The following is a 72,089-nucleotide window of genomic DNA, read 5'->3' on the forward strand; positions in this document are numbered from 1 at the left end:
GCACCCAAGCCCAGAGTTCAAGCCCCAAGACCGACCAAAAATAAAAGCCAGAAGTGGAGCTGTGGCTCAAGTGGTAGAGTATTAGCTTTGAACAAAAATATTCAGGGACATTGCCTTAAGTTTAGCTCCAGTACCAGCATCAAAATACTTATCAGGGTAGTTTTTTTGAATTAGCATACATTTTGTAGCATTAGATGGTTTTGTTGTGATAGTTTATACATGCATATAGTATACACTGAACAAATTCATCTTCTTCATCATATTACCATCCCTTCCTCTTCTATTTTTGGTACTGGTCCTGGGGCTTGAAGTGAGGGCCTGGGTACTGTCTCTGAGCTTTTTTGCTTAAGGCTGGGGCTCTAACTCTTGATCCACAGCTTCCCTTCTAGCTTTTTGATGGTTAATTGGAGATAAGAATCTTACAAACTTTTCTGCCTGGGCTTTTTTCGAACCACAATCCTCAGATATCAGCCTCCTGAATAGCTAGGAACCCAGGTATGAGCAACCAATGTATAGCTTCTTTTCTCTCTCTTTTTTAAACATTTAGTGGATTTTAAAAGACTGTCTTTATGTATATGTAGGTAATGTCCTTTGATTTTCCTTGCCCCTCAGCTTACCCTCTCTCCCACATCAATGGATCCCTTCCTAGATCATTCCCCTTTTACATCCATGTCCCAATACCATTACTATTGTCATCACCATTATCATTATCATTTTAGGTGTATATTACACAAATGAGCAAAAATATTTGATATTTACCTGAGTTCAACTTATCGGAGCCCCTGATTGTTTCTTTACTGACACCTTGTTACTGTCACCTGCTTTGGGGAACTATTTAACTTGTAGTATTTGTATAAATGGATGCCTTGCTCACACCACTTGTGATGATGAATTTTAAGTGAATTTGACTTCAAATGGTAAAATGAAACCATTCTGTTGTACCTAAAGAATGGAGGATATTTTCTAGATGGGTCAGGATAGCAGAATATTGATAAAGGTGACAGAATAAGTACAAAATAAATAAAAATATCACCCACAAAATAAAACATATGCATACCAACAGTTAAAATTACATAGAAATCCCAGCACTCGTGGCTCACACTGTAATCCTAGTTACTGAGGAGGCTAAGATCTGAGGATCATGGTTCAAAGTCATCCTATGTAGGAAAGTCTGTGAGATTCTTATCTCCAATTAACCACCAGCAAAAAAAAGCCAGAAATAAAATTGTGGCACAAGTGGTAGGGTACTAGCCTTGAGCATAAAAGCTCAGGAATAGCATCTAGATGCTGAGTTTAGGCCCCATGACCAACAAAAAGAAAAAAAAATACATCAGTAACAAGGGATGAATGTCTTAACATACCTACAAATTATAAAAAAATGAAAAGATAAAATATATTTCCAAATGGAACCTTGACCAAAATATAAGCACAAAAGAAAAACAAAATGGCTAGGTGCTGGTGGTTCACTGTAATCCTAGATACTCAGGAGGCTGAGATCTGAGGATCTCAGTTTAAAGGCAGCTGGGGCAGGAAAGTATGAAATATCCCATGTCTTAAAAATCTGGGCTCAAATAGTAAAGCAAGCTAGAGAAGATGCAAGGCATTTAGGTTTCCCTGGTATTGGAACAAAAAGGCTCTTGACTATATGTACAAGAATTGTAATCTGAAGCCAGGCACTGGTGGCTCACACCTGTAATCCTAGCTACTCAGGAGGCTGAGATCTGAGCATCATGGTTCAAAGCCATCCCAGGCAGGAAACTCCGTGAGACTCTCATCTCCAGTACAAAACCACTAGAATTCTGGAAGTGGTGCTGTGACTCAAGCGGTAGAGTGCTCACCTTGAGCTGAAGAACACAAGGACAGCGCCCAAGCCCAGAGTTCAAGCCCCACAACCGACAAAAAAAAAAAAAAAAAAAGAATTGTAACCTGGTTTAAACTAAGAGATATCCAGGTGTTAGTGGCTCACACCTTCAATCACAACTACTCAGAAGCCTGAGATCTGTGGATCACTGTTCAAAGCCAGTCCTGGCAGGAAAGTCCATAAGACCCTACTCTCCAACTACCAAAAAGCCAGAAGTGAAGCTGTGGCTCAAGTGGTAGAGAACTAGCCTTGAGCAATAAAAAACTCAGAGACAGTACCTAGTCCCCAAGTTCAAGCTCCAGGACTGATATATGCACACACACACACACACACACACACACACACACACACACACACACACACACACACACTTCACATGAGATACGCTGGTCACTGGTGGCTCACGTCTATAATCCTAGGTATTCAGGAGGATGAGATAGGAGCATTGCAGTTTGAAGGCAATGCAGGTAAGAAAGTCAGTGAGACTCTTATCTCCAATTAACCACCAAAAAGCAGGAGGTATAGCTCATTGTGGCTCAAGTGTTAGAGCACTAGCCTTGAGCAAAAAAGCTCAAGCACAGTGCCCAGGTCCAGATTTCAAGCCCCAGGATGAGCATTACACACACACACACACACACACACACACACACACACACACACACACACACACACACACACACACACACGCATACACAATCCAAGAGATATGCAAGTTAACATACACACTGATAGATCACTTGTTTTTCATCTATGAGATGGAATAATTGAAAAGTCTGGTGCTTCTATTTTTCTTCCTTGTTTTTTTTGGGGCAGTTGTGGGGCTTGAACTCAGGCCCTAGGCACTGTCCTTGAGCTCTTTTGCCCAAGGTCAGCACTCTATCACTTTGAACCACAGCTCCACTTCCATTGGTTAATTAGAGGTAAGAATCTAATGGGGACTTTTCTGCTCCAGCTGGCTTTGAACTGTGATCCTCAGATCTCAATCTCTTGAGGAGCTAGGATTACAGGCATGAGCCCCCAGCACCTGGCTGGTGCTTCTCTTTTTGTGAGGTACAGAAAATTTTTTTCTCTTACATAATTATGGGGAATACCATTTGTATCTTTCTTAAGGAAAATCTGACAGTAATAAGCAATATAAGTTTTCTTTTCACCAGTTAAGCAGCAATTGCCCATCCAGGAATAGATTCCAAACACAGAGTACTACAATATTCCTAAAGGTGATAAATGTTACAATTCCTTGTAGACATGGTTGTAATAGCAAGAATAGAGTCACCAAGAGCTAGAATGTAGCTCACTAATGCAAACCTAGCAAGTGCAACATCCTAGGTTTGATCCCCAGTACCAAAAAAGAAAAGACAAAAAAATACAGTTTAAAAAAACCCAAACAAGTATAGAGCCACCAAGTCTACAGAGCAAATAGCTATTCTCTCGCTGCTGCAAGGAATGAGGGATGTCTCTGCATAGCACTAGTAAGGGAACTCATGGACATTTGTTGTCCTATTAGTAATTATATATATATATATATATTTTTTTTTTTTTAAGCTCTTCACTCCATGCACACTTTTTGTATACTACATACACTTCCTAAAGTAATCATGTTTTCAACTTGGTGAGCAAGTAGTCCCAATGACTTATTTTAAAGTGAAAAGAAAAAATGGCAAAAGAAGCTAACATATATTAAGCAGCATTTGTCTGAGAGGAGTGACAGTAAGGAATTTTTGTCTATTGAGATAAATTGCTGCCATGGGCAGGTAACACTGTTTATTTGTGTTCCCTTAATCTGTAAGAAAATTTGTAAGTGTGCCCCCTGTATGAGCATGGCTACTTCTGGTGCCACTTCTACCTATCTTGGCCTCTTCCAGCAACGCATATTCCAACATAAACATTTTTGTGCTGGTATGGGACATGAACTCAGGGCTTGGGTGCTGTCCCTGAGTTTTTGTGCTCAAAGATAGTGCTATAGCACTTAAGCCACAGATCAACCTCTGGTTTTTAATGGTTAATTGGAGATAAAAGTCTCACAGACTTTTCTGTGAAGGCTGGCTTTGAACCATAATCCTCAGCTCTCAACATCCTGAGTAGCTAGGATTAAAACTGTGAGCCACTGGCACCTTGCTAATATTTTTAAATTACTCATTCTGTTCAGGATTTGTCCTAAATCACTCATTTTTTGTGAAAAGCAATTCTTTTGCCCATGCTTTAAGTTGTTGGTTAGAAACCAGTAGTCACTGTCCTTAATGGTCATGCAGTTAGTGACACATACTTCAGAAGAGTCATCTTTCTTGACAAATGGTGAAAGCAGTGATGAGCTACAGCTGTCTCTCCCTGGACCAAATGCATTGACAGATAAATATTCAGAGTTTTGTGAGCCATTATTAAAAGCTTTAGTTTATAATAAATTACATGCACTCTTTGAAATAGCATATTTTCAAAGTTAATCAAAACTTATTTTCTTACATATCATTATTTTAGTTTATATCATAATAATGATATTACATATCATTATTTAGTTTATGATCTTGAAGTTAATTATAACACTTGTGTTAGAATGATGGAAATCTATCTTTTCAGGTCAGCATTCATTGACCACACTTAGATTTTTAAACTCAGTAAATGATACAACATGGGGCTTTTCCTCTCATGCTCTCCTTCCTCCAAAGACCCTATTAACCCTCTACCTGCATATCACTGCATGAAATTGATCCACAACAAATGGTGGATATTCTCAGATCTAACCAGTGCTGTCACTCAACAAGCATCAATATTTAATTTACAGTGTTCATTTTTATGGCATTTTAACTTGTGAACTGGGATAATATGTAACAAAGAAACATACATCTAAAAGCTGATCCTGAACATATACCATGATGTCCTAAGATGTTTAAAATATGCTACATTGGGACTTTTATATAGCAGTGTCTTAGTCCTTTTTCCACTTACTTCCTTCCCAAAGGACAGGGGGTCGTTTTCATGTGTTGCTAGGGAAGGAGGGCTTTTGGGATCTTCTATCATTGTAGCAGGTCAGGCAAAGAGCAGGTGTGGAATGGAATTCACATCTGCTCCAAGTCCTGCATGATTTTGTATGTTTCTCTGCCATCAGGTAGAGAACATAAGAATCCTGATTTCTCAAGGTTTTGGGGTAGCAGGAAAAAGAGGGCTGTGACAGCATGGAAGAATCTGTCCAGGCATTTGGAGCTTTCTGTCTACTTGGTTGGGGATTTTGATTCTTCAATTATTGCAGTACCTGCAGAGGACTCAGAAACACAAATACACCTACAAGATTGGATGGCTTACCACCTATGATCACCTCAGGCAGGAAATCAAGGTTACATGCTTTTGTAACAGTCTTGTGATTTTGGCAGCCTAGAGTTTCAAAACTTTCCTTTGATAATTTATAAAATACAACTATTACTAGTAGTGGTAGTAGTGGTAGTAGTAGTAGTAGTAGTAGTAGTAGTAGTAGTAGTAGTAGTAGTAGTAGCAGCAGCAGCAACAGCAGCAGCAGCAACAGCGGCAGCAGCAGCAGCAGTAATGAATAGTTGACAAAGGGCCTGGCAAAGACAAGGCAATCTTACCTATGTGTTCCTAAAAATGTCCCTCAAAATTCTTCTGCAAATCTCTTTCCTTGAGATTGTTGTAATTCTGTGAGTGGTTAGCACATAACACTCACAAAATAAACAAATACAGTGAGTGTTCTTCATATTTCAGGGGTGTTTTATAGGTAGGACTTCCCACTCTTTGATTCTCCCTCTGATTAGCCTGGGCTTCACCCACTTTAATTCATGTTGAACTAGAAATTATTCTGGCTTTTCACTGAAGTTGTACTTCTCTTGTTTGTTTCATATACAGTACAGGGCTTAAAGAAATCTGTGCCGTTTGTTACAAATTGAGTAAGTTTACTTAGAAACCTAGGATTCCATAAATTCCTGAAAAAGCAGTCATCTTGACGATGATGGGCCCTGCTTCTTCCATGGTAGCAAATGGCTAGAGCCAAGCAACAGCTGAGTCCTTAGACTATGCATTGTCATGGGCTAGGGACCATCTGGCCTTCTTTGTTCACCTGATCATCTTGATCATGAGGCACTTCAAGGATAGACATGAAATTCCACATTGAATAAATATCCTATTTCCACCTCTACCATTTTCTTATTAGTCATATCAAATTCTAGATATGGAGTGAGGTGACTCAGTTTGGAATATGAATCAAAATAATCTGTTAAGAGGTCAGGATATTCAAGGTTTCAAGGAGGAAATAAACAACCAGTAATTCTCAGTGCCTTACAACAACAAGAGTTTATTATTTGTTCACATACACACACACACACACACACACACACACACACACACACACACACACAATGTAGACACAAAGTGAAAACATGCATGGATAAGTACAGAAGTGTACAGGTGCAATGAGAGGACAAATGAGCACACTGGCTTACAAACCCACTCAGAACCCCACTAAGACTGATCATATTAGATTGCACAGTGCTGTTTTTATAAGACACATAAAAAGGCCTCAGCTTCCAAAGAAACAAGGGATGGAGTTACAAGAATATCCAACTTCAGTGAAAGAATTGCCCTACAAAAGGGTCTGAAAGCTTATAAAACACCTGAAAGCTTAAAAAGCATGTTAAGCATTTTGAACACAAACTACTTCGCATATTCAGAAACAGGGTAGCAAATAGGCAGTGCTCTAGCGATGCCCCTTCCTCTGGGCTCTTAGTTTAACAGGGAGATGTAGCCCAGATGGCCAATAGGCACTGAAACAGAGTTGGGCGAATTGGATCTTGCACAAGGGCTGGAAGGCTCCAGTCCAATATCTCCAGCAGAACCTGCAGACAGAAAGGAAGAGGGAAACAGACAGTCATACCTACAGGTCAAACCCATCTCAGCTCTTCCTTCTTTTTTTATTCTGTCTCACATAATCAGATATTTTCCACTAAAACCACTACAATGATCTATTCTCATGTGATTTCTCCTCAGTCAGTCTTATGTCTTCCATCCCAGCCATTGAATGTTTTTTGGTCAAGCCCAGGGTCTCTTCATATGCTCCTCCTTATATCAGGAACATGCTTTGATCTGCACTACACACAGGGGGTAGCCTAGCCTCCTATACTCACCTTCTCAGACCACTGTGATCAGCAACTTCTCCAGCTTCAGCCACCTTTCTAGCAGTCACTTGGTGGGGCTTCTTTACTCTCTGGGTAGAGAGCACTTTTTCAGTGCCACAATGCCCAACCTCCTGCCCCAGATTCCCTAAGTGTTCACCTCTCCTTTCAATTCCTACAGCCCTTCCTCTCTCCACACGTTACATTTTTTGTGAAACACTGCTTGGGAAGACATCTAGGCCCCTCCTCAAGACAAAACTCTCCTAGGGAGCAGGAATCTGAACTCGTGCAAATGAAGCCCTCTGTAAGTTCCTCAGCTCACAGTATACAGAAGAGATCTGAGGAGAAGGTTGTGGCCTAGGGGTCCAAAGACATTGTTCTTTTATTTGATATGATGCATGCCTTGATAGCCTCAGGGGGCCTCAGTTCCATTATTCTTTGTCACCAGGAGACTGACCATTGAGTATTGGGCAGAAAACATAAGAAAATGAAGTCTCACTGAACAACTCTCAAGTTCCAGCTCATGAGTCAGATTCAGGAAATTAGTATCTGACTCCAAGGTACAACACAACAATCCCAGTTTTCAGCCAGAACCAGGTTACCACAACATTCCTCCTCCTATTTCCCAATTACCCAACGGACCTTGTATTAGTCCTACAAGGAGCAATGTACCTGGGGGGCTGGAGGGCTGATGACATGACTTGGAGTTGGCAGCAGCCCGAGAAGAGTTTTTCAGGGCCAGGAGAGCCTCGGCAGCCTCCATCATCTGCTGCCACTCTAAGGCAGCAGAAACAGAAGCTTGGTCCGAGGCATTAGGGACCTACAAAGGAAAGGATATGAGAGAATGGTGGCTGGGGAACTACACATTCTCCTGCGGAGACAAGGGCACCTCAGTCTCCATTACCTCAATCTGCCATTCACCCCCATATCCTTCTGTACCTCCCATCAACAAAGCTCTTCTCCAAGTTTTTGGTCCCCATTCCTTCCAGTACCTGTGGCTGCATCAGAAGAGAGTCAGAACTGCCATAAGATGGATAGATCAGACTTGAGCTTCTGGAAACAATGAAAGGAGAGGCCAGTGGATTAAACCCTCTGGTACATATGTACAATTAAGAGATCATGAAGGTCATCGATTCATAACATCAGGATGTAGTAATCTAAATGACTGCTGAGTCCTTAATTCTTGTTAGGGCAAGTACTTTCTCCTCCTTGATCTGTTTCCATTCTGTATCTTCCTTCTCTGCATTTTTCCCAAGACATCAATTCCTACCAGCTTTTCCTTACGAGAATATCACAACAATATCACAGAATCCTGGTTCTGATCAGCAATGTATCTGGAAAGATGTGATTACATTCCACTTTTGAGGATGAGACACTACCTCCTTGGCTCTTTCCCAAGGTCTCCATGGATGAGAATGGCTCATACTCAAGAAGCTTCCTCTAATAACTTATAGACTTTCCCCTGGGCTTCTATGTCCCTCACCATCATGATCCTACTTTTGAGCAGGACTTTCTTTTCCATGGTTATTAATGTGAAATAAAAATTCCCATAAGGTCTTGTGCCAGTAGTCTTTTCAGTGTTATAGGAGTAAAATATTTTTCCTGCATGCCCACGGAGAATCAGAGGATCAGAAGACATAAAGCTACAGGTCTAAAGTATTATCAATAGGAAATATCAGGGCAGAGACACCTATTTTTCTCCATTATTCTGAGATGCTGTCTTCTCCTCTTATCTCATTCTCCTCATCCTACCTCTCAAAGAAACAAGCTCAAGGTTAGATATACAATAATAGAAGACACAAGTGATTCTATGGTTTAGTTCTACTCACATGATGGGCAGAGTAGGAGGCCCATAGAGTTCCCCAGAATGAGAAACTGACATTTCCTTCTCCAAGGTCCCTGGAGTATATGGCAGAGATGAAGTTGCTGGAGGCAAGCTGAGCATCAGAGGCCTTTGGGAGCTCTCCTACAGGGGCAGGGATCACAGAGGAAAAACCTGTGGTACCAGGACAGCCAGGGAGAGAATCTGGATGGGCATGTTTGGAATATAATCAGGAGCCCAGCCTGTCAAAATTTGGAAGACTAGCCCAGGTCTTCTGACAGATACTGAGGTCCAATGGAGAAGTCATTTTCCAGAAAACCAGATTGCAAATACTATGTACAGTTGGAGATTGAACCTGTGTCATTGGGACACAGTGGGAGATCTCTAAGAGCCTGGGGAGAGGAACTTGTCCCATTGGCGACAGACATATTCCCCTTACCTCCTGGAGAGTTATGCAAGTGCTGGTCCCAGGCTGAGACATAGTGCTCTCCATCCCAGCTGTAAAAGACCAGGAACAACTTAGGTGATGGTTTTTCTTCCACCCCCTTATCATCCCAACATACTCCAACCCCTATCCTGAGGTCCATTGTGCTACCAAATTTGTCTATGACTCTCTGAATCTCTCCATCCTAATAACCCTTAGTAGCTAACATTAATATGATGTTTTTACACAGACATACTAAGATCACACATAGGTACTTGCCCCAGGAAACACTGGTAGGACTAATGATAGAATCACTCACACTTCCTCTGCCCAACCTCAGGCTTCCTCCCTATCCAGAGACACTCACTGAGGGCACTTGCTTCAATGGCAAGCCTCTTGACAGGCATATGAGATTGGGAAGCCATAATCTTTTTTGATCTTGATCCCTGCTTCCTCCTTCGCTCTTCACGATGCTCCCTTCTGGCAATACTTAGAGAAGATATTTTCTTGCGGTGTTCCCTAAAGGGGATAGAATGATACAGTTGTCATATGTAGAAAAGGCCTGGCTTCTCCTTTTACCAGACACTAAAGTCACAAGAACAATGGACAGTTCTGACACTAGCAGGCCCAGAAGAGGCAGATGTACTTTTCACCATGATTTGGGTATTGATACCATGCAGAACACTATACCTTTTGTGGGGTTAAGTTCAGTCCCCCATGGGGCCAGTACTACTCACTATGGTACATTTGAAGTTGCAGGGGCAGAGGACATAGCACATGTCTTTGAGTTTCATGGTTCAGGATCAAAAGTGGAGGTGAGAATTGGCATACAAACCACTACCCCCATTTTACTTGCTTTGTCCTTGAAAAGGACTATATGATATGGCTGGTAGCTTGTTCTGCATTCTGCTCACTCTTACAATTTTCCCTCCCTTCTTTCCCCATGGCTATCCCTGACTGTCATCTTGACCTTCTTCCTCAGGTAGCATCCTTCCAATGAAGCCTCACTCACATATTGCCTCTTCCATACAACCACTTGATAGGTTTCCCTACATTTTCAACCTATCATGAGCTCCTTGCTTACCTTCACTGCATGCATGGAATTTTCTACCAACTATTGTTTTTTTCCTTTGCTCCTTCATTCATTCCCACATTTCTCCATCAACAGAAACCTATGTCCTGATCTAGCCAATAGACTAGTGCACTAATTTTTCTCTTGGACCCACATATCCTCCCTGCACTCATACAAATGATATATTCCCTCTTCAGCCTCCCGCTCATCTCCCATACTCCTCTCCACACTTGAAGGATGGTGATGGTCAGACCTCTACTCTTATCACCACCACTTCCTGGGCTTAAGTGTCCAATCTGGCATCCACATACTGCACTGTGTCCTCAGGAAGCCCAATCATTCTATTCTCCACTTTAGTGTGAAAGGCATTGTCATGAAGCCTGACCCAGGGACAGCATTTAGGAATCTTTCCTAAAGGGGCTCAGGTAGCAGAAAGGGGGTGGGATCCTGCTGCAGTGGAGGCAATGGGATGGGGTTTGGAGGAGCAGGATGAAGGGAAACAGAAGTATGCAAAATGAGGCATATTCCCTCACCAGTCTGCAGTTACAGCAGCCATCAGCAAGGCACACTCAATCAGTGGATTTTAGATAAGCTCTAACTTCTTAGCCATGCACCAGTGGCTCATGCCTGTAATCCTAGATACTCAGAAGGCTGAGATCTGAAGACCGTGGTTTGAAGCCAGCTATGACAGGAAAATCTGTGAGACTCATCTCCAATTAACCACCACCACCAAAAAAAAAAAAAAAAAAAAAAGCCAGAAGTGGAGCTGTGGCTCAAGTGGTTGGGCTGAATTCAAGCCTCAGGATGGGCACACAAAAGAAAATCTAATTTCTTATCAGGCCAGCTCTTACTGTCCTTTCTGATTTCCTAGAAAAGCTAATGAGCTGCTTTTTCTCTCTTCTATCCCACCCCTCATGTTCAATGACCAATGAGCATGAGATCTCCTGTTGTTGGCAGTCTGCAGTTTTGCTCACTAGCCTTCTTGTGGCTTCTTGTGCACACTGCAAAGCTGTTGCCCTGAACTGAATTGGAGCTTTATGTTCCCTTAGGACTGACTCCCAGACCAGTTTCCTTTTGGAAGTGAAACATGTAGTATGCATTTAAAAATTATATCATTTAAATAAATTTTTATGATCTTCTGGAATCCCCATGTCGTTTCCTCAATTATGAGCCATCTTAAACTCCCAGGGATCATTTAAAAGCCACCTGGAGAAATTTTGGTTCATATGTGTGAATCTGTTTCTGAGCTTCCTATGCTCACAGTAAATTTGTTAAATTTGTCTATTCCTGGGCTGATGATACTTAATTTTTTAATGTTTCACAACATAACTTAATGTCTGCTAGAGTAAACTGGTAAATCTTATCCATCTCTTATAACATACCTTCATTGTCTCTTGTTCACCCTTGTAAGTATAAGAAACTGCATGGCAAGTTCCTTAGGAAACTGGTTGCAACATATCTGGATTGCATTTTCTCTGAATCTATGGCTCAATTATAAGAGAATTAACTGGGACATCTAGCCTTCCTATTCATTAACTTGAAATGTCTATTTAATGTTTTAACCTTTTAATTTTTCTCATTTTTTATCTTTGTACATTCACATCTTGTCCAACATTTATTATATTTATCCAAAGTTACCCTCAAACACTGCTGCTCTTGTGTTTGAAATATGCAGAAATGTTGCAAGTCAGTATGGTGCTTGCACTTAGGTCTAGGCACTGTACTTTAGCTTTTTTCACTCAGGCTAGTGCTATGCCACTTGAACCACAACCCTAACTCCCGCTTTTTGGTGGTTAATTGTAAATAAGATTCTCATAGATTTTTCTGCCTGGGCTGGCTTTGAACTGTGATCCTCAGAGCTCAGCCTCCTGAGTATTACAGGTGACAGCCACCTAGGCCTGGCAAATTTTTGCCAGTACTGGAGTTTGAACTTAGCACTTTGGGCTTGCTAATGAATTTTTAAATGAGAATTATCTTACATTTAACCATCATGCTGCATGTTTACATATGAAGGCTTGTTTAGTGGTGTTTTGATATTATCTGCAAATCTGTTGATAAGTAATCGTTAAATCTATGGACATTTTCTAGTGTTGGCATGAACACCCAATACAAAGTCTAGTAAAAATGGCAAATTGGACTTTGAGTTACTCCAATTTTACAAAGAATATTGCCAAAATTTCTCTATGAAAAAGTTTCCCAGTGTTTCCCTCATCGTTGTTTCTTCATGTCCTGTCTCTTCTTTTCCTCTATCCTTTCCACATTCTTCCCCCCCTCCTTCCATTATATTTCCTTCCCTCTTTTCTTTCTCTACTAGATTAAGTAATGTGCCTTACATTCCAAATATTCATCTTAAAATCACAAATATATTTGCCTGTAATGAAAATGCTCAGGGCTCTGGTTATTTAATTTGATAATTCAGTGACTGACATTCATAAATCTCAAAACTTTTAACTTTATCTTGTAATCAAAATGTAGAACAATCATAAGGGCTTATCATTGTAAGCTTCCAAAAATTACAAGTACAGCCAAGTGCCAGTGTCTCACACCTGTAATCCTAGATACTAAGGAGGCTGAAACCTATAGGGTAGACAAGCAGGAAAGTTGGTGAGATTCCATCCACTCAAATAGCAAAAAAAACCCACAACCTGTTGTAGGTATGGCTCAAGTGGTATAGCACCAGCCATAAACAAGCAAGGCAAGTAGGCAAGTGAGACTGGGAGACCTTGAGGTCAAGCCCTGGTACCAGCACACACATACACACACACCACACACACACATACACACACACTACACATACAATCCAATTAGCAAACAAAGTAAAGAACTGAATGTATTCTAGGGTTGAGAATACCTCTTTCATTTTACTTCCATCTCTAGATTTCTCATTTTAAGCCAGCTTTTCTCTCCTGGATAATGTGACAGTTACAAAAGAAAGATTAACTTTTGTGTATGCTTGGAGGTTCATTCTGCTAAGCTTTTGCTTAGGATATTTGTATGTTGTGTTCAGGATATGGACAAGTTGTTTCATTCCCACATGCTGCCTTTACCTAGTTACACAAACTTTAAGTCTGCTAGGTTGACTTGGAGAATAATCTCTCCTTCTAGCTGAAACTGTTCTGGTTTTGAAATTTTGCACCAATTTATCTTGAAACTTTACTACAAAATAGATCCTAAAATATCTGGGATGTGTTTTCCTTATTTAAAACCTGCCCTACATTTAACTCAAATATAAACAAAAAGAATTTAATTAGTATGCTAGCCCTATAAACAACCTGCAGGTTCATTCCACTAGAGAAGTAGCCCTGGAATATTAGCCGGTCTCAGAATTACCTACAGGACTTCTCAAAACACGTATTGCTTAACTCTATACTTGTTGCTTCAGTTTACACCATCTCTGGTGAGAATACAGAATTTCTCATTTTTGGTTGTATGTGTGTATGTGTGTAATTGGGTATATGTGTGTGTGCATGTGTATACTGGTAGGGCTAGTGCTCTGCCACTGAGCCACAGATCCACTTTTGGCTTTTTAATAGTCGATTGGAGATAAAAGTCTCACAGACTTTTCCACACTGCCTTGGCTTTGAACAATGATCCTCAGATCTCAGGCTCCTGAGTAGTTTGGATTTCAGGTGTGAACCACCAGTGAGAAGCTTCTCAAGAGTTGTTTTAAGCAATTACTGTTAAGTATGTCCACATGTAAAACTCTACAATGAAGAACTGATTCCTTTGAGTTTTCATTTTGGAAATACACAAGGTTGGGATAAAATGAGGACTCACCTAGATTCCCAAAAACATATTGTTTTATTTATTTCATTTTATTTTATTTTTTGTCAGTCATGGGGCTTGAACTCTGGGCCTGAGCGCTCTCCCTCAGCTCTTCAACTGAAGGCGAGCACTCTACCACTTGAGCTACAGTACCACTTCCGGTTTTCTGGTGGTTTATTGGAGAGAAGAGTTTCACGGACTTTCCTGCCCGGGCTGGCTTTGAACCGCCATCCTCAGATCTCAGCTTCCTGAATAGCTAGGATTACAGGCATGAGCCACCGGCGCCTGGCAAACATATTTTTTTATCTGTCAGCATTGTTTCTCTTTTGATTAACTACGGTATAGTTTTAAGAATTTCATCCAATTATAACAATATTATCTCCTAAGGATTAACATGTTCTCCCATATAACTACAAGAGCATTATTTCACCCAAGAAATTTAACAATCATATGAGAATTATAGCCTAAGTCTGTATGAAATCCATATCTCAGTTTCCCTGTCTCAATAATATTTCTGAGAGACTAATTTGGGTATCAATTTAATGAACAAACACATATCAAATTCACTTGCCAACTGACTTAAAAATGATGGTGGGATGTTTCAAGAGGTAGAGCACCAGCCTTGAGGAAAGAAGCCAAGAAAGAATATGAGACCCTTGGTCCAAGCCCCAGTGCCAGCATAAAAAAATGGATGGTGAAATAGTGGAATTTCCTTTCTTTTTTGTGAATTGGGACTTAAACACAGGTTTTGTTACTTGCTAATCACACAATCTACAGCTTAAGCCTGTTCCCAGCCCTAAAGGTATTTCTTGATAAAGAAAAGTTGAGAAAACTGGGTTCTGGTGTCTCACGCTACTCAGAAGACTGCAATAGTATGATCAAGGTTTGAAGTCAGCTGGGGCAGAAATATCCATGAACCTCTTATCTCTGATTAACCAGTAAAAATCCAGAAGTGGTGATGTAGCTGAAGTGGTAGAGTGGTAGCTTTAAGCAAAATATGGAAGCTCAGGGTTCTGACTTCAAGCCCTAGTACCAGAAAAAAAAAAGATCAAAAGAAAGAAAACTTCAGATCAAAGAAAATAATTTCAATAATTTATATGTTGGCATCTGGTATTAGGGACCCACACATGTAATCCTAGCTATTCAGGAAGCTGAGATATGAGGATAATGTTTCAAAGCCTGCCCAGTCAGTAAAGTCTATGAGACTCTTTGAGGGGAATCTGCTTTGTTTTCGTAGCTCCATGTTGATCCCATGGCCCACTGACCACACTCCAATTAATCATCAAAAAAGCTCAGAGACAGTGCTCAGGCCCCAGTTTGACTCCCAGGTCTGGCACTTAAAAGAAAAGAATATATATATATATATATATATATATATATATATATATATATATATATATATATATATGCATGGCATCTAGCTGTTGAATGAGCAGGGCCCAATTTCTGCTCATTTCATTTAGTGCAGAAGAAGGGAATGGGATTAGTTCACAAGGTTCTACATTTAAGCTGCCTTAGGGAAGGTTCTTTGACTTGTCCAACTCAGAGGTCAGAGAGGAAACAGGAGCCTTGGTTTAGATCTCACGCTGGAAACCATGGAAAGCAGTGGAGTGTGCCCAGGCATAAGAAAAGTGCCAGGGGAGTGAAACCTAGGGGCACATACAAACAAAAGACTAAGGGTAGAGAGTCATAAGAAAATGATGCTAGAAGACTCTGGTGAAAAGAAAGACTCACTTCTAATAACTACATATAATTAATTGAAGATAATTTCTAAAGAGCTTATCTAGATTGCTAGTCTAAAAATTGTTATTTAATTTTTTAAAATTGACTTTATGAAGCCAGGCACCTATGGGTCATGTCCGTAATCATAGCTACTAAGGAGGATAAAGATTCAAAGTCAGAATGGACACCAAAAAAAAAACACATGAAGAAAAAAATCTGGAAATCAAGATATGGCTCAAGTGATAAAGCCTTGAGCAAAAAAGCTAAGCAGGAACTCAAGCTCCTGAATTCAAACATTAGTATTGGCACTAAAAGAAAAATTGAGTTTGTAATTCCAAATATTCTCAAGTAAAAAAACCCTTAGATCTTTTCTCCAATTAACCAGGAAAAAAAAAGCCAGAGTCAGATGCCAGTGACTCACACCTGTAATCCTAGCTACACATGAGTATGAGATCTGAGGATCTCAGTTCAAAGCCAGTCAGCCTGGGCAGGAAAGTCTGTGAACTACTACCTCCAATAAACTATTCAGAAGAAGCAAGAAATGGTGCTGTGGATCAAATGGTAGAGTGTTAGCCTTGAACAGAGAGGATCAGGGACAGAGCTCAGGCCCTCAGTTCAAACTCTGGGACAGCAAAAAAAAAAAAAATCAGAAGTGGAGCCAGCCTTGAGCAAGAAAGCTGAGTGAGAAAGCCAAGGAGAATACAAGAGCTGAATTTAAATACTAGCGCGCGCGCACGCACACACACACACACACACACACACACACACACACACACACACACACACACACACACACACACACACACACACACACACACACACACACACACACACACACACACACACACACACACACACACACACACACCAGCCTTGAGCAAGAAAGCTGAGTGAAAAAGCCAAGGAGAATACAAGGGCTGAATTTAAATACTAGCACACACACACACACACACACACACACACACACACACACACACACACACACACACACACCTTAGTTTAATTAGTGGCCAGTAACAAATACTTTAAGAAAAGTAGCACTAGCTTAACAAGAAATTTTGCAAACAATGCAAGATGCAACAATTCCCAATTCACTTTATGAAATCAGCATTACCTTCTAACAAAAAGGTGACACAATTAGATAGTTGTATTACAATATTAAGGATAAATATTCCTAATGACCATAGATATAAACTTCTCTCATGAAATCCTAATAGCTTGAATCCCACAGTATATGAAAATCATAATCTATCTCCAGGTACAATTTAACCTAGGAAAGTAAAAAAATGCATCAAGCCAGGTGGTGGTAGCTCATGCCTGTAATCCTAGCTACTCAGGAGGCTGAGATCTGAAGATCATGGTTCAAAGCCAGCCTGGGCAGGAAAGTCCATGAGACTCTTTATGTCCAATAAACTACTTAGAAAAAGCCAGAAATGGCACTGTGGCTCAAGTGGTAGAATGCTAGCCTTGAGCACAAAGAACCTCAAGGACAGCACCCTGGCTCTGAGTTCAAGTCCCAGGAAAGAAAAGAAAAAAATGAATCAGTGAATTTTATAATAGTAATGGAATAAAAGAAAAGAATAATTGTCAAATGTATAATAGAAAATTCAATTAATAATGCCACCATTCAAGATCAAAAATTAAACAAAGAATAACACAGAAATGTAAAATCATAGCCTTGGGAGGTTAATTGAGATATATTGTATACACTGTAGAAACATTAGAAGGAAAACAAATGGCTTGCAGAAAGGCTCAGGTGCTAATGTATGCTAAAAACAAATGTAAAGATCTGATAACAGGATCTTCAGGAGTATCCTCAACTCATTAAAAGTCATCCTCAGTGAAAAAGTTGTCTTTAATGGAGGAAGACAGAATGCTTTTGTCATAAACTAAGGAATATGGCAGAATCTCTCCACAGACTGCTCATAGGCTCATACCGTAATTCTACAGGCCTTGCAAAGTGCAATTAGGCAGGAAAAAGAAACAAGAGGCAAACATATGGGAAAAGAGGATGCAAAGACTGTCTTCATTTACAAATACCATGAATATTTATACAAAAATACTAATTCAGGAAATATCTCATGGATATCATGGATGTCATTACAAAAAAAGAAAGAAGCTCTAAGACAAATTAACTAATGGCACTAGGAAAAGTAGAACTCCATAAGGACAGCAAACAAACCTCAATAGCTCACACTACTTGCATACATTAACTCAAAATGAATGATAGATCTAAGTGGAAAATACTAAATTTTAAAATGCATGGAAACCACAGGAGAAAGTTTGTGTCATGAGAATGAGCAATGATATCTTAGGTAGGAGATACAAAAAGCATGACCCACTAGAAATACAACAGGTGGACTTTGAAAGACAAAGGACTTTGCTTCTCAGTGCCAGGTTCAATATCTCAGATAAGCCCACATTTTCAGTCCTGGTTCAGAACCTCATCACTGAACTTCACTTGTACCAACTATGAGAACAGAAAACTGGGCCCACTATTGCCAGTTGCAAATGTTCACAGTATTATCTTAAGTTCAGTGAGCTGAATTCTCCCTTTCCTGTATTTCTTGGCCAACTTTTCCCTTCACTCACTGCAGGCATGTGTCCTTGAGAAAACCTCACTGAATCCATTTCAAGTTCTGGGGAGGAGGCTTGTCCCTTCAGTCCTCTTAGACCCCCATAAACTTCTTTCACTGTTCTCTCTAACTCATTATTTCTAAGGATGGTGGAGCAACAAGAGAATCTGGATCAGGGCATTGCCTGGGAGAGGCTCACAGCAAAGACTAGCTCTGTGTCCTCAAGGCTATATAAACAATGTATGACTAAATAGCTCTATTGAAAAAAGAAAAGACTGAGGTCACCTCCATCCTATTTCCCTACAAAGGGAGATCCCTCTAGCATGCAAGGAGTTCCCTTGAAGTCCACAGTGCAACCCCACAACTAGGCCCCAAGAAGTGTTCACCTCTGCAGCTGTGCCTAGACAAGTCCAGCCTTCCTCCCTCACACTTCCCAAACCCTTCAAGTTCCAAACCTCCTTAAACCTGCCACTAGACACCAGCTGACACAGTAGAGTCTCACCTATGCCTCCGAGTGTTAAACCAGTCAAACTGAGCACTTCTCACCTAGCTCCTGCTCCTACTTTGATTCCCACCCCAAACTTCCTTAGAACCTGACAGACTTCACTCTAAGAATCAAATTGGGACTCAGGGAAGAGTCAAATGATCTCTTCTATCTGCAGCACACTCACCAATTGTGAACTCACCTTTTACCTGAAAGTCTCGGCATTTTGTTGTCCAGCAAGCAGAAACCTGGCTTGTGCCTGCTGAGCTGGCCGAAGACTAGATGAAAAGTGAAGAAAGACTGGAGCAGTGGGAGTAAACGACTTGGGAACAAGGAAATACCTTGTACCAGAAATGTATCAATTGCTTGAGCACTGTGTACAGGGCTGTAGGAGGAGGGAGAGAAGGGAGGAGGGACGAATAGGCCGGGATAAGGGCCTGGAGGAGATGTAGGGGGCGGGTTTCTCTGTGCTTTTTGTACCAACTAGAGTTTAGAGTTTAGAGTTTAGAGAGCTTAGTGGATCTCATCAGGGAAACCCTATTGGTCACTCTAGGCACAGTCACAGGCACATTGCACTCGTTGGAAGCATGTTCTTTGGTCCATTCTTTCCATATGTGTACCTGGTGTGTCTCATTTCCTTCCCTTGTCTGGAACACCTTCAGAGGGGCTGGCAATTGGCCTGCCAAAATCAGGCTGTACCCCAGCACCTGCACCTGGGATGGGATGCACAACATTGTTGCTGAATGCAGCAGTGGGTGGTAGTCGGATAGTAGGGTAATTAAATCTCTTTTTTCCATTTTCTTCTTTTTTGTTGCTGGCCCTGGGGCTTGAATTCAGAGCCTGGGAACTGGCTTGTTCCTGGTTAGTTAGAAATAACAGTCTCACAGACATTCCTGCCTGGGCTAGCTTTGAACTGCAATCTCTGTTCTCAGCCTCCTGAGTAGCTAGGATTGTAAGTGTGACCCACCAGCACCCAGCTCTCTGATTCTTTTACAGAATGTAAATGCCTCTCACAGAGAGCACAAGGAACAAGTCAACATGGGTGACACTGTGGAGGTCCCATTTAATGGCCAAACCCAGCCTAGGGAGCCTCCTCATCTGAGAGTGCCTTGGAGGAGCCAATTCCAGACGCTGCTGCCATGTGTGACCAAGCTCTTCAGGTGAGCTCGGGGCAAACTGCCTCTCACACCACTCTCAGCTTAGTCCAGCACCCTCCCTTTCTTTCCTACCAAGAGAACTCCAGGGGAAGCCTGAATCCCCTAGGCTTTTCCACCAAGAGAACCCTAGGTAAAGCCTGAAACCCTCAGGCCTCCCCGGGGCCCACTTGTCACTCTGATTTTATTCCATACCAGAAATGCCATTACTAAGGAGTGATCTGTGACCAAGACCCTCTGCTGATCTAAATTCCTACTCTTCCTAATATCTCTGTGCCTGGTCCTAAATAAACAACACTATAATTCACTATTGTTGTGTCATGAAAATCAATGTCACCTTCTGTGCCGCAGCCAATTTTGAGTGCATTGGTGAGGGGCAGCTCTGGTGATGGGGCTGTGGGGGAAGGCAGCCATCTAAGGTTGTCTACCCTGTCCTTGAGACAAGCAAGACAGCTTGCTGAGGGCAAGGTCCTAGCAATGGTGAATTACCCAGGGCTGGCATCTCTGGCCCTCATGGGGCCCTGTGAAGATGAGTGGGAGGGAATAGCAGGTCTCCTGTAATGCATTTGGGCTTAATATGGGAAGAGGCCTGGGTGGTGTTTATAAAGGGTAGGAAGCAGGTGGAGGAAGGGTCTGCAGGTCCTATGAAGGCCTTAACTTGCTGACTACTCAAAAACAGCTCCCTAGCATTCCAATCCCCACCCCCCCCTGGGGTCAGGGAAATTCCCTGCAAAAGAAAACTTTGTCTCCAATTGCAGAGAAATTCTCCTCCTATGATAGGAAACTTGTTCCCTCTTTGGGTGACCTTGAAATGAACGGCAGCATAGTTTGCTCAGGATAAATCTCCAAGGGAAATTGGATCACTTTTAAATACTAATACTTTGGAGAAGGCCCTGTTGGAAATTTCAAAACTAAAAATTTCCAGAGCAGCTTGGTGTCAGTGGCCCACACCCGTAACACCTAGATACTCAGGTGGTTAAGATCTGAGGATAGAGGTTCAAAGGCAGCAGGAAAATCCATGAGACTCATCTCCAATTAACCATCAAAAAGTCAGAAGTAGGGCTTTGGCTCAGGTGGTAGGGCACTAGCCTTCAAAAAAAAGCTCAGGGACAGTGCCCAGACCCTGAGTTCAAGCCCCAGGACTGGCACCAAAGAAAAAGGAATTGCCAGGGCAATGTATCAACATGTGAGATGTGTTTTCAGTACGGAATAATCTAACTGGGACACAAGAACACCACACTGTGCTTTTCCTCAAAGACATCATGTTCTCTATGATACTAATGGCACAAAAAATGCTTGCATGTCCAACTGTGGGATGCATGCTGAGATACCAGTATCTGCAAGCAGGAATGATGTGGGGTTAGCCTGAGCAGCAGCATGTCAACTCCACGTACCTCTTCCTATATGCCTGCTGGATAGCCAGGGTGACATCCATAGGTACAAAGCAAGCAAACTGTTTATTCCAGTGTAGTCAGTTGCTTTCAACCTAGCATCTCTGTAGTTTTTTCATGGCCCAGGTCTCACCTGTGCTCCCATAAGACCTCTATTCTCCTGAGATGGGCCAAAACTCAGTGGGGAACTTGCTTATGTTGCTGTGTCTCCCAAAGTGGCTGGAGCCTCACCTCCTGAGGTTCAGTTCTGCCTAAATAGGACAGGCATTTCAGTCCCAGGGGGTTGGGGAATCAGTCTCAAGACTGTTTCTTTGTAGTTATTATTACACCTTCCCTCTCCTCCCCCCCACGGGCTCTGTGCCCTGGAGAATAAAGAGGGGGAGTTGAGTAGTTGAGTGATCCTTATGTGCCTGTGTATGTATACCTGTACTTGAGCAAATAGATGCATGTGGGGGTGAGTGTGTGTATATATTTGTGTTTAGTATATGAATAATTGTTGAATGAAGAAACAATGCGGTGAAATCTGGTGCATCAACTCAGGTCACACATAAAAGCCAGTGGCAAAGATGAGATTTTAGTGTAACTAGACTGAGCCCTTATAAGGAACCTTCACCTCTGTTCCCCACTCTTGGCACAGACCTATCCTATCCAGTTTTCTCCTATCTTACCCTAACGATTTTGAAATCTGAGCCATCTGTCCTACTGCCAACCACAAGCCAACTAGCACCATAGCCAGCCTCCTTTGAAAAGTATAGTTCTGCTGCCAGTCTGACCTCTTGCTATGGAATCCAACCTCAGACCTGCCAGGTTCGAACCGACAAGTAGAACTTCTGCCTCCCCCTGACACAGGCCTCCTAAAAGAAGATACTTTCCTCTGTAGCCACATCCACGGAAAAATCTCTAGGTGCTTGCAACCAGCATTAGCCCCTGAGCCCTGGGCCTGACCTAGTGCAAGGGTCACCTCCTCCTTGGCAGCAGTACACTTGCGGAACGTTTTGCCTGGGCTCTCCTTTTCCACTATGTAGTGTCCCATCCACAAGGCCTCGTGATGAATAACTGAAAAATCATAAGTATTCAAGGCATCGAGTATGCTGATTCTATTGATTATTCATTCTCAAAGGCTTGCCACAATAGAGCTGAATATCCTTTATCTCATAGAGACAATGATTTTCCTTTGTGGTGACAATACATAAGACTGAATTCCATGTAAATTTCATGTGTACAACACAGAATATACATATGTACATACTCATGTATATTTTATATATACTTAAATATGCAATGGATATCTTCACATCGGTTCCATATAATATTCAAAGAATATAATATTCATTTTAAAATGTTATCTGACCAGGCACCAGTGGTTCATGCTTATAATCCAAGCTACTCAGGAGGCGGCAGGATCACAGTTCAAAGAAAGCCTTGGCAAGAAAATCCATGAGATTCTTATCTTCAATTAACTACAAAAAATACAGAAGTGAATGTGTGGTTCAAGTGGGATAATGTCAGCCTTGGGCAGAAAATCTAAGGGAGAGTGCCTAGGCCCTAAGTTAAAGCTCTAGTACTGGCACAAAAATGTTTCATGCAACATTTTTACATGTATAATATGTAACTGGATTATATATAAAGCATAGTCATGATGGTATACATTAAATTGCCATGATGTGTTCATCTCACAAATACAAGTTTGTGCCCTTCCCCAGCATTTCCCCACTCACTCTCTCCTACCCCAGTCCCTGGAAACCACAATTGTATGCTTTCCTTCTTTGAGTGGGGCTGTTTTATGTTTTACAATCAATTCTGGTAATGCTTTGTCTCTCTGCTTCTTCATTGCATGATGTAATCTATGTCATCACAAATAAAACAAATATAACAGGACTCTCTTCTTCTTCATGACAGAGTTATGTTCCAGTGTGCAGGGGAGCAAGTATGCCTCTGTGTGTGTGGGGGGGGCGCATGCGTGCATAATGAGAGATACATGTTCTTTACCTATTCATCCATTAATAAGCACTTAAAGTATTTCCATATCTCAGCTCTAGTGAATAACCTTGAGAATGAACATAAGAATACAGATATTTTTTCAACTTACTCTCTCATTTTCTATGTGTACATATACAGAACAGGGGTTGCTATGTTCTGTAGTAGTTCCATTTGCAGTCTTGTGTCTTGTTTTCCTTAGTGGCTGTATATCTTTCCTCAATGGCTCTAGAAATTCTTTTTTTGTGAGTCATGGGTCTTGAACTGTGGACCTGGGTGCTGTCCCTCAACTCTTCAGCTCAAAGCTAGCACTCTACCATGTTAGCCACAGCGCCACTTCTGGTTTTCTGGTGGTTAATTGGGGATAAGAGTCTCACGGACTTTCTTGCCTGGGCTGGCTTTGAACTGCCATCCTCAGAGCCTCCTGAGTAGCTAGAATTACAGGCATGAACCACCAGCGCTTGGCTGTTCAGCTTTGCCAATTTTTATCCCTTATTTTTTGAAATACCCATTCCACCAGCTGTGAGACCATATCTTGAGTGATTTTGATTTCCATTATATTGGTGGTTAGTGCTATCTTCTTTTATTGTGCTGGTCCTAGTGCTTGAACTCAGGGCCTGGCTGCTGTCTCATAGATTGTTTACTCAAAGTTTACACTCTACTACTTGAACCATAGATTTACTTTTGGCTTTTTGGTGGTTAATTGCATATAAAATTCATACAGATTATCCTGCCCGGGCTTGCTTCAAACCATGATCCTCAGATCTCAAGCCTGAGTAGCCAGGATTACAGGCATGAGCCACCAGCACCTGGCTGTGTGTTTTCTCTTTTAAACAATGTCAGTTCATTTATGTGTCCATTAGGAAATTAGGTTAATTATATGCTACCTCTTTGTCCACTTGTGTGAACATCTTATATTTTGAATATTACTCCTTTATGAAATAACATGCATCAAATCATCATGACACTGGCAGTACTTTCTAGGGCTGAGAACCTGGAACAAGGAGGATTGTGGGCTCCAAAATGGTTGCTAAAGTTACAGCACACCCCCTTTCATTGAGTCTCAGGTGAAATCAAAGGCTTGCCCTCTTCCTCCACCCCCCCCCCCACTCCCACCAGCAGCTGAGACCTGAGCATTCAGGGAAGAGTCTGCTTCTCTGTCACAATCAGGGATAGTGGTGGGTCTGTCCCTGGCCCCCAGATCTTCTGACCCGCATTAGACTATTCTGTCCAGCCAGCCTAATGTCACCACCTTCCTTATATACTACTTAGCCTTATGTGGTTTCTCTGACGAGAGTTTAAGGGGGCCATTTTTGCTATATATTTCATTCCCCTCTGTGCCTGGAAGGAGACAGGTGTGAAGGGATCTTAATTCTGACCTGCAGGTGTAATTGAAAGAGGAGTAACTGCCATTTTTTATATCAGAGCCCTGGCTCCAGTGTGAGAATACTGAGCTCTGTTCACACACGTTGGGCAGCATCAGGGTCAGGACCTTGGAGAGTTCCCTAGTCTGCGTCCTTAACTTTCACTGAATAGCCTGATTCGAGAATTAAAATTAGAGACAAATGAAGATTGGAGGGGCAGGGGCAGAGAATGCAGTCAGGAATTTAATGTATATCCTACAAAATTAAGAAAACTGAGGGAAGAGGTGGGTTGGGAGTGATGGGTGAAAATGTTGAAAGAGAGAAATTGACCAAGATGCATTGTAATCATAAACTGCTTTGTTAAATGGAAACACCCTTGTACACTACTTAATGATAGTAATAAAAAAAGAAAGTTAAGTGAAGTAAGTCAGGCCTAGAGAGACAAGGTTGCCTGTTTTCTCTCATATGTAGAAGCTAGAATTAGTTTATAAACACATAATTAAACACAGTTGGTGGTATGCAAGCATATACAAATGTATTAACTAAAATACAGTATATTAAAGGAAGAATTCAGTATAATTCCTTAGAAAGGCAAATTCAAAGTTTAACAAAATAAATTCCAAGAAATGGGTACTTGAAAGGGTTGGGTGGGGCCACGGGAAGAGGGGTAGATGAATTAAGAGAAGAAGGAGGGAAGAATGCAATAAAGAATTCAATGTATATTCTACAAAATTAAGAAAAGTAATGGAAGTGGGTTCAGAAGGATGGGTGAGACTGTTGAAAGGGGTAACATTGATCAAGACCCATAGTATTCATAAAAACTGTTTTGTTGAATTATATACCCCTCATCACATGACTCTCCCCATTATCTTTCAAGAACCAGATTCCTGGTATTCATTTTGTTAGACTATGAGTTCATTTTTCTATGGAATTATACCATTTGAATTCTCTCCTGCAAATGTATTATTTTCATTAGTACAGTTGTATACACTTGCATACACCCCCATATGTGTTTGCTTGTACATTTACAAACTAGTTCTAGCTTCCACATATGAGATGAGTGAAGAAAGAAAGGTAGTGCAGTTATACTAGTCAATGCAAATCTTATGAAATTAAGAGATTTGAGAAGGGTTGGGTTGTCAGGGAAGGGACAGAGTGATTAAAAGAGTGACATCAATCAAGATGTATTATATTCATAAGCTGATCATTGAATGGTAACTCTTTGACAACTATTAAAGATAATAAAAATATAATTAAAAAAATAAAGCCAAAAGGCAGGCACTGGTGGCTCAAGGCTGTAATCCTAGCTAATAAGAAAGCTAACAGCTAGAGGATCTCAGTTTGAAGATAGCCCACACAGAAAAGTCTATAAGACTGTCTCTTAAAAACCTGGGCCGAATGTGTAGCTGAAGAGTTAGAGTTCCAGGCCTGATCAAGTAAGCTAACAGATCATGTGGCCCTAAGTTCAAGTACTAAAGTTGTAAAAAATATATATAGTGAAAAGTTTCAAGGCCCCTTAGGTGGTTTTCTATACATGTTTCCCTCTAGTATCCATGTGGACTTTCACTAATGTATGGGAGAGAAAACTGGACTTTGGTTACAGAACCCTTCAGAGCTGGGGCTCTGGTCATTGTGAGCTGAGGGACAGATTCAGGGAGCAGGCAGAGCTCCCTGTCTACTCACTGTATTTAGTGATATGAGGATGTAGCTGAAATATGGAAAGTTACAAGTAACAAGAACAAGAACTTCAAATTCTGTAAAGCTTAAAGTTATCAGTGCAAAAATTTGTCTTTGGCCTATAGAGTCAGCAAGAATAACATAAAAATCAGAACATCATTAGCCTTTCAGAGTCATTTAATCCTGTGATTAAATGTGATGGGGTAGGTTCAGAAGCCTGGTTAGAATGAACTCAAGGGACAGCACGATATTGTGGTACATTCCTGTAATCCCTGCTATGTAAGAGGTCACAGCTAGGATTATTAAGGGTTTTGTCAACTCTGGTAAAAATGAGACAACCTCATATCTGAAATAACAAAAAGAAAATAAGGCTGACATCATGGCTCTACCTGTATAGCACCTGCCTAGCAAGCATGAGGCCAAATGCAAACCCCATTAATGCCAAAATGAACGAATGAGTAAATAAGTGAGTATGATTCAGGAGAGAGTGGAATAGATTATGGAAAATAGTGATACAAGACAACAAGGCATGCCAGTGCTTGAAAAAGATGAAGAGAATTATCAACTGCTTGAACGGAGTGCACTTATATGCAGGTGAGTTGGGGGAAAATCTAGGCCAGGGACATGGAAATGAATCTTCATGGAGGAGGGAGGACAGTAGCCCCTTCACACCCTGTTGGAAGAACAACAGATAGATCTACTGGCCTCTGCAAAAGTCTGTGCACGTGACACTTCTGGGAGAATCTGAATGTCTTTGGTATTTTGCTGCTGCTCCTGCTGCTGAGGGCTGACTTTCCTGCAAGAAAGCTAAATCTCTTTGGAGGACCAGAGGGGAGTCCTAGCTTGGTGGGGTGGACAGATCAATATTTTATCTTTCCCAGGAGAAATGAAACTTGAGGAACCATTGAGTTGGATGCTCTCCAATGTAATGCACAACTGGCCCCACAGGGCTGGGAGTGAGGACTCCAGAAGTTGCTACTGTACCCAATGAATCTCTAGATATGTGCCCCTAATAGGCCCTCAAGAAGTATTTAGTAAATTTCAGAAACAATAACAGGACCACTTCCCATGAAGGTTTTCTCAATTTTCCCAAAGGAGGCTGGCTCGGGCCCTCACTAACTTTGGCTCTCACTCATTTTTCCCACACCACAGAGAACCCTGGCAATGGCCCAAGATAGTTCAGGGAGCTCTAAGTGTGCTGAGTCTTCATGGGAGAGCCAGCCTCCACCCCTCCCACTGCTCATAACCAAGCCGGACACCTCTGTGTCTGTCCCCAACTCCTAAGAAACCCAGCTCAGGGTACCTAGGAACGGGTGTCCCTTTGCTTTCCTTTTTAGGGGTTGATACTGGACACTTAAAAAATCAGAGTCCATGGGAGACATGGTTGCAGAGTCACAAATGGTGATCAAGTCCCTTCTGCTGTCCACACGTGATTACTTTTAAACTATCTTAGTTGTTAAGCATGAAATACATGCTAGCATGCTTCACTGGTCACTTTTCATAATATTTGTTGCCCCTATCTACAACAATATTCACCTCCTATCGCTTAGGGCTTATGTTTTGGGTAAAGGAGTCAGGACAAGCTCATGGGAAGCACAGCACCCCACAGTACTTAGTTATCTGGGTTACTACCCCTATTTTGCTTGTCACTATGTGGACAGTATTGTATTCACAGATGAAAACCTGGTGTCCCACATCTCATCCCATGGATGGGCAGTGAACTCGTGTGGGGTATATGGCTGGAAAGGAAGGTTAGAGGTTCACGGGCAGGAGGCAGGGTGAGAAGGAGCAAAGATTTCCCAGAAAACACAGGTAAGGACTTGAAAACATTAGGACATATTGACCCCAATAATCCTCACCCCACACTCAGGCAAAGTCCATGGCCTTGTTTTCCATTTCAGGTTGTTTATCTCATCTCACGACATGGTTACTTTGTGATCTGCAATTTTGGTATCTTGTAATAAAGTAGCAACAGAGGAAGGGGGAAGCTGTTTGCTGGCCCTGGGGTTCTCTGAGACTAGTCTGCTCCTGGCTAAGGATCCCTCCATCCCCCGCTTCCTCCATTGTGGCTCTCATGCCTGATAAACTCCTCAGACTCCTGGGAACCTGATAAATTCAGCCCCTCAACTTAATGTATGTGTCAGATGCAGGTTGCAGATGTGGGGTTCAGGAGCTATAAGAGCCCTCCTGTCCTTGTGGTTTCCATTTTTGATTGTTTTAACACTGTAATATTTCAAATCTACAGTGAAACAAACAGGTATGATATAGGCTGCCACTATTTGCTCAGTGCCACTCAATGATAAGTGCTTCAGAGTTCACAGGGATTTTTATTTAAATATTATGGAGACATGTAAAGTTTCTGCAAGTTATACTCACTCCAGTCCTCCCTGGCAAAGGTCTAACCTAACCCTAGGTTTTTTAATACTTACAAGGCTCCATGCAGGTTCAGAGCAGCCCCTGTCTGGTATGGGTCCTTCTACGTTGCCTCACAAATGTTCTCCCAAAGCTTCCCCATACCCATGTAGTGGTCCTTCTAGAATTCTAACCCAGAGGTCAAAAGCAGTGGCACCTCAGTAGCTTGAACAAACAACCTAGGACCCAGCTCTTCACACTTAATGGCCTATTTCTCTGAGGTGGGCCCTGCCTCAGCAGAGGTCTGCTCCTGTGTTTGACAGAATCAACATCTCAAGCCCAAAATGGTTCATGTAATGAGGCATTTCTGCTCACACGGGGGCTTTGTCCCAGACTGGATTCTGGGGAAAACCTTCAGCAACAGTCTTGCTGGCAGGAGGGATGAAGTGACAGAGCACACAGCTCATTGCCAGGTGGCCCACTAACCACTTGCTCCATTAAGGTGGCACATACCTGCAGAACTCACACTAAGTGGGTTCAGGAGCAAGTGGAGTGAGCAGCCTTCCATGATGGCTCCCCATGACCTTGACCTTCAGGCACTCCTGTCCCTGTGGAATGGGCTGGGCCTACTGATGGGCTTCTAACCAAGAGAATCTGGCAAAGATAATAGTATTCCAATTTTATTCAAGGTTAGGCTATTACAACACTGACTTCCACTTATATCTTATATATGTTCGTTCTCTGTCCATCTAACAATTGAATGTTGCCAGAAATACACTGACAAGTCCTCAGTGAACTTACAGTCAAGACCCTGGTCCTGTTAGCACCTTGATTGCAGCTTTGTATCTAGCAGTTTGAGAAGCATAGGCCACAGTTAAGCCTTGCTTACATTCCTAATCTACCAAACTCTGAGAGCAAAATTGTTTTTTTACAGTTATGTTTGAGGTTATTCTTTATGTCTCTATCATCAATAAGGCATTATCTGTAATGACATTGAAAGTGATGAAAGCATAATTCAGAATGGAAGGTGCTCTCAGGTATCATGAGAAGTAAGGCACTTCCTCCCTGTAATCTGAGTCAGGGACAAGTCATAGATTTGCTGCTAATAGTCTGTGTGGCTTTGAAGGACACACTAGAAACTTTTGACTTCAGTTATCAATTTTGTAAAACTGGACTGGTGAGAAATTTGGAGGATTATTGAAAAGTTGACACAAATTTATGTAACTTACAAGACAGTATCTGTGATATACTAGTCTGTTAGTAATTTGCTTGCAAGACTACTAATACTGTTAATCTGGGATCCTGCATCTTTCCCTAAGAAGCTCTGCTGGGCACAGAAGGATTTCCATGCTCAAAAAGGAACTACCATCTAAGTGCCTGTAGCTCATGCTTGGAATATTAACTAGTCAGGAGGATGACATCTCAGGATTGTGTTTAGAACCCAGCTCAGGCAGAGAAATCCAAGAGACTCTTATCTTCAATTAACCAGAAAAATGCTGGAAGTGGAAATGTGCAAGTGATAGAGCACCAACCAGTCAAGATAAAAGGCCAAAAAAGCCATCAACAACTGAATGCTGGTGGCTCATGCCTGGAATTCTAGCTACTCAGGAGGCTGAGATCTGAGGATCACAATTTGAAGCCAACCCCAGACAGGAGAGTCCATGAGAGTGTTATCTCCAATAAAACACTCAAAAAATCCAGAAGTAGAGCTGTGGCTAAAGTAGCAGAACAAAAAAGCTCAGAAACAGGGCTCAGGCCTTGAGTTCAAACTCCAGGGCTGGCATGCACACAGACACAGACACAGATACACACACACACACACACCCACACACACACACCACACCACATACATACACCCCCCCCACACACACACAAATCTGAGCAACAATATGAAGTCCTGAATTCATGGCAGGATGAAAGCATGCACATGTACATATATATATATATATATATATATATATATATATATATATATATGCATGCATACACACAAACAAAAACAAACAAACAAACAAAAACCCTAACTGCAAGCTAAGCATCTTTCCAGTTTGGATCACAAGCTGCTCTTCTAGAAAAAAAAAAGAGATTATAGTGGATACTTTTGTTAGGAATTCTGCTGTGAGAGAGGCATCCATATCAGGGATATAGGAGGAGGCCATATGGCTTACACAAATTGCAAATGATTTAATTCTCCCTCCCTTTTCCCTTTTACTCTCCAGTTTCCCTATCTCTTCCTTCTGCTCTCCAGCTTCCTTCCACCTTTCCATCTTGCTCCTTCCTTCCCTCCCTCCTTTCACATTCTGTCTTTCACTTCTCTATTAGGGGCCTGATTCCAAAATTGTGCTCTATAATTCTGCCTCCTGACACTTATTTCACCAGTGCTGAAAACCCAGTGCTTCCTTAGAGTGCTCTGCTTCTATTATAGATAAAGCCCTACTAATGCCCTGCCTATGTACTGATCTCCAACTCCCCCCCGCCCCCCGCAGCCCATTGGGCACAGGAACTAGGCATTACAATCCAGGGAGCATCTCGGTAGGTATCTCTCCAGCCTCTCCATTGTGTCCAATGGTGGTGCATTTGGAAGGGCCAAATGTACACACAGGGGCAGTAGTCCAGCACACATTCCCAACTAGCCCTGGAGACTTCCCACTCCATCACATACACTCAAATGAGAAGATTCTCTAAGAGTCCTTTCTATATGGAACCGTCTCTCATTCCTCACAACTTGTACCCAAGCATTTGGACTCTGATTCCATCCCATTGCCTCAGTGTCCCCCCCCCCACACACACATCCACATGTCTAAAATTTGTCCTTAGTTTCCACAGAAGAATTTTCAATGATGTTCTCCCTTGGGACCTTGCTCATAGGGTTGTCCTCAGAAACCATCCTTTTCTTAAGCAACCTTCCTGGGAAGGAACCCTTACTTCTTCCCAGCTCCCACATCTCCTGCTCCCCCCCTCCCACAGCCCGTGAGGCCATGTCTGCTTTTGCTGTGCACATACACACTGTGTACTCTTCTCCATCACTCTTCTCCTTTGCACACTGCACTATCTCCTCTGGCAGGGTTGTTGGAGGAACAGCCCCCACACAGACTCTCATCTCCAGGGAAAGAGCTCTGCCTTGCTGCTCTTGGAACAACAAATTCCTGATACAGGGTTCACATAGTATTTGATGACAAAAAAGTGAGAAGACATGTGTCTACCTGTTTTATTATATCTGGGGAAAGGCTGTCAGTATTCCATCCATTGCTCCTAGTGTGGAGCCTCCAGACCCCCATGCAGCAGGAGGTGTTTCCTGTGTCGCTATTGACAACAGCCTTCCTGGAGGTGCTGAGGGCTTCTGAAAACCCCAAAAGGGAATCTGACTGGGTTAAGTGAACATAGGGCAGGGCATGGGGCATGAGAAGGACACAGTGCTGCCACCGATGCTTAAGAGTAAACCTGTACCAGAAGCTGATTTTGCCACCGATACAGCCTCACACATGATCCTCAGCAGGCACACTTGCTGTGGACTCTGACTGGCATGGCTCTCTTTTACTCTACTTGCCATGGTGACTCGGCCCCTTACCTCTAATACCATCTCAGCACCAGGGAAAGTCACATTTCATGGATAAGCATCAGTCACAATCCCAGCATTCTCAAAAAGACTCTCATCAAAGTGGTACATCTTCTCTTGGCAACTTTAAGAAAGGCAGTTTGCCTGTATGGCTTTCATTTCCCTATCGGTTTAATGCAGTCTTTGAGCAAGGGATCTTTAAATACCTGTTCATGTGTACATTACTGATCTCATGACTCAGGAGATTCATGTACTTGCAGCTACCTACATGCCATGCCAGGCACTGCCTAGTTACAAGACCCCTGAGGGCAATCCTTCCATAGGGGCTAACCTCCTATGCGCTCCCGTTGGCTTCCTAAGACACTGATAACAGTGGTCTGGTCTCTCATCCTCCTCAAACTGCCCACCTTTCACAGCTCAAAGCTGTAGAATGTGGGGAGTGACATAGCACCCTCCTGTCCAGGACCTTAGGGGACAATAGTTGTCCTCCAGTTGTCCCAGGACAGACTTCAAAACTACATATCACTAGCCAGCAGTGAGTGGCTCATGCCTGTAATCTTAGATACAGGAAGGCTGAGATGTGATGATTATGATTTGAAGCTTGCCCAGTCAGAAAGTCCATGAGACTCTTATCTCCAATTAACCATCAAAAAGCTGGAAAATGGAGCTGTGCCTCAAGTGGTAGAGCACTAGCCTTGAGCAAAAACAAAGGGAGAGCACCATGCCTTGAGTTTAAGCCCCAGAACTGGCACAAAAAACAATCAACCAACCAACCAACCAACCAGCAAAAAACCCTTCAGACTATGCCTGAACATGCCTTGGAAGGCCCTGAAGAGCTACATGTTGGGACACACTCTAGTTCCTAGCTGAGAACTCTCATTCTGGAGAACTTTGGTCTCAGAATTCATGGGCTTTTGAGGACATCATTTTCTATTCCTGTGCTGCCCCATGGCAGCCACACTTAGGTTCTATAAGTGCACAGAAGGGAAGCCCGGATCTTCTCACGTGCTCCATGACAAAGTCAACTCAATTACCTGGTCTCCTGCTTGCAGGACACTTTCTTCTCATACTTGACCTCGATAACTTCTTTCTTCACTCATTTCAGGTATCTGATCTTCTAGAAAATGTCACTGACTCTTATCACAACCTCCAGGGTGGTCAAGTACTCTTGACTGAGTATTCACATAACTGCTACACCTCTTGTCATCCTCAGCTATTCTCGTGCCTGTCCCGGTCTTTCCCCAGCCAGAGGAGGCCTCTGAATACAGATTCGTAGAGATGACCAGCTCTGGGCCTTCATGGAATATGGTAGGATTCATTTTTTCCACACTTCCTCTATTTCAATCATCAAACTGGAAACAACTATTTAAGGGACCAACAACAACTAGAACAATGATGAAATAGCATCCTATGATGCTCCCAGGAGTAACATTTGTACTGCTTCCTTAGAGATTTATTGACCAATGGCTCTTTGATTTTAAAATGTGTTTTTAAAAATTTTTGCATTCTATCTCCATGTGTCTTTTCCAGAAAAATCCAGGCTCCATGAAACAAGGATACTTGGGACACATTTGAAAACTTGAAAAAGTTTTCAGAAGCCTAACTGAAGGGGATTATGTGTTGAAATAATGAATTGTGGCACATTTCTTATGGCCTTATGCAGAAGTTGTAAGTTGTAAAGGATAGGATAGTTTTCCATGATTGACAAGAAAAGGACATCTACACTTCCTCTTAAACACAAAACCAAATGCCATACATTTTATATGGCTCTGGATAGCAGAACTGCATGTGTGTACGAGGGCATGCCAATGTATGTCAGTGTATCATTCAAGAATTATCTTTTAATTATTTTTAAGAATATTTATTACATTTAAGTAATTGTACAAAGGAGTTGCCATTCAACAAAGCAGTTTATGAATACAGTGCATTTGATCAATATAAGAATTACCTTTTTAAAAAGATTGACCTTGTTTCTTTGTTAGGCCTGGGGATTCAGAGCCCAAGGCATGTTAAGTAAATGCTTACCACTGAGCTACATCTGCAGGCCCTTGAAAAATTCTTGAAGACACTCATTTAATTGATGGTGAAGAGGTGTATAGATCAATGGAGTGGGGAACTCAAGGGAGTCTACTGCTTGATCTGTGTTGTCACAGTAGGCTTTGGGGAGAAGTCCACAGGGATTATTTCATATAACAATATAGCAGATGACAACCCTATACCTACTATGCAGGTATGTTTCTTTTTGTAAAAAGAAGCTTTTTGTGTTTTAATGAATCCTTCCTTTTTAGAAGCTTGGAAAAGGCTTGTAATTCAGTGAAATTTTATTGAGATCCTACCATGTACATAGTGCATTCACACAAACAATTACCTGTGATTTCTCCTGCTAAGTCTCAGGCTGACATGATCCAAGTGATTCGACCTCCCTGAAATAGCCACTCCCAATGAAAAATTCAACATTATCTTGAATTTCTATACTTTTGCTCACCTCATCACCTTAGGAAGCCAGGGCTGGCAAAGCAAGCACTTGGTGATGTTAATGCATCCACAGGATAAGAGTTTTTACCACTGCCTACAGCCCCTCCCAGGCCCCCTGGGAACTTTGGGCTCATCAAAGCAGTTGCACAGAGACAGTTCATGTTCTCTAAAGAGAATCAAAAGAAAAGAAAATTCAACCACGCCAAGCAGGATTGTCAGCCTCACCCTGCATCAGGCTCCAGGGAATAAGGGAGCCTGGCCACCCAAACCAAACCAACCCCCAACACATTCTTAGAGATATCCCAAGGTTTGTCTATTAATCTGCTAGGGCTGCCATAAAAAATACTGGAGACTGGGTGATTGCAATAACAGAATTTATTTTCTCGTGGTTCTGCAGGTTTGGAAGTCCAAGATCCAGGTGTTTCCCAAGAGGCTTGGTTTTTGGTGAGAGCTTCATGCTTTACCTCCTTCTTGCCAGATCCTCACATGGCCTTTCCACAAAGCATATGTGCATGCCAAGAGGAAGAGAGCAAGTTTCTTGGGATGTCTTCTCCTGAGGTCATTATCCTATCAAAAAACCCCACCCTGTGGCGAGACTTAGTCTTTAAATGTCCCCTAAAGTTCTAGCTCTGAATATATTTGGTGGGGTCAAGTTTCAACATATGAATTGTGAGGAGACACAGTTCAGTCCAGAGAAGAGGGAAAAAGCTTTTCTTCCTGACCTTGATATTGTGGTGTTCCTGCTTCGCTGGTATCCAAATCACCAACACTGCTTCTATAAGATACCCATAAACACAACATCCTTCCTATAGCAGCTTACTGCCCATCCCAGTGTTACCGGTATAGTGGGAGAGTGAGTTCCTAGGCCCAGAGTCCTTACCTATTGATGTCACTGCCTTAATTACCATCGGTGAGGTTACAAACCTAGACCAGGCCATGGCCACATCTTAAAGTACCTCAGAGAACAAAATTTTGAGATGGTTTTCCAGGACTAATTCCTCTTCTTAATAAAGCTCATTCTGAAATCACAGCACAAGGGCCACCCCTTCAGTATGAAGTTTGATGTTTATAGTCTTATTTTCTTTAGTTGATGGACAAAACTGTGAGTTTTGATTATGGATACTGGACAAAGCTGGGCTTTTTGTCCATCATCCATAATCAAAATGGATAAAGAAAATTGGGGTTACATTTTGCACAGTGGAAAAAACTTGGCCTTTCTCTATGGGAGTAAAGGGTTTTTTCCAGGAGTTTAAAAGAAACTCCTTACTTACCAATTTAGTTCCCTTTAGGAGGATGAAAGATGTTCTGGGAAATGGGGTTGTGATTATTTGTTTCTGTTCATTATTATTAAACTAGCAATTTAAACCTAAGTTTTCATTAAGTGCTGAAATACAACATACAAACCTGCATTACATTCCCATAGCTAGTCACATAGAAAAATGAAAACTGTTACTTCACTTGCTCATCGGTCCTTAATCCACTAAGACCTAAGTTTCCATGGAGTACTGTAGGAGGAAACCTCATCAAATTCCTGGAGAGGAAAGGGAAATATTGAGGATAAACAGTGACACCTGTTCACTTCAGGCAGGAGTTTCTGAGTATTTGGTAAAACCTGCCTGGAAATTCATAAAATTTTGTTACAAACTTTGTGTATATGAAAGCTAAAGTCTACTTGACCTCAGATTTGTACAAGAACCCCTTAAGTCTCAAGGCTATCTGGGATCATTTCCACCCTCTCATCTAGGAATATGGTACCAGTGAAGGTACAGGCTCTATTTCAACATCTTTGATGTTGAAAATCATCAGCTCTCAAGCCAGGGATAGACAGGCTGTGGGAAGGGGCAATTCATGCAAATCCCATCCACAGTGTCAGAGGAGTTAGAAGTAACCCATTCCATATTCCTTTATCTTGACTTTATCTCTACTGTTCTGGGCCCACTTAGACGTTTCATGTGACATCAGTAGAATAGGGTTGGTGGTAAAGACTCATAAAGAGCTTTATGGTTGACACTTAAGCATGATCAAACAGAATTTCCTCCATCAACTTCCACACTGGGATGATATAAAGCACTTTCACTACCTACCCACCGTACACCACCCACATCTCCATATTTTGGGTCTCTATAAAATTCAACTGCTAATAAGTAAAAACCAATGTAGAGTAATATAAAAATAGTGTCTGTGTGAGATAGGATAACAAAATATCCTCCCAGTTTGCCTGGTGCTGAAGGATTATCTAGGCCATGAGGACTTTCAGAACTGTCTCAGACATACCCAGACCACGAGTGACCACTACAGGCAGGGAATCAAACACTGCCAAATACAATGAGTGATCCCTACAAGACTGCAGGTTAAGTTTTACAGTGAGACGGCTCTGTGATGTTCTGATCCCCAAGTAGAAATCTGCCTTGAACCTGCAGGGTCAGTTAGAGGGAAGGGAAACAGAAAAGTGAGATTGGAGAGGTGAGAGTAAGGGACATAGGGACAAAAGAGAGGTCACATACCAGAACTGTATCCACTGCTTCACAACAGTGAACTGGGCTGTAGGATGGGTGAGGCCAGGGGCCAGGGGCTGTGCAAGGGGGGAGCACAGCTTCTTTATATCCAGCAGAATAGGGAGCTTTGCAGGTCTCTTCAAGGAAGTCCTGTTGGTCACTCTGGGCACGTTGGACACCCTGGATGCATGCTCTTCTCTGCTTTCCTTCCACCTGTGAACCTGGTGAGTCTTATCTCCTTCCCTCATCTGGAATACTTTCAGAAGGGTGGCAGTTGGACTGTTCAGGCCAGGCTGCACCCAAACACCTGCACCTGTGATGGGGGTGCATATCACAGTTGCAGAAAGCAACAACGGGTGGCAATCTTGGTGGGACAGGTCATTGACTCTCTTTTCCAGAATGTAAACACCCCACACAGAGGGTGTCAGGAACAGTAAGTACGACATGTGCTACACTTTAAAAAATATATATCTGGTATCCCCATATAATGGGAGCCTAGTCATTTAATGGAAGTCCCATTAAATGGCCAAGACCAGCCTAGGGAGCTATCTTATCTGAGAGTGTCTTGGAGAAGTCTATTCTCGATATGGATGGCATGTGTGATTAAGCTCTTCCAGTACACTTGGAGCTAACCTCTACTACTCTCAGCCCAGATCAGCTCCCTCCCTCCTTGTCCTACAGAAAACTCCAGGAGAATCTGAATCCCCCAGTGCTTCCTCAGGATATACCAGTCACTCTGCTTTTATTTTTTGCCAGGACAGGATACCATAAACTCCACTGCTGAGACTCCAGAAGCCAGAGCCAGAGGCGTGAATAGCAACCAAGACCTTCTGTTGCTCTAAATTCCTGCTCTCTCCAGTATCTCTGTACTTGGGCCTGAATAAAGGATAGCTTCACTGTTCTATCATGATATCATGATAATGTCACCCTCTGTGTCACATCCAATCTCGGGTGCATTGGTGAGGGGCGGCTCTGGTGATAAGATTGTAGTAGGGGGCAGCTAGCATTGTCCTTAGCTCTCTAAGGCTGTCTACCTTGTCCATGAGACAGTGCTGCTTGCTGGGGGCAGGGCTGCTTGTTTGAAGCAGAGCTGCTTGCTTGGAGCAGGGCTGCTTGCTAGGGGAAATTTCCTGGTTGCTAGGGAAGGCGTCTTAGCAACAGTGAATTTCCAAGGGCTGGCAGCTCTGGCCCTCATGGGTCTCTGCATGCAGGAGTGGGAGGGAATAGCAGGTCTCTTCTCCTGCAGTGCACTTGTGCTTTGTATGGAAAAGAGCCTGGGTGGTGTTTATATAGAGAGGGGGCTGGCAGAGGAGGGAACTGCAAGTCCTATGAGAGGGTCTTACACACCCCTGCTTACAAACAACACCTAAGCCCTCAACCCATGCTCATGCAGAGCCACTCTAAGAAATAGGTATCTGGTATCCCCATATGATGGGAGCCTAGTCATTCCTGGAGTGATCCTGAAATATAATGCAACAGAATTTCAAGACAAGTCCCTAGGAAAGTTATAGTGTATGTCACTTTAAGGTCACATTGTACAGGAAGCCCAGTTAGAGACCACAACATTGTCAGGTCAGTAGGGTAATGGTGGTCCCTTCACTCCTAGAGTAATGGGTGAGTAAGATACAGAGGGGCCCTCTCACAGCACTCTGAATTGCTCCCTTATTGGTTGGGGAACTGGATCTCAGTTGCTCAGAGGGTGGTATCCTGAGTCTTCATGACTTGGTGATTTTATTGTCTCTCCTTGCTTTGAGGACAGCATCTCTCTACAGAAGCCACTCCCACAGCATGATTACCTCTTCCCTCCTGCTACACTCTTCTTTCCTTATGATTCTCTCTCATGAAGATAGAAGACGTCATGAAATGTTTATTGAGTCTTCTATCAATATCTTTCCTGTACCTCCTCAGAAAGATCTTAATTTGGGGACTATGACATTGGCAGTTGGAGACAGGGAGGATTTTTAGACATAGCCAAATGGCTGGAATATATATATATATATATATATATATATATATATATATATTATATATATATATATATTATATATATGGGACCCTATTGCCTGTCCCTAAGTATCTGTCAGGACTGGGTCCTATACACAATGCTTTTCCAAGGGCATCTTTAGGACCTTATGGAGGGTAATTGGGTATAAGTATAAGAAACAATATATTATCATTCCCGGGCGAAATACATACACAGCCTTTGTATGTAGCAGAGATTGTGGGCTGTAAATGGGAACAGGTCTCTTAAGCCCTGAGGGAAATCCTTTGATGTACATATAATCAGCCCAAGTCATCACAGCTCAGAGGAAAGCAGAATCCTTCACAAACTCTTCCCCAATTTATCTCAGACTGCACATTCCAATATTTTTTTATGCTGGTAGTGGGGCATGTACTTAGGGCCTGGGTGCTTTTTATGGCTTTTTCATCCAAGGCTAGTGTTCTACCATTTGAGCCACTCCTCTACTTCTGGATTTTTGGTGGTTAACTGGAGATAAGAGTCTCATGGACTTTCCTGCCAAGTCTGGCTCTGAACTGCTATCCTTAGATCTCAGACTCCTGAGTAGCTAGTCTTACAGGAAAAAGTCGCTGGTGCCTGGCACATTCATGTGTTCTGATCCCCTGACACCACCAGCCATTCCTTCATTATCAATAGAAGAATGTGAAGCTTGGGGACCCTCAGTGTAATCTTGCCTGGACTCTACACATTCTAGGGAGGCCTTGAGGAAACTGGATCCTGATCCCATGACTCTCTCTGGATGGAGGGATGTTCCTAAGATCTGCAAGCACATTTGTGAAACAGGCGTATGAACCTGTATAGACCCAAGGTAACTCTAGGCCAATTGGTAAGGTAATGGTAGCCACCAGGGATAATATACACCTAATGCAAGGAACCATGCATGCTGTTTTTTTCAAAGTCATATGGCACTGGCCATGGTAATTGGGTAGTTGTGATTTCCTCAGATCTCTCTCTAAAGGCCTTTGGAGCATCCTGAGTCATCCAAATGGGGCTGGGGCTCCTCTGCCTGCCTACTAGGGCTGAATCTGGCCACTTCAGTATTTATTAAACAGACTACCACATCTGGATGATTTCCTTATATGAAAGTTCCAACTACACCCAGATGTGAGATCCTTCATACATTCTAACACTCAGGCTTGTTTCTTTGTTTTGTTTTTTATAAACCTCACTGAGGCTCAGCTCAATTGTTTCAGCTCTAGTGAGCACTTACCCCCTCTTTAATGATGATGAGTGAAAGGTTACCAAGGAATGCAGTGTAATCATACAGGAACCCAAGTCTAAGATAGCTACCACACCTGCCTCATGTAGTCTTCTCTCTGACTCATCCAAGAGCCAAGACTGGTTGTTTTCCAAATGGTTGAATCCCTCTATGTTCTCTCTCAGCCTCAAAGTCCACCAACTGAGGAGCCTGGCTCCTATACATGTTCTTACTCTTATGTTTTCGCTGTCTAGTTTTCTGAAAACTTAACCTTCCCATTTTATGGAAGCACATGAATGTCCCCATATACCCACAATTCCCTGCCTCAGGGCCTTTGTACTTTTCACTCCTCCACTGCTTCAGATCTACCGTGACACCTCATAGTAGGAAAGCCTCAGGGCTCACATCCCAGGACAGGATGCCTCTCGTCTAGGCTGCATTACCAGTAATCTGCTTCATACCCTTGTCCTAGCATTAAATACATTGACTGCCATATCTGCCTGATTTCCTTACTTCACAATCCCAACTAGACCCACATGTGAGGGAAGAATCTGAGGCTGTTATATCCCTGCATATCCAGTGCAAAGCGCAATGCTACACATAGTATACAGCTATGTGTATGTGTATGTGTGTGTGTGTGTCTGTGTCTGTGTCTGTGTGTGTATGTATAGTGTCTGCAGCAAATGTATGTTGAATAAATGAGTCCATGAGCAAAGTGTCTAATTCATTAAATTTTTATTTTCCCCTACATTCCAGGGAACTAAGCAATTACAGGTGATTATCAGTTTTGTTTTGTATCTCAGGGGGTGAGCCACACTTTGTTTTATTTTCTTAAATTTGGAGGGGAATCATTATGGTGTAAACTTCAAGCTTTCAAAGAGCAGCTTATATCAATACTCTATTTCAGACCTAAAATAATAGAATGTTGCTATTTTTTTAATGAAAAAGGCAAACCTTTCCTAAACTGAAAGAAAAAACTACAAAACATTTGACCAACGCTATTCAGAAATGCTGATACTTAAATACTTAAGCAGATGTCTAGACAACCAATGACTTGAAATCGTAGTTAGATATAACTTACTTCAACTTTGATCTAACACTGCTCTCATTTACGTTTCTGTTTTGCTGTGCTAGTGGCCAAACCCGGCTATGCGCAGACTAGGAACTTGGTATACCACTTAGCTACACTCCTCATCCTTTGGGGTTTAATTTTAAGCAGTTTATGCCCATAGCTCATTTCTTAATAGAAAAAAGTTACCTAAAGCCAGCACAACTTTGCAATGTACCCACTGCAAGTGAGATCACCAAGAAGCACAAAGAAACTGGAATATGAATGCCAGTGGCCATCTCTTCTCACTCACCTCACTCTGCCTTTGGGCTCTTCATAAATCAAAGCCCCAGTGCCCATTGCTCCAGGGCCCCTTTGTCTATGCACAACCATACCAATGCAGACTCAGCCTGGGCTTTCCCTAGTGGCAGCAAAACCATGATGCTAGTCTAAGAAAAACCAGCCCTGTCATCAGCCAGGTACTGACCATTCCATTGCTTCAGTCATGGCTCTAGCCCTAGCCCTGGCATGAGTACTGATGCTGATGGCCTAGGCTTCAGCCATGGCCTAGGCTCTGAAACTGGCCCTAATACTGGCACTTGTCACATCACCACCAGCAGCTGTGGTTTGGGGCAGCTGGTATTTCCTCCTCTTCTGTCAATGCCTCATTTATTGCCATGGAAAGGATCTGTGGTGGGTGTCATTCACTTTGGCCACAAACTCCAGGGCTTCCATCTGTCTTGTTTCCTTTGAGAGCCCAACAAGATTACTGAGAGATAGGGGGTTACTGTTAGACACCTACATGTGCACCAGGTGTTTGTGCTGCACACAAGCTTTAGTGCTGAGCTTTGGCGACGGCTCCCCACAGGCGAAACATTTTTAGATGAATACACCTGCAACACCCTCCACACATCCCAGAACACCTCCTTGGGGACACTGCTGGCCTGCACGAAGATCAAGTCCAGGGTCATCATCAGAAGCCCAGTCTTTGGTGTGCTCTGGTGGCCTGTCAGGCCTCAGAGCAGGGCAGGATGTATTTTTCTGATTGGGACATAGGAGTGCTTTGCAGGACCAATTTCCTTCACCTAGGACCCAAAGACTAATTTGAGCAGATAGGTCAGAGGCTCTCTTTGAAATGTCAGGGAAGAAGCTCCTGAACCTTTTGACGACATACTTCAGCATGTCTGCCCTTTAGCGGGGTATGGTCTTCGCGTTCTTAACCAGCAGGTACTGCACCATCACCAGCAGTCAGCTACTTTCTAGTTCCCAGGGTCTCTGGGCATGCGCGCCACAGAGGTTGGGGCCCGCGGGGTACACGGCGCGGGGACCCTCTAGGGACTTGGGGGTCCACAAAAGAACTTGCAGAAGCGCCTGGGCGGGGGCTATCTGCCTCAGAAGAAGTGCTCTTGGCGGAGAGGGGTTCGGGGAGCACTTGGCATCCCCGCTGCAGGCGCCTGCTTGGGGATTTCTTGGGCAAGGAGGAGGCCAGGGGGCCTCTGAGCCCCGCAGGCCCCGGGAGTCACCTCTACCGCGGACGTTCTCACCTGCGGCTTTGGCTGGCCCAGGAAGCAGGAACTCTGGGAAGAGATGCGCGTCCACGGGCATTCGGCGGCCGGCTGGAGCCCTGTGTGCGAGGCCGCGAGGGCAGTGACGTCGCCACGGGCGCTGCTGCCGCAGCTGCTGAGAAGACGCGCAGTCCCAGGGTCTGGAGTCGGAGACCACCGCCCCCAGACCCACAGGACCGGATGCCAGTTGCCAACCGGAGGGGAGCAGAGTGGAGGGGAGGGAAGGGGAAGGGGCAAAGCCTGTGCAGCCGGGGTCTTCTCCCAGCTGTGGGAACGCGCGGGCGCTGCCTCTCACTGCTTCTGCCGGCCACGGACGGTACTGCAGGCTGGAAGCCCAAGGATGGAGGCGAGGGAGGGTGGGGGGAGAGGTCGGGGAGAGGGAAATACGGCTCCTGGGGGTGGGGCCTAGTATACCAGGCTTAGAAGCCTCCAGAACCCTGAAGGCCACGCCCAAAGTCAACCCTTAATGCCTAGTTTATAATACTTTCCTACACCAGTTTTTTGTGTCCTACCACACATTTCTGAAATTTTCAAGCAATTTCTATTCTACTGTTTCAGGGCATTCGCATCACTTCTATCCATCTAAATACCATTGCGGCAATTCTATTATACAGACTTGAGCATTGTTTTTGTTGTTTGGCTGGAATGAGTTTCTCCCACATTATTCTTCCTTTTTAAGAATTCTTCAGACATTTAAAAAAACGTTCCCTAGCTGAGTTACAGGGGTTCACTCCTGTAATCCTATCTAGTCAAGAGACTGAAATCTAAGTATCACGGTTCAAACCCAGCCTGGGCAGGAAAGTCTGTAACATTCTTATCTCCCAATTAACTACTAAAAATCTGGAAGTGGAGCTGTGGCTCAAGTGGTAGAGTGCTAGCCTCGAGGAACAGAAAGCTCAGGGACAGCACCCAGGACCTGATTTCAATCCCTAAGACTGATAAAAAAAAAATTCCTCTATATGAAAGCCACAATTAAAATTTTAAGCTAAAACAAGAAAAACCCTTGCTTGAATTTTAACTAGAATTGCTTTAGGATGTCCACCTTACCATGAGGAGAATTAACATCTTTAAACTATGGAGGTTTCTTATTTAAAATATATCATCTGTTCTTCTATTGATTTTGGTTTGTAAAGAATATTATTTGTAAGTTCCCTTCTATAGCTCTTGTATATTTGTTTGCAATGGACATTTGTGTTACTTCTATAAACTGGGTATTTCTCCATTGTATCTTCTAATTATTTCTGATCTACACAAAGCCTACTGCATTCATCTGTTTTTAAAATGTCTGATTGGCTGAATAATAACTCAATAACTCAATTTGAATATGTTTTCAGTAGATTCCTTTGTATATTTTATGTGGACAATCACATTGCATATTGCAATGATAGCACTCACTTTTTCTTTTTCTTATGCCATTGCGTAGGACCATAGTGCCATGTAAACTAATATAAGCAGGTGAAAATTACGTTTATGTACTTGTTTTTGGAGAAAAGGCTTTATCAGTTTTGAGCAAATAGAATATGTTGTTGGCTTCTGATGCTGGTTGGGCCAGATTACTTACTGCAAAAGAAATCCCCTTTTGCCCAGCGTTACTGCATTAGAGCTGATTTTCTATGCCTGAGAACCAAATCTGAGGCTTAGACAATATAGAAAACCAGAGTGACTCTCAATGTCTCAACAGGTCAATGCTTCCTTCTAGCTATAGTCTCCCAGTTAATGTTATTCACTGTAGGAGGTCAGAGGCCAGCACAGACTAGCTGCAGCTGTCCCTCAGGCTGTGCTCATCTTCCCCTGGAGCATCCTCCTCTGGCTGCCCCTGGGCAGCCCTTTGCCTCACCACCTCCACCCTCCCCTCACCCTAAAGTGGTGGTCTCTTCTGCAGAGAAACTCAAAGCTCCTGTTCCCTGACAAATTTATTTAGCTGGTGCCCCTCCCCCACCATGTTCTTTTGGAGGGCACACTGTCTTCAAAGAACTCTGATGCTCAGCTTCAAATGGACAGTGTCCTCTCTTACTCCTTATCATTTTTTTCCTTTTCATCCAAGATATAGAAGTGGACTTTTTGTGCCCATACTACAGGACTTTTAAAGTCCTCGTTCATTCATTTTGGCAGTTGTCCGCCTTGTCTTCCTAAAGTTCTTCAAGGCTCTCCATCTAAGGAAACAGACTGGTTTCTCCCCTGCCCCTACCCTGTGTGTGTATGAGTTCTGCTTCACACTTGGAACCTACCACTTGAGCTTCTGGCTTTTTTGGTGATTCGTTCAAGAAAAGAGTCTCAAGGGCTTTTCCTTCCCCAGGCTAGCTTCAAACTGCCATCTTCAGATCTCAACCTACTGAGTAGCTAAGATTATAGCCATAAGCCACTAGTGCTCAGCTTCAGCATGGTTTCTGTCTTCAGACTGTACCATGACCCCATACCAGTTATTAAGCTACAGATAGTTTCCTTTGAATTAAAACTCTTAAGATTTTTTTTTTTCAGTTTAAGAATACATTTTACGGGGCTGGGAAGGTAGCTCAGTGGTAGAGTGCTTGCCTTGTATGCTTGAGGCCCTAGGTTCGATTCCTCAACACCACATAAGCAAAAAGAAAAAAGCCGGAAGTGGCGCTGTGGCTCAAGTGGTAGAGTGCTAGCCTTGAGCTGAAGAGCTGAGGGACAGCACCCAGGCCCAGAGTTCAGGCCCCACGACCGGACCCAAAAAAAAATTTTTTTTAAAAAGAATACATTTTACATTTCATGTAAAGGAATTAAAAAAAACTATCCTTTAAACCATGCCATGTTTCTCACCCATAATGGCTTTTCAGTTGTGAAGAAGCATTAGAAAAACTCAAGAATCAGGAACAAATAGAGATGCAAGAACAGTATAAACATCTTTAAAACTGTCCTTGATGAAACTTTGGCTGCACATTCATTAAGACAGTACAAGTATCAAAGAGGTTATTTTATGTTTGAATTTAACAGGCAGTGGGATCTAGGATGATTTCATAGCTGGTACGTAGATATAACTTATGTGGATTCTTCTTAAGCAGCTATTAAGGACAAAACAGGACATCTGGGAGACCCTGCACTATGGAAGCAGTGGCTTCTTAAAGCTCTGATGTTCCCAACACTCTTCTGCTTCACAACCTCCTACATTTTGCCATATCCTTTGCCCAAGAGAGAACCTGGTGCTAGGCAGGCGGCCATTGATTACCATGTCTTCCTCCTGTGTCTAATGTCTTGTACCTCTTGGATGCTGTCTCTCTGTTCTCTGAGAACTGTTCCACTTCAGGTACATTACCTAAGCCATCAGCACCACTTGTCCCTCCTACACTCTGCAGCCAATATACTTCCTGCAATCCTATTCACCCCCTCTCCCTTGGATTCTTGGGGCCCCAAATCACAGCCCCTCCCCAGCAGCTGGAGTCTGTCTCATCTCCAAGAGGACGTTATCAGGACCATTGAATCCTCTCTGAAATGCTGAATATCTCCCAATTCTTCCCAGAACTTTCCAGCCTCTGCCTGTTCCAGCAGGGGCAGATGATCACCTGCAGAAGCCCGTGACACTGCAGCAGCCCGTGTGAGCGCCCCTCCTCCCACTCCTGCACCCCAGCGCAGGCCTCATCAGGCTCGTGCATTGTGGGACTATCTCCCCCCACCTTCTCATGCTACTGCCTGCAGGAGGGGGTGGGCAGTTCTCCTGAGTCACAGGCGGCTGTGACGCAGTTCCAGCTGCAGCTTTACAGCTGTGACGCACTGTCTGGTGCCCCCATACCACCCCAGGCCGGCATCCCCCCACCTTCTCATGGTGATGGGGGGGGCGTCCCAATCATCCGGAATCACAGGCAGCTGTGACGCAGCTCCACAGTCGTTACTTGACGCACTGTCTGGAGCTCCCACCCCATCCCTAGGCTGGTCTGGGGGCAGCAGCTACTTTATTCCTGTACCCTCACCCTGCCCAGCTCCCCCAAGCTGAGCTTTAGCCTTAGAGCTCTTGTGAATTCCTGCTGAGAAATACACCATTTCCCCTCCCCCTCCCACTGGTGCTGTAGCTCCAGTAAGGCAGGGCTGAGGACATCCCTCTCCAACAGTACTCCCTGACAACGCCCAGCCCCATCCGCTCTGTTTCTCCCTCCCCCTCTGCCTCCCCCCTAAGCCCCCAAGGCCCAGGGCACTTGCCTGTCCCAGCTCCTTCAGGCTGCATGCTGGCACTGCTCCAGAGAGTGCTATCTTGGGCACAGACTCACATGGCCCCCTTGCTCCTCCCCGCCCCACCACTCTCTTGCTCCTCCCCGCCCCCTCTATGTATCTTCAGTGAAATGTCTCTTCAAATAATGTGTGCAGTTTTTAAATTCAGTCGGTTTAAAAAAAATGAGACCAATTTCACCTTTGTGCCAGAGCAAGGCACAGCTGCCCCCTAGAGGACATCATAGAGGTGAGCCATCCAGCTTAGCCCAGACTGCAGAAATCTTTGAGACAACTGTAGCAGGAGAGATTCCGTGGCTACACATCCTAGTGGCTCATTGAGACCCTCACCTAGTCCAAAGAGTGATGACAAGCCATAGTTATCCAACTAGGTGGCAATCTACCCTAAGTTCACAACTGCCATATCTAACTAACTCCAGCCATCTCAAGTGAAGTAGAGATGGGTGGTGGCCTGAACCTGCTCTCACTTGAGAACCCTCAGCCCCTGCTGCCACCTGGCAGGTCTCCATTGCAAACTTCACCACCCTAAGTTTCAGTTCAGACACAAAGTATGCCACACCTCAGGTGATCCAAGCTTTTGCCCCATGGCCTGGTTCCTACATCTTGCCCCACTGAGATGGTGAGGTCAGCAACACCCACTATGAGTTGCTGTAGAGTATCTTCCCTAGTTGGAAAGCCTCCAGAATTTTCTGCATGGGTCCCTGCCCACATGGCTTTCCCCAGTCTTTGCCCCTACAGCCAACCCCCATTGTCTTCAGTCAACCAATGATGCCCCAGGCCCTAAGACCAACTTCTACACCAAAAACAATCAGGTTCCTAGCCACCAGTCCTGAGGGGCCACTGCCTGGCTATCACAGAGGGGCTACCCTAGTGATGGGCCAGAGGCTGAATGGCTAGCAGAAAAAGTCCCAATGCTGCAGGCTATGGGTCATGGAGTGACCTCAGAGATTTTCAGGTGTTCTGTACAAAGCCACAGAACAAGAGGGTAGAGAGTTGGCCAGTATCTGAAAATGAAACATTTCTTTGGGCTGGTCTGTGACCACAGATGGAGTGGGGTACCCCCAAAGTGTTAGAGCTGTTGCATTGGACTGGAGTAGGCTACCACCTGCTAGGCTTCTGTGGCCCTGCCCACCACTGGGTGGGGATTCAACCCCATTCAATCCTGGACAACTTTCTTTCTAGTTCCTGCTACTTCCTTCTGGTAGCTCCTCCTTGCCCACCTCTCTCAACCCATGCCTTTCCCGAACATGTTAGTTTAGGTCTCCATGTCACAGCCAAGAAGTGGGAAGAACACTGTGAAGGCAAGCCCTGTGTGTGATCGGCCTGGGGCTCCAGATCTTAGCTGCATCTGTGGCTGGTTTGTGCCCACAGGCTTTTCCCCAGGGCCACAGACTGTGAGGAAGTCAGACTTGACGTTGGTAGGGAGGCTGCATTGGCCACACAGAAAGGTGGTCTAGCACCCAGCAAGTGTTCCTCAGTGCTGAGCCCTTTACCAGGGATCCCCTGGAGGTGGTTGGGTATAAGACAGAATGTGACTTTTGACCTTGCCATGGACATATTATGGGCCTTGGTTTGTCTTAGGATCTGATGCCTAGAAGTAGCTTGAAGTGGCCCAGCAAGCAGACAAAGGGTCCTAGACTATTTTCTGGCAGGGACCAAGATCAAGGCCCCAGAGTTGGAAAGAGATCAAGGGGATAGCCACCTTAAAAGGACATAGTATTTCCTATTTTACCCCAACTCTTCACTTATGCCATCACAAGTTTTCCTAGCAGCCTCTGCCACCAATATACTATACCAGCTATAGCTACCTGCTGGTTCCAGAGAAATCAAGTTAGTTTCTGTATTTTATGTCTTTCAAAATAAGACTTACATGTGTGCATGACAAAGTGTTCATTATACAAATGCTAATTGAAACAATAATGAAATTCTAGGATGAGAAGAAGCTGGAACTCTCATATTCTGCTATTGGAAATATAAAATGGCACAACCACTTTAGAAGGTTTGGCAGTTTCTTGAAGTTAAGCAAACCCTTAGCACATGACTTAGCTGTTCTGTTGCTACTCCAAAGGCAGTGAAGGCATGTGTCTATACAGTCACTTAAAGGTAAATGTTCCTGGTTGCTGTGTACTTGTAATAGCTAGAAAGTTGAAATCGCCCCTTACTGAGATACCCTAGTTTCCCATGGTCAATATTTTCCTTTGCTACAACTCTGTCTAAAATGAAAAGGTATCTGGAAGGTATTTACCTAAATGAGATTTCCACTAGGAGTTAGTTGAAGTCCTGTGTTAGATGCTACTTAATAATAGTGAATACATGAGGCATTGGGCCTCTACCTGTTCAAGGGGCCATGCTACTCAGGACTCAATGCACAACTCAACTTTGATGCTTGTTAAATCCTTTCAGTACTGGTTTTATTTCATTTTCCCAGGAATAAGATTGCTTGGGATTTATTTGTGTATCCAATCAGATTTGGGTTGCTTCTTGTTGAAATATTTTCCAGTCTTCTAACAGCTGCTATTGTGATTCTCTGCTCATCTGTGGTTTTACATGTTATTTGTCTAGAAGATTATCAATCAAGAGGAGAAGACATGGGCCTGATAAGTCTGCCTTCAAGCCAGGTCCTTAGCCTGAGGGGCTCAAGATTTCAGGGATCCTATGTCCAGTGTACTCTAGATATATGTTGCTCAAGTCTCCATATGAAAATCTCTTAAGGACTTTATCTTCAGTCTTTTGTGGCCCTGAAAACTGATTTGTTTCATTTTACTCACCCAGGATCAGTGGGTTACTTCTGTCTGGCTCTTGATTGCTGACAACTGTTGTTGTTTTTTTTTTCTTTATCAAATCCCAAAGATTTGAGATAAAGAGAAATAATGGAATTCTCACTTAATATTAAGAAGGCCCTCAGAATTCTTCCCACTTCTGTGAACCAAACTATTGCTATTGGCTTAGATAACAGCAAAGTATTTCCCTTGGATTCATATGTTGCTTCTTCCTGAGTTCACAAGAGACTTCCATGGGCACTAGGAAGGTGCTTCCAATCCTAGACTTTGCTACAGCAAATGTGACTGAATAATACTAGATACCATGCGATGCTTCCAGATGTGTCTCCATATACAAAATTCCTTCATAAAACCCAACTTTGGTAGCTTCTGCAAGATTTGTAACATGGATAATCTTTTAGAAATGACACAGGAGAAAATCTACCCTTGAACATCCATAAAAAGACCTTACTAAGTACTGCTAAAAGCTTTAAAAAAGTAAAACAAGTAGCTGGTCACTGGTGGTTCATGCTTGTAATCCTCAAATGGCTAAGATCTGAGGATTCTAGTTTAAAGTCAGCCTGGGCTGAAAAGCCCATGAGACATATCTGAGCAAGCAAAAAAAAAAAAAAAAAAGCAACAAGTGGAGGTGTGTTTCAAGTGATAGAGTGCTACTTAACTTTGAATGAAAATGCCAAGTGAGAGCTTGAGACCCTAAGCTCAAGGCCTAGGCTCTAAGCTTAAGTCCCAGCACCAGTACACACAAAAAAGTAAAATAATGTGATGTCAGCCCTTAGAATCATACTTTCCAATTAGAAAGAAGTATATCCTCTTCACCTGACTACAGGATGTTTACTTCATTGGCAGACCTCACATGAGCTTCTTAGGATTTCTCCAGAAGCAGCAATGGCAGGGATAGACAGAGGCTGGCTGTTTAACACACAACCCACCACTTAAGAATTTGATCTTTCTGCCTAAAACTAAGGAATAAGATTAATTTTCTAATTTAGAGCACTTTTCTCTGCTCAGCCTTGCCTATGAGATCTTGTCAGCCTATATAACACTAATATGAACTATTTGCTTTGTTTGATCCCTTATAATTTCTCTGTGACACTTAAGAACAAAATTCTTGTAATCTTTCCCTTAGAAAAAAAGGATATCGGGCTGGGAAGGTGGCTCAGTGGTAGAGCGCTTGCCTTGCATGCATGAGGCCCTGGGTTCGATTCCCCAGCACCACATAAGCAAAAATTTAAAAAAGCCAGAAGTGGCGCTGTGGCTCAAGTGGTAGAGCGCTAGCCTTGAGCTGAAGAGCTGAGGGACAGCGCCTAAGCCCAGAATTCAGGCCCCATGACCGGACCCCCCCCCAAAAAAGGATATCTATTACTCTATTAATTGCTTACTGAATCTGTAAGTCCTCTTTTCCCTACTTGCCAAAATTTATTTGTCTCTTGAAACTTCAAAAGTTTTCAGGTTTCCTTTGAGGAGCCACTTCCTGCTCAAGGAATTTGCTCACCTCAAGATACAAAAGACTGGCTTACCTTAATGTGCCAAGTGATACTCTCCATATAGAATCTGTACACATCTGCTTGTGAGCTAGGATAAATGGTGGAGACATCAGGGATAACAGCTTTGGTAGTACAAGGGTTTGAACACTTACTTCCCAAGTAAGTGACTGAACTACTTGGGGCATAACATTAGCTCTCTTTGCATTTTTAGTGTATTTTTCAGATAGGGTCTCATATTTTTTGTCTAGGACTAGCTTTGGACTCCAAGATCATCCAGCTTCTGCTGCCTATGTAGTTGGGATTATAGGCATGTACTATCACTAGCACAGAGATTTGAGATATTTAAAACTACTACTTCTCCACGTTGCTGTTTAGGAAAATCTGTCAGCCCAGTGTCTGAGACTGAGAATTTTCTGTGGATCTGCTCCCTGTGCTGACCTATTGAGACCCACACCAGCCTAGCCACCAGAATGCCATGCCATGTGTGTCTCTGTGATGGTGTCCTGTCTCCTGTCTCATCTCCATTGAAGCTGAATTGGATTATTGGGTTGTTGGTATTGTTTTTGTTCTTTCTTTCCTCTAGCCTGTTTCCTAGCTGTGTTATGTGTATTTGGGGACTGCAGGCCTTTGTAACAACTGGCCGCCTACAGCCTGATAACTGTATAATAAATACTCCATTCGGGTGCCCGTGGCTCACGCCTGTAATCCTAGCTACTCAGGAGGCTGAGATCTGAGGATCATGGTTCAAAGCCAGCCTGGGCAGGAAAAGTCCGTGAGATTCTTATCTCCAATAAACCACTAGAAAACTGGAAGTAGCGCTGTAGCTCAAGAGGTAGCATGCTCGCCTTGAACTCAAGAGCTGAGGGATAGCGCCCAAGCCCAGAGTTCAAGCCCTACGACCAAAAAAAAAAAAAAAAAAAAAAAAGACTTCCAGGATAATTCACCTTACAGCTTTGATACTATGTTTCTATCTTCAAAAATGTAATGCAGGGCTGGGAAGGTGACTCAGTGGTAGAGCACTTGCCTTGCATGCATGAGGCCCTGGATTCGATTCCTCAGCACCACATAAGCAAAAAGAAAAAAGCCAGAAGTGGCGCTGTGGTTCAAGTGGTAGAGCGCTAGCCTTGAGCTGAAGAGCTGAGGGACAGCGCCCAGGCCCAGAGTTCAGGCCCCATGACCGGAACCAAAAAAAAAATGTAATGCATATTTGCCACCCACCAGTGGGTCACCCCTGTAATTCTAGCTATTCAAGAAGCTGAGATTTGAGGATCACAGTTTGAAGCCAGCCAGGGTAGGAAAGTCCATGAGACTCTCCTCCAATTAGTCACCAAAAATTCCAGAAGTGGAGCTGTGGCTCAAGCACTAGAGCACCAGCTCTGATCAAAATTAGCTTAGAAACAGTGCCCAGGCCCTGAGTTCAAGCCTCATGACTGGCACACACACAAAAAAAGTAGTACTGAAGTAAGGAGGTCAGGTCTTTCCGGTGCTATATTGGCTACATGGTAGATGATAGGGTCTGGCATCTTGTCTTCATGCTGGGGGAAGTGCCCACCCCTGCCTCCAAGGAACTGGGCACACACCTAGGAGGCAGGTGATGGGCAGGGGGTTTTCTTCTCCCAGCATGAAGACAAGATACCAGACCCTAACATCCACCATGTGGCCAATATGGCATCAGCCAGATCTGACCTCCTTACTTCATCAGGAATATGCCAGATAGATCAGGAGAATAAATTATAGCTTAATTAGAATGGCAATATTCATTTAGAATTATTTACAATTTAGCATATCTTACTTGGTGTCTAAAGCAACAAAGCAACACAATTTGGCTAACCTAAGCAAAGTTAGCTGGTTTAGCAGAATACATATGGGAGAAATGAAAGTACTGAACACAGGCTATGTTTTTTGTTGTTTTAATAATTTTTAATTGTGATTAAGTGATTACATAAATTTCACAAGTTTCACGGTATTGTGAAATAGTAATACTTAAAATCACAAACACATTCTAACCTCCATAAGGCAAATTGTCATTATTATGGTCTATAAAGTTTGTGAATTCTTTGACAATATAGCTGTTTCTTCCACATCAGATGGTGTGTATATTTCTTTGCTTTTTCTTAGTGTTAGCTGTTCCCTCTATCCCTCTCATTCCCTCCCTCCCATTGCTGCCATTGAGTTGCTTAGTTCCTTTCCATCAATGTCCAGTGCAGCTGATAGGCCCCTCTGTTGTATGTTTTCCCCTGTTTCCCTCTGATTCTGTGTTCTCCTCCTAGTTTCCCTCAGATGTGCACACACGCACACACACACACACACACACACACACACACACACACACACACATGGTCAACAGCATGGGGTTATTTAGTAATAATACAAGATGAGTGGAGGTCCTTTGTTTCTTGAGTCCTGTTCACTTTGTTGTATCTCCTCATATTTTATATTTAACATCTACATATCAGGGAGACCATGTACCATTTTTTTCTTTGTCCTTGGCTTACCTCACCCAACATGATTTTTTCTAGTTTCATACATTTTCCTGTGAATATCATTATTTTGTCCTTTCTAATGGCTGCATAATATTCCATTATATATAGGTACCACAATTTTTGGATCCATTCATCTGTAGTGGGACATATGGGTTGTTTCCATATCTTGGCTATTGTGAACAGTGCTGCAATGAACATGGAGGAGGTGCATGTGTCCTTGTATCCTGGTTCCTGTTGCTCAGTGTAGATGCCTAGGACTGGTATGGCTGGGTTATAGGGGAGGTCTATATTTAGCTGAGGAACCTACAACCTGCTTTCCAAAATGATTGTATTAGTGTACATTCCTACCAGCAGTGCAGGGTTCCTCTTTCTCCTCATCACTTCCAGCATTTGTTGTTGGCTGAATTTAGGATGTGGCCATTCTGACTGGGGTAAGGTGGTATATCAGGGTTGTTTTTATTTGCATTTCCAGAAAGGCTAGTGTTAATTCACACTCTTCACCAGATATGCACCAGTGTGTGAGGTTTCCAGATCATTAGTATGGCAACACAGAGTAAAACACTGATTACTAAAAGTCCCAGCCTTTCTGGCTTATAAAATCCTCCTGGAGATGGTTCTAGCCTGCATGTCACTCTACTTCTCTGAATTTACAACAATTGTTCTGGGGGTATTTGTGAAGCAACTAGACCTTTTTTTGTGTGTGAGCTTGTTCTGGGAGGTTTGAACTCAGGGCCTAGGTGATGTCCTTGAACTATTTTTTGCTTAAGGCTAGTGTTTTACCACTTCCATTGTTTTGGGTTGTTAATTAGAAATAAAAGTGTCATAGACTTACCTGTCTGGGTTGGCTTTGAACCCTCATTTTCAGATCTCAGCCTCTTGAGTAGCTAGGCTAACAGGCATAAGTCAACAGTGCCACACTTCAGCTATATCTTGCTAATTTCCTTCACATGCTATTTTCTCTGCTCCTTGATGTTCACTGGACATCTCACACAACTGCCTGAATACTCCAGCCTGTTTCAGGGCATGTGGCTAACTTCTTTGTCCCTAGTCACATGAATATCTGACAGATGACTAAGCAGATGGAAGCCTGGATGGGTGGATGCATATGTGTGTGTATATACATATATATGTAAATATAAATGTATATTTATACACATATGTATTTACATATGTATGTATATACACACATATATATTTACATTTAAAGAAATTTACATTTAAAGAAATTATCAAGTGAGAATGAGAAAGGAGATGATCCTGAGGTGTAAAAAGGATTAAAGGACATTACATATATATACATGAAGACAACACAATGAAACTCAGCAAATGCTCTTTGGAAAAAAGAAAGGTGGGAAGGAATGGGGTGAATTGTTCAAGGGAATGTTGTACATGTATGGAAATATCAGTATAATCTCCTCATACTACATTGTATGCTAATTCAAAAAATAAAATGATAAATGATCAATTTTAGGACTTTCTATGGCTATGTTCATTGTTTTCTTAATAGTTTGTGTATCCTCTGTTTCTTTCTTATTCTTTAGCTGCCTTTGTCTCTTTATTATTAATGGGGTTGTTTCTTTATGGTTAGCATGATGTGTACATAAAACTTCTTATATTTATAGTACTCTATTTTCTTCCCTTGTGCATGTTATGAGTGAGTGGCCTGTGTTTGGGGAAGATATCAAGGGTAAAACTTTACATTCTTATACACTAATATTTATGTCTCTGCCAAATATCAATACTTTCTATTCATCTGCACTAATGGCCCTTGACATTCAGGAAAATTCATCTTGGGAATAATTTCACAAAATAACAGAGTAAGATAGGACTCTATAACAAAAGCCTAAATATTGAGAAAGAGGCATTGCCTTTCTTCTAGACAGAATAAATCAATCACACATAGTTGTTTGTCTTTAGGGCGTGACATATATCATTCTAGGCTCTTCTTGCTTTGTCTCTGCTGAGAAATCTGGAGTTATTCTGATTGGTTTCCCTGTATAGGTGATTGATCTTTTCTCCTTGACAGCTTTAAGGATCCTTTCCTTGGCCTGAATTGATCCTGTTTGGATCACAATGACAGTGGGATGTCCTGTTCTGGTCTGATCTATATGGGATTCTAAAAGCTTCTTATATTTCAATAGGCTTATCTTTTTGCATGTTTGGGAAGTTCTCTGCTAGGATTCTGTTAAATAAATTTCCTAGACCATTAACTTTTGTCTCCAGGTGTTCCTCTACCCTCATTATCCTCAAATCAGGCCTTATGATGGTGTCTTCTAGATGTTGGATTTGTCTTGAATAGTTGTCTCTTCTTTCTCTATAATATCTAGGCTGTCTTCAATCCCAGAGATTCGATCTTCTGCATGGTCTAACCTACTGTCAAGACTTTATACTTTTTTTTTTTATTTCCTTTCCTTCTAATTGATCACAGTTGATGGCTTCAGATTCTTTGTTGGAGCTTTGTTTTAGATCTTGTATGGTCTTCTTTACTTCCTTAATTTGGTTTTCAGTGTTTCTTCTCAAATCCCTTAGTTGATTGGTTATGGTTTCATTGGACTCTCTTTCCTTCTGTTGGGCTTCATTCAGCATTCCCTTTGTGGCCTCCCTGGATTCCTACAGTTGTCTGTTTGTGGATTCCATGAATGCCTCAATTAATCTTTGTCTATTCTCAACCCACTCACACAATTCTTGTATTAATCTTAGATTAGCCTCATCATGCTTGCAATATTCCTGTATTAATCTTTAGTTAGCTTCATCATGCTCACACATTTCCCTATCCTGCTCACAGTGAGACCTTCATAGGCTTTCAAACTTTTCATTCAGCATGTTTAACAGTAGTGTTTGTAGAGAATTTTGGGAACTCTCCTCTGGGTTATTCATTGACTGCTCTGTTACCTGATTGTCATGAGCGGGAGTTGAAATACCTGGACTTGCCATTTTTCTTGTGTTTTGGCTTGTTCTGCCCATTTGGGGATGATAGCCAAACCGATTCTGAGCTAGAAAACTATTTTAAGGCAAGCACCAATCAGAGCCCTGTAGTTGCACAGATTGTTTGATCCAGTCAAAATGGGTACAGATACAATCTAGTTCAACAGATACAGTCTAGTTCAACAACAAACAACTAGGGAATCAATGGACTAAGAAAAATCAAGGAAGGGGTCAGCAGACCAGAAATTAATAAGTTTAGGGAGAATTGTGAGGAAAAAATAAGATCGGAGGAATGTAGGGAGGGAAAGTGAGAGAGCGATTTAGAGTAAGGGCAGGGATAGCAAGAAAGGAAAAGAGATAAAGAAAAAGGAAAATTTAAAAATTTAAAATGAAACACTTAAAATTATATAAAGAAATAATTCTACAATTAATGGAGTTAAGGCTGGGAGTTTGTGAATTGAGTAATCAATATCCGAATTAAAGTATGCACACAGTGAAGGATAAGGTCTAATAATCGAAGACAGGTATGTATCTGGGGCTGAACAGAACAGCAATTAAAGCAAAAAAAACCTAAAAGGATCAAAAGGGAAAAGAGTATAAAGAGAATATTAACAAAACAAAAAAGAAACCACAACAACAACAAAAAAAGTAAAAAACAAACCTAAAATAAAATGAAAAAAAATAGACAACAGTTTTAAAAAAATAGAAAAAAATTCTTTGAATTTTTTTTTGGGGAGTGCAGGTGCAGATGTGTCTCCGGTGTGTCCATAACCAGTCTCTTGTTGTGGAGTCTCTGGGTTGCTTAAGGAAGCTCTGCCTTATCTGAGAGTTTATGTCCCTCCTCCCTGGATAGTTCAGCTGGGGGGGTGGGTAGATGGATCTACTTTGAGTAAAGCCAGGTGGCTGTTTCCTCTAGCTTGGAGTTGCTGTGAGGGGTACTAGGTTGTAGGTAGGGCTGTGGCCTGTCAGCAGTTAGTAGCTTTACCCTGACCGGCTAGCTTCTATCAGCCCAGTTTGGAGCCAACCTCAGGATTTATGTGTGACAAGTTTCCAATTGCTCTAGGGCTGGAGTTGCTGCTAGTGCAGCAGCTGGGTAGGGTAGCCTCTGGCTCTATTTATCCCCTAAGGAGAGTCTGCCCTGCCCACACAGAGCTGCCTCTGCTTGGGAGGGGCAGCTCTCATTGACCTGTTCAATGGCTCCTATTGTCTTGGGCCTGATTTAAGCTAGCTGCTCCAGCTAGGTCTGTGTCAGTAGCAAAGATGGAGTTTTTCCAGTGGTGGGGGAGGGGCTACCTTCCCACTGCTGCTCTGCGAGGAGTGAGGATGTCTTGAGTGTACTCACAGCTTTCTTTGGTTTCCAGGAGGTCCACGTCCATGGTCTGTGACTGTCTGTGGTCAGCCAAATGAAGATTTCCACTCCTTGTTGGTTCTTGCTGGCGGTGAGTAGAATCTGCTCTGCCTCTGGCACCTTTGTCCCTGGCTCCCTCTGTGGATATAGGGGTCAGCAGCTGCAGCCGCCACAGCTGCTGCAGCCTTGAACCTGGGATGCTCGAATCTGTGTCCTTAACTAAGGTGCCTGAGTTTTCCCTCTCTGACCAAACTCTCTGTACTATACACACTTGGTGTGACTCTCTAGCTTTAGATTTTCCACTGCAATACTAATACGGTTTTTACAGTAGAGCTTGCTTAGCCCCCAGCCTCCCCTCCACCATCTTCCTCCAACCTCTTCAATGATTCGTGTATCCATACATTTACTATGAGATATCTGAGTGATTTTGGGGGATGCAGAGTTTAAAAACAAACAAACAAATGATCAAACATAACTACTACTCTTAGGGAACTCACAGGCTAATCAGGGAGGTGAAAGCTAATCAGACAATTACAGGATAGTGAGAAGGAGAAAGGAGGTGATCCTGAGGGGTGAAAAGGATAAAAGGACATTACATATGCATACATGAAGACAACACAATGAAACTCAGCAAATGCTCTTTGGAAAAGAGAGGGGTGGGAAGGAATGGGGTGAATTGTTCAAGGGAATGTTGTACATGTATGGAAATATCAGTATAATCTCATACTGTTCTGTGTTATGTCTTAGAGCATTTTTTTGGTGGTACTGGTATTAGAATTTTGAGCCCTCATTCTTGCTAGGCAGGCACTCTTTTTATTTTTTTTTGGTCGGTCATGGGGCTTGAGCTCTGGGCTTGAGCACTGTCCCTGAGCTGTTCAGCTCAAGGTGAGCGCTCTACCACTTGAGCCACAGTGCCACTTCTGGTTTTCTAGTGGTTTATTGGAGATAAGAGTTTCACGGACTTTCCTGCCCAGCCTGGCTTTGAACCTTGATCCTCAGATCTCAGCCTCCTGAGTAGCTAGGATTACAAGTGTGAGCCACCGGTGCCTGGCTTAGGCAGGCACTCTTATAATTTGAGCCACACTTCAAGCAGTTCTTTTTTAGTTATTTTTTAAATAAGTTCTCACTTTTTGCCTGAGTAGGTCTGATCTATGATTCTCCCATTCATGCTTCCTGTGTAGCTTGGTGGACACGTGCATACATACCTCCAGGCAGTTTTCATTAATTGAGATAGGATTCTCACAAACTTTTTGCCCAAGCTGGCCCCAAACTGTGATCCTCCAGATCTCAATCTCCTGAGTAGCAAGAATTACAGGTATGAGTCCTTGCACCAAGTTGATGGGGAATACAATTTTAAGAACACATTTATAGGTTGTGACACCCAAGTTACCTTTCTGTGTGTGTTTGCATGCACGTGTATGTGCACACTCTTGCTTGGCTTTTTTTTGTGTGTATATGTATGTAAGTCCTAGGGCTTGAACACAAGGCCTGGGTGCTATCCTAAGCTTTTTTTTGTTTTTTGTTTTTAATTTTTATTTTAAAGGTGATGTAAAGAGGAGTTACAGTTACATAAGCCAGGTATTGAGTACATTCATTTTTAAAGTGTCACTCCTTTCTTTTCTTCCACTTTTTTCAATCCCAATGCACTCCTCCCAAGTTGTATAGTTCATTTTCAACATAGTGTCTAATGAGTATCACTGCTGAATTATTTCATCCTTTGTCCCACCATTTATGTACTTCTCCTTACCCACCACAAGTCAGATAAACTTACATACAAATCAAATGGCACAGAAATTAAAAATAGCAACAAAAGGGGGGGAACAAACAAAAAAAGTGAAATAAAAGACCTGTTTCCATTTCTTTCTTTTTTTTTTATCCTGAGCTTTTGTGCTCAAGGCTAGTACCCACACACATTCACTTTTTGGTGGTTAATTGGAGGTAAAAGTCCCACAAACTTTCTTTCTCAGGCTGTCTTTGAACTGCAATCCTCAGCTCTCAGCCTCATGCATGAGCCGCTGGTGCCAGGCTTGCTTGGATGTTTTATTCAAGGCTGGTGCTCAACCACTTGAGCTACACCCCCCATTTCTAACTTAAGTTATTAAAGTTCATAGATAAAATATAAAAGCACAACCAATGGCAACTTTTATTCTTTTTTCTGAGGTCATGCATATATCTATATGTATAAGTTCCCCAGAGAAAACTTGGTTAAGGGTCATACCAAAACTAACATTTTAATATTAAATTCAACCAGATAAGGGTAGTTCATGTTCACAATCCTAGCTACTCAGGAAGGTGAGAACTGAGGATTGTAGTCCAAAGCCAGGAGGAGCAGACAAATCTCAGAGACTCTTACCTCTAATTAACCAGCAAAATTTGGAAGTGAAGGTATGGCTCAAGTGGCAAAGCATTAGCCTTGACAGAAAAAGCTAAGCAAGAGCACAAAACTTTGAGTTCAAGCCCCAATACCTGTGCAAAAATAATGAATTAAATTTATTCTTTAATGGGTAAATAAATATTATACAATAGACTGGGGTAACATATGATGCAACAGTACATGTATACATTTATGTAATACTTAAATTGGGTTGAATATATCCTCCTCCTCATACATTTTTCCTTCTGTGGACTAGGATTATGTTTAAGGGGTAGAAGCCTAGGAAGTATAGTGAGTATAAGTGCCTGAATTCAAATCCTAGCTTTTGTTTCCTCCCTCCCCAAGATCTTTCTCAAAATCCTTTCAAAGGATTTTGGGAAAGCTACTACACTGCTATTACCTATAATTACCATGTAACTATTACTCAGGTCTCAGTGATGAGCTCTTCTCTATTTTACCCTTTTCCTATTCTGTCACTCTTATAACCACCCTGCTATTCTCTAGTTCTATGACATCAATTGTTTTTTACATACATTATTTATTTCACCTAGCATAATGACCCTCAGTTCCATATATGTAGTCATAAATGACAGGATTTCATATTCTTTCTGATTGGGTAGTATCTCTTTGCATGCACACACACACACACACACACACACACACACACACACACACACACACATGGCATTTTCTTTATCTCTTGTTAAGGATTCTCCATTACTCCATTTGTTTGGACATGGTTGTGCACACCTATATTTCTCAGCAACTCAGGAGGTAGAGACATACATTGTTTGTGGGTGGGGATATAGCTCAATGGTAAAGTGCTTGCTTTGCATGTGCTAGACCCTGGGTTCAATTCCCAGCACTACCAAAAAAGAGAAAATAGAAAGAAATATAGTTTAGGTACTATACTATTGTTTTGTTTCTTGTTAAAGAAAGGAAAAGCTAAATAATGTATATACTTATACCTTTGTCAGGCCCTACTAGAGAGTAATGTTTATGTATGAGCACAAAGTGGCCAAAATAGAAATATGGACAAGGACAGAGACTTATTGTTGACTTGTTCATATTATATGCCTACAGAAGACCTTTTGGAGGAAGGACTGTTTTCCCACTTTGAAGGATGAAAGGAGCCAAGAGCATTTCAGTGGGAAAAGAAAGTGCTCTTCACTATGGTCAAAGCTGGAGATGTAGCTGATGTCAGTGGTCAGGCTGTGATCTGAGTACTCAGGAGGCTGAGATCTGAGGATCATGATTTGAAGCTAGAAATGGCCAGGAGAGTCCATGAGACTCATATCTCCAGTTAACTACCAAAAAATGCTAGAAATGGAATTGTGGCTCAAGTTGTAGAACACTAGCCTTGAGCAAAAAAGCTAACAGACAGAATCCACACCCTGAGTTTGATCCCTAAGTACTAGAAACACAAAAACAAAAAAAAGAGCTAGAGGAAAAAAGGCTAGAGAGGTACAGGTGACTGGAAACACTATGTGACTCAGGCAGAAGATGAGGCCAATGAGGGAGGTTAGAGGCTGGGTCATGTCATGGTACACAATGAGAAACCTGGAATGCTTGGAATCCTTTAGGCAGAAGAGAGGCTTGATTTCTTTCCTTCTTTCCTTCCTTCCTTCTTTCCTTCTTTCCTTCCTTCCTTCCTTCCTTCCTTCCTTCCTTCCTTCCTTCCTTCCTTCCTTTCTCTCTCTCTTTCTCTCTCTCTCTCCTTCCTTCCTTCCTTCCTTCTTTTCTTCCTTTCTTCCTTCCTTCCTTTCTTTCTTCCTTCCTTCCTTTCTTTCTTTCTTTCTTTCTTTCTTTCTTTCTTTCTTTCTTTCTTTCTTTCTTTCTTTCTTTCTTTCTTTCTTTCTTTCTTTCTTTCTTTCTTTCTCTAGTACTAGGGCTTTAATTCAGGGTCTGAGACTTGTCCTTGAGCTTCATTGGCCCAAGGCTAGCACTCCACCACTTGAGCCACAATGTCACTTCCATCTTTTTCTGAGTACTTCGTTGGAGATAGGAGTCTCATGAACTTTCCTGCTCTGGCTGGCTTTGAACAACCATCATCAGATCTCAGCCTCCTGAGTACGTAAGATTACAGGTGTGAGCCACCAGTCTCCGGCTTTCATTTTTATTTTTAAAAGGTCCTTTAGTGTCTATGAGGAAGGGGGGGTACAATAGAAATGAAGAGATCAAGCTATGTACATATGACCATGTCAGATGATGCTAAGCAAAATGAACCCCAAGACAGAAACACAAGTGGTTTTATATTTCTTGTTGTTGTTTTTAATGTATTTATAGTGTATCATGTGATTTTTGTTTCTTTTACGTGTTCTTCCCTCATGGTATAACCCCTGTTTTCATTGTATTTGATTCTGGTGTCCTGCATCTTGTATATACATTTTTCTAATTTGGGTAGGGGAAGGGAACAAAATGCTGAAATAAGGATATAGGTTGACCCATTGTAACAATGAGATGTACAAGTCACTATGTCTAAAATGAACTTTACAACTTCAGGGGAGAAGGGGGGAGTTGGAGAGGTGGGGAGGGAAGTGATGGTAGGGGAACAACAAAGGAGGAGCTAACAACTCTCGATAGGAAATGTACTCATTACTTTGCTCATGTAACTGTAACCTCTCAGTATAGCATTTTTACCATAACAATATATACAAAAAAAAAGAAATGAAGAGATCAACACTTCCATTGATAATTGATATGTGAGTGCTATCATTTTTATTTATTTATTTGTGGCTAGTCCTCAGGGCCTAGGTGTTGTCCCTAAGCTTCTTTTACTCAGGGCCAGTGTTCTACTATTTGAGCCACAGTGCCACTTCTGGCTTTTTCTTAGTAGCTTATTGGGTATAAGAGTCTCACAGACTTTACTGCCTGGACTGGCTTCAAACTGCTATCCTCAGATCTCAGCCTCCTGAGTAGCTAGAATTATAGGTGTTAATCATTGGTGTCTGGCTGAGTGCTGAATTTTATCTCGTGTATGTGTGTGTGTGTGTGTGTGTGTGTGTGTGTGTGTGTACGCACGCGTGCACGCGCACACGCTAGCACTGGAGTTTAACTTAGGGCCTTGCTCCTGCTTGACTTTTTTTTCCCTCAAAGTTGGTGTTCTACCATGGGAGCCATAGATATTAACCAGCTTTTTGCTGGTTAATTGGAGGTAAGAGTCTTTCAGGATTTGTCTGCCCAGGATGGTTTCAAACCATGATCCTGAGTCTCCTGAGTAGCTACGATTACAGATGTAAGCCACTAGTAACTTTATCTTTTAAAACAAATTGAAGAGGGGGCCAACATGGCAACGGGACAGTAGGGAAAATCCACAGCTCTCTCCAACCAAATAGAGTTCGAGTTCCACTGCTTAATTTCCCCAAGAGACCTACAACAGCAAAAAGATGAACACCCAGAGAAAAACAAGAGGTGAAAAAAAAAAGAAAGAAAAGGAAGAATTTCAGAACAGAAAAGTGCAAAGGCCCTTCCCCCAACCCTTGATGGCAGCAAGGAGCCAAACCACAGCCAGCCCAGCCCAGCGGGGGCTGCCAGACACCCCAGAGCCACAGGGGATCATCTGCAGAATGCCAGCACAGAAGATGCCCAAGATGCCACACTCGCTGATTGCAAACAGAAACTTCAGAGCTCAGAACCTGCGCAAAAACTCCTTCCCACCCCTCATTGGTGGAGCAGTGCTGCTCTGTCCTGCCAAAGCCACTCGGTCCCACGCCCTCCACGGGGAAACCCCAGAACTACAGAGGTCTATCCACAGAACACCATTGCAGAAGACTCCCAAGATGCTGGTACTGACCCTAAGAGCACAAACAGAGACAGAATCATCAGAGCTCAGAACCTGCATGAAGACCCCTCCCCCACACCTCCGCCAGCTACCAGCACAGAAATGCCTGTGGTGCCGGTACTGACTTGAACAGCATCAACAGAGGCAGAGACAGGGAGAAACACTGACTCAGAGCGGCCACCACACAGCCCAGCTCACAAGCATTGCAAGCAAACACAGAGTGCAGTGGCAACCAATGGCCTGCATTACACAGAAACAGTGATCCTCCACAGCACAGCTGGAGAGTTACCAACTAGCTCCACGGTGAGTACCCCACAGGGAACAGTGTACCCCCCCCAAGGGAGACTAGTGCTGGTGGTAACCCCCAGAGCTTGACCCAGTCCCTCACCCCACCACCTGGACTACAGGTCCCACTAAATGGAACTGTTCAAGTGCCCCACCAGCCCATGGAGCACATCCAGCTTGCCAGGCTTGATCAAGAGCGCCCCTCCAAGGGACCTTAAATGCCCAAGCTGGGAACAGTACCCATGGGCCATAGCAGCCAGCAGTGGGGGAAATACAAACTGTGTACTCCAGGCTGTGTACTCAGCATCACAGGTCCAACCGGAGTGCCCCAGACAGGGTCAGGCCTGGGGATAGGGTGCCTGAGCTGCACAACCCAGTCATGTTTGAAGTCAGAAGCTGAGCACAAACACGTCAGCAGAGGGGGGAAAACAGGGAACCACACCCCCTGGGAATAGTGCCCATGACAGCAAAAGACCTGTGTGTCCAGGGCAGGAGAACCAGAAGTCCAAACCACACCAGAACCTGACCTGTATCTACCAGGCTGGGGATTGGACAGCTCAGGCTGCCAGCACCTGATTATAGTCAGGAACTCATAGCAGACTCCAGAAAATGGGAGAGTACATCCAGCGTACCTGATCTCACCAAAAGTACCTGTTGGAGTAAGCAGGAGCAGTCTAGGCTTCTCAGTCCTTGGCTAGAGGTGGGAACTACCAGTGATCCACAGCAGACAGCTGAGAACCCTATGTGGGTTAGACTAGCAGCTGGAGGTCGGCCTCTCCCCCAACAAACTGAGACCAGGTAGAGATAGTCTCTACTGTCTCTACTATCTCAGCCAACCCAGGGCCAAGAGCGAGCTTCATCAATTGATCCAGGAACCAACCCAGAACCAAGCAAAGACAGCCACCTATTGACCAAAACAGTCAGAATTTCAGATTAGTCTCCATTAATCTCTGAATCCTGATGCAAAAATCACAGAGAAAAATTACAAGATTTATCAACACGCAGCTACCCCCAAAAGCCAGCAGACACCCAGGGGAAAGCCTCAGTGGAAGCAAATCAGGAATGGAAGACAAATGCTACATCCAAGTGATGCTGGAGGTAATGACTCAAGAATTAAAGTGAGAAATAGACCAGAAATTGAAAGAACACAGAAACAAAATATCAAAAGAGATGCAGGATTTCAAACAGGGGATGCATTGAGAACCAACATAGAAGCCATAAATGGCTCAATTTCCTCCATGCAAACCACAATGGAAGCCATAGTTAACAGAGTGAATGAAATGGAAAATAGAATATCAGATACAAAAGATAAAATGCAACTGGAAAAATAAGTCACAGATATGGAAAAATCACTTAAATTATGCCAAAAGGAAATCCAAGAGCAAGGAGACAGTGCCAAGAAATTTAACCTTTGTATAATTGGAGTGGACGAAGATGAGGAATATCAAAGCAAGGGAATGCAACAGTAAGATTATCAATGAAAATTTCCCCCATCTTAAAAAAGAACATCTTACCTACATAACAGAAGCATATAGAACACCTAACAAGCAGGATCCCAGGAGAAACATTTCTAGGCACATTATAGTAAAAATGATAGATCTGAATAATAAACAATCTTGCATGCAACAAAAACACAGAAAGAGCTATACTATAATGGGAAAAAATCAGAATCACTGCAGATCTCTCCACACATCCACTGAATGCAAGATAGGCCTGGGAAAGTACCATCCAAGCCCTTAGAACCAATAACTGCCAGCCTAGACTGATATACCCAGCAAAGCTAGCATTCACATTCGATGGAGAAACTAAAGTTTTTAATAGCAAAGAAAAACTAAATGAATTCATAAATAATAACCCAGCTTTACAAAGAATATTAAGAGGGGGAACACAACCTGAAGAAAGCAATTAAGAACAGGGATCCTCATCAGAGAGGTATCACTAGAAGTCCAACATAGTAAGTACAGGAGGAAAGGAAAGAAGAAAAACTTAGGGAAACAGGAAACTGGCAGGAAATACAATGCATCTCTCTATAATAACCATAAATATTAACCGGCTCAATTCACCAATCAAAAGAAAAAGAACTGCAGATTGGATCAGAAAACATGACCCATCCATCTGTTGCCTTCAGGATACCTACCTTACAGCCAAACATAAAAACAAACTCAGAGTGAAGGGATGGAGAAGATCTACCAGGCAAATGCTCCCAGAAAGAAAGCAGCAGTATCTATCCTGATATGTGACAAAATAAACTTTTCATTAAAACCAACACAAAAAGACAAAGGACTCTACATATTAACACTGGGAACAATCCAAGAAGAAGACATTACCATTATCAACTTATACTCCCCAAATATTGGAGCACCCAAATATGTGAAGCAAATACTCTCAAACTTACAGAATAAAACAGATCCAAAAACTATAATACTAGGAGACTTTAACACCCCACTCTCACCAAAGGACAGGTCTACCAACCAGAGGATTGGCAAGGAAGCCACCGAGTTCAGTGAGGCCATATTTCAAGTGGATCTAATTGACATCTACCGAGTTTTGCACCCTAAAATGACACAGTACATGTTTTTCTCAGCAGCCCATGGAACTTTCTTCAAAATAGACCATATCCTAGTTCATACAAGGAATTTAAGTAAACACAAGGAGATTGAGATAATCCCTTGTATCCTATCTGACCTCAATGGAATCAAGCTAGTTCTCAATAACAAAGCATACTGTAGAAATTACTCAAATACATGGAAACTGAACAACAAACTTCTGAGCAACACCTGGGTAATGGAAGAAATTGAAAAGTTCCTACAATTAAATGAAAATGAATATACATCACAGAGAAACCTGTGGGACATGGCAAAAGCAGCCCTGAGGGGCAAATTTATTGCTCTCAGTGCACACATCAAGAAAATAGAGACAGACCAAGTAAATAATCTCATGTTACAATTAAAACAGCTAGAAAAGCATGAAAAAATTAAACCTAAAGTTACTAGACAAAGCTGGATAACCAAATTAAAAGCTGAAATCAATGAGATAGAGACTAATAAAACAAAAAGCTAGTTTTTTAAAAAAAAATCAATAAAAGTGATGGACCTTTGGCAAGATTAACTGAAAAGAGAAGAGAGGAAACCCAAATCAATAAGATCAGGGATGCCACAGGAAAAATTACAACAAATACCCAAGACATCCAAATAATTATAAAGAACTATTTACAGAAACTATACTCACTAAAGAAAGAAAACCTAGCAGAAATAGATGCATTTTTAGAGAAATACAAGTTGCCCAAAATGACCCAAGAAGAAATAAATAAATTAAATAAGCCAATATCTTACAATGAGGAAGCAATCAGAAGTCTTCCAACAAGGAAAAACCCAGGACCAGATGGATTCACTACAGAATTCTATAAGACCTTTAAAGAGGAGGCTATCCCAAACTCATTCTACGATGACAGTACCATACTCATCCCCAAACCAGGCAAAGACCCAACAAAAAAAAGAGAACTACAGATCGATCTCCTTGATGAATACAGATGCAAAGATCCTTAACAAAATTCTAGCCAACAGAATACAGAAACATATAAAAAATAAGTAGGCTTCATCCCAGAGAACAGGGATGGTTTAACATATGTAAATCAATAAATGTAATCCATCACCTCAACAGATCCAAGGTCAAGAACCACATGATTATCTCCATTGATGCAGAAAAGGCTTTTGATAAGATACAACATTCATTCAGGTTAAACACTCTGGAGAACATAGGAATAGAAGGAACATTCCTTAAAACAATAAAAGCTGTATACAACAGACCAATAGCCAATATTATACTTAATGGGCAAAAACTACAACCAATTCTCCTAAAATCAGGAACAAGGTAAGGATGCCCACTCTCACCACTCCTCTTCAATATAGATCTGGAATCCTTAGAGCAATAAGGCAAGAAAAAGACATTAAAGGGAACCACATAGAGAAGGAAGAAATTAAAGTATCCTTTTTTGCAGATGACATGATACTATACCTCCATGATCCCAAAAGCTCCACCCCCAAACTCTTAGAACTTATAAACCACTTTGGCAAAGTAGCAGGATACAAAATCAACTCACAAAAATCAGTTGCCTTTATGTACACCAACAATGTACAAGCAGAAAGGGAAATCAAGAAAACAATCCCATTCACAATAACCTCAAAAAAATAAAGTATCTAGGATTTAACTGAATCAAAGATGTAAAAGAACTATTTAATGAAAACTATAAAAACATAAAGAAAGAAATCATAGAGGACACCAGGAAATGGAAAGACTTTCCATGTTCTTGGATAGGCAGACTTAATATAGTGAAAATAGCCATACTGCCAAAATTGATATACAAATTCAACACAATTCCTATTAAAATACCAATGATGTTCATTACTGAAATACAGAAAAGAGTCCAAAAATTCATATGGAACAACAAAAAACCTAGAATAGCCAAAACAATTCTAGACAAAAAAGACAACATGGGAGGGATCTTGATGCCACACTTGAAGCTCTACTGTAGAGCCATAATAACAAAGACAGCTTGGTACTGGCACAAAGACATACCTGAGGACCAATGGAATAGAATAGAAGATCCAGAAATGAAGCCACATGCCTACAGTCAGCTGATATTTGACAAAGGAACCAAAGACATCCAGAAGAAGAATCACAGCCTCTTCAATTACTGGTGCTGGGAAAACTGGGTGGCTACATGCAGAAAACTAAAAGTGGACCCCAGCCTGTCACTATGCACTAACATCAACTCAAATGGATTAAAGATGTTAACATCAAACCTGAAACTCTGAAACTATTGCAAGACATAGTAGGAGAAATACTTATAGGCACAAGCAAGAACTTCCTGAACAGAGTTACAGGGTCACAACAAATTGGAGAGAGACTTGACAAATGGGACTACCTTAAAATAAAAAGTTTCTGCACAGCTAAAGACATAGCAACCAAACTAGAAAGACAACCAACTAACTGGGAAAAATATTTACCAGCAATATATCAGACAAGGGGTTAATATCCAGTATATACAGGAAACTCAAGAAACTAATCCCTCCCAAACCTAACAAACCAATTACTATGGGCAAGGGAACTAAAGAGAGAATTCTCAGAAGAAGAGATAAAAATGGCAAATAAACACATGAGGAAATGTTCACCATCCCTGGTTGTAAAGGAAGTGCAAATAAAGACAACCCTGACATACCACCTTACCCCAGTCAGAATGATCCACATCCTAAAGTCAGCCAAGGACAAATGCTGGAGGGATGCGGAGAAAGAGGAACCCTATTACACTGCTGGTGGGAATGTACACTAATACAACCACTTTGGAAAGCAGTTTGGAGAGTCCTCAGAAAGCTAAATATTGACCTCCCCTATGGCCCAGCCATACCACTCCTAGGCATCTATCCTGAACAACAGGAACCAGTATACAAGGACACATGCACCTCCATGCTTATTGCAGCACTGTTACAATAGCCAGGATATGGAAACAACCCAGATGCCCCACCACAGATGAATGGATCCAAAAATTGTGGTACCTATACATAATGGAATATTATGTAGCCATTAGAAAGGACAAAACAATGGCATTTGCAGGGAAATGGATGGAACTAGAAGAAATCATGTTGAGTAAGGTAAGCCAAGAGCATGAGACAAACGGCACATGGTCTCCCTGATAAATGGATGTTAAATCCAAAATGCAAGGTGATCTGACAAAGTAAACAAGACTCAAGAAACAAAGGGCGGGGCTGGGAAGTTGGCTCAGTGGTAGAGCACTTGCCTTGCATGCCTGAGGCCCTGGGTTTGATTCCTCAGCACCACATAAGCAAAAAAGAAAAAACCCAGAAGTGGCGGTGTGACTCAAGCGGTAGAGCACTAGCCTTGAGCTAAAGAGCTGAGGGACAGCTCCCAGGCCCAGAGTTCAGGCCCCATGACCGCCCCCCCCCCAAAAAAAAAGAAGAAAAAAAAAGAAACAAAGGGCTTCCACTCATCTGGTCGAATCATTATTAAACGACCACATGCTGCTGACCACATATATTATATATATATGTACACATCAAAGGGAATCTAGGAGGAGGACACAGAAACAGAGGGAAACAGGGGAAAACATACAACAGTGGCACCCATCAGCTGCACTGGACATTGAGCAAAACAAACTAAGCAACTCAATGGCAGCGATGGGAAGGAAGGAATGAGCAGGAAAGAGGGAACAGCTGACACTAAGCAAAAGGAAATAAATGTACAACATATCACCCGATGTGGAAGAAATAACTGTATTGTCAAAGCTCATAGAACTCATAAACTTTATAGACCATGATAAAGACAATTTGCCCCATGCATGTTAGAACGTGTGACCTTAAGTATCACTATCCTATAATATTGTGAAATTTGTGAAATTTATGTAATCACAATCACAATAAAAAATTGCAAAAAAAGAAATGTACTCATTATCTGACTTATGTAACTGTAACCTTTCTGTATACCACGTTTACAATAAAATTAAACCTAAAACAAACCAAATGGAGCCATGTTTGGTAGTACATGTGTATATTTCTTGCTATTCAGAAAATAGATGCAGGAGGAATGAGGATCAAGGTTGTCCTAGGAACTGTTACCATGAGACCCTATCTGAAAACAAATTAAAAGTCAAAGGGCCAAAGTTATGGCTTTAGTAGTATCATGTAGGAGGCCCCAAATTCAATCCTTTTTACTACTGAAATAAAGTTCAAAATGAGTAAATAAATAAAATGAATTGCATTTATTCACTATAATTATTGAAAATGATAATCAGAATATAAGATTGTTTTGATGTGCTTATGTGTATAAAGGCTTGGTAAGAAACACAAAAAAGATTTACCAGTTATCACAATGACACCAGGGTTGCATGGATAACTTTCTTAAGTTGCATAGATTTGTGGCTAAAAATCTCAGAAAAGTAAATATAGCTAAGACAAGAATAGTAAATATGATTTTTTATGTTTATATATTTTTGTAATATACAGATAGAAAAAAGTATTTAATGGTGATCTCATCCAGGTGGTAAGTTTACAAGTGAAATTTATACTCCTGCTTTCTGCTTTTCTAAATCTGCATAGTTTTTGTTATCAGCAAAGGGAAAGAAAGCTCTACAGCCACCCAAAAGCATGAAGGTTTTCTTCTACTTATATGCAGGCATACACATGCTCTCTCCACATGGCTTAATCAGGAGTGGCTACAACCCACTAGTCAGCATTGTCCTCTGTCATAGCTGTTTCCCCAGCAGAAGTCAGTTGCAGGTCCAGCAGATGTGGCCTTGTCAGCAGCTGGGAGAGTTGCCACCTGAAT

General features: G+C 42.4%; 1 protein-coding gene across 1 annotated transcript; it reads right to left on the reverse strand.

The window, feature by feature from the left end:
- Window positions 1-6,144: 6,144 nt before the first annotated feature.
- On the reverse strand, window positions 6,145-46,723 carry LOC138839834 (doublesex- and mab-3-related transcription factor C1-like). Its single transcript, XM_070039354.1, has 8 exons — window positions 46,634-46,723; window positions 43,089-43,435; window positions 9,586-9,737; window positions 9,234-9,292; window positions 8,802-8,938; window positions 7,965-8,025; window positions 7,645-7,792; window positions 6,145-6,696 (listed from the first exon to the last, which is right to left on the reverse strand). Exons 1-8 carry the CDS (start codon window positions 46,721-46,723, stop codon window positions 6,584-6,586), a joined length of 1,107 nt encoding a protein of 368 aa, XP_069895455.1. The 3' UTR covers window positions 6,145-6,583.
- Window positions 46,724-72,089: the final 25,366 nt, after the last annotated feature.

This window comes from Dipodomys merriami, unplaced genomic scaffold (genome assembly GCF_024711535.1).
Source record: "Dipodomys merriami isolate MVZ:Mamm:240054 unplaced genomic scaffold, mDipMer1.0.p SCAF_3, whole genome shotgun sequence".
NCBI classification, from domain to species: domain Eukaryota; kingdom Metazoa; phylum Chordata; class Mammalia; order Rodentia; family Heteromyidae; genus Dipodomys; species Dipodomys merriami.

Bases quoted from the DNA above. Each gene is read 5' to 3' on its own strand.
- LOC138839834 (XM_070039354.1), bottom strand. From the start codon at position 46,723: ATGCACGAGCCTGATGAGGCCTGCGCTGGGGTGCAGGAGTGGGAGGAG. The intron at 43,436-46,633 runs GTGATCATCTGC...TTGGGCTTCCAG, and splicing joins AGTGTCACGGGCTTCTGCAG to CCTGCAGTACCGTCCGTGGC. The intron at 6,697-7,644 runs GTACATTGCTCC...TTCTGTCTGCAG, and splicing joins TCAGCCCTCCAGCCCCCCAG to GTTCTGCTGGAGATATTGGA.